This window comes from Gracilinanus agilis, chromosome 2 (genome assembly GCF_016433145.1).
Source record: "Gracilinanus agilis isolate LMUSP501 chromosome 2, AgileGrace, whole genome shotgun sequence".
Classification (NCBI taxonomy): domain Eukaryota; kingdom Metazoa; phylum Chordata; class Mammalia; order Didelphimorphia; family Didelphidae; genus Gracilinanus; species Gracilinanus agilis.
The window spans coordinates 646,796,074-646,868,162 of record NC_058131.1 but is presented as its reverse complement, the minus strand read 5'-3'; the positions used below and the strand labels follow the sequence as shown (position 1 = coordinate 646,868,162).

Sequence of the window (72,089 nt, the reverse complement as noted above, 5' to 3'; positions counted from 1 at the left end):
CAAATCTCTGGAGTGTTTCCCTTTTTACAGTTTAGTCTATTTATCTCTACCCTTTGTTAACAATCTAAGGCAGTTCCATATTCATGAAAAATTATTTCTTCCGGGTGCCATATGTTAACTTATTTTCCTACTCATTTTGGTATAGAAACTTCAACATTTTTTGAAAGTTTAAATATATCACGACCACTGATTTTTCCTAGTCTGTAGGCTTATTTACCATCTCAAAGAGTTTTAGCCATTACACCAAGCATTTTTTTCCCATTCCAGGAGAATACAGATTATAGAAATTGGCAGCCAAAGGAGATCTTGTTATCCAAACTCTTTTGAGGAAATTGAAGTCTATAGAGGTTAAATACTTAGCTCATACAAGTATTAAGGTCACAAGTATTAAGCAGCACACATGGAAGTCAATCCCAGGTTCTCTGACCTGTCCAAAACTCTTGCCACTGTCTGACACTGCAGGGATCTTTGGCTTACAGGTCATATTTGCTTCAACAATCAATATTTTTATAGTTATGTGATCTGATCAGAATAGTATCCCATTCAATGATAGAGTTTGCAACCCATTTGTCTAAGTTGTCTTTCTTCGTGCTCCCATCAAACTCACCAAACTCATTGAATTGGGGACCTTTCTCTAGTTCTCCTGGTTGTTTTCTTCAGGATACCAATGGGACATAAGGACTGTGTATCAAATAGCTTTATGTGATTGACCCATCTATTTTTCCAGGCATTGAGCTTTCTGATGCTATTTTTTTTTTATCACTTCTCTCCCTGTTCCTCAAGATGGATTGTATTGAACTGCTCAATTTCAACTTTTAGGAGACTGGTGTTCCATGACTCTTAGTCATAAGTTATAGTGTAATAGGATTACAGATTTAGAGCTAAAGGGGCCTCAGAAACCTAAAAATAATCGTTTAATAATAATAGCATTTACATAGTGCTTTCTATGTCAGTTGTTATGTTAAGAACTTTACAAATATTATCTTATTTTGATTCTCATAACAAACTTGCAAGATAGGTGCTATTATCTTCATTTTATAGTTGAAGGAACTGAGGAAAGCATGAGTTAAGTGACTTGTCCAAGCTCCCATAGTGAGTACATTTTTGAGGCCAAATATAAACTCAGTTCTTCTTGACTCCAAGACCACCACCTAGGTGCCTCTTATGACCCAGGGGAGTTAAGTCGACAATCAGTCAACAGGTATTTACTAAGCACTCACTGTGTGGTAGGTACTATCCTATTGAATGACTAGATGAAGGTGAATTAGGTAGTAAGTTGTCAGAGACCAGAGACTATTGATGTTAGAAAGATTTTGTTTCAGGGAGAAACTTGGGATCATTGAGAGAACTGACCAATTCCCTAAAGAAAATGCAGTCTGTAGTTTCCTATCTCATTCAGTTCAACCCAACTCATCATTTGCACTGTCATTCCAAGATATACATACTAATGGATGAGTTCTATGGATTTGATAATGCTACTTCTTATGATAATTTCCCAAAGTGAGACTGGTATATCATTGTTGTTTTTTTTTTTAAACCCTTAACTTCTGTGTATTGGCTCCTTGGTGGAAGAGTGGTAAGGGTGGACAATGGGGGTCAAGTGACTTGCCCAGAGTCACACAGCTGGGAAGTGTCCGAGGCTGGATTTGAACCTAGGACCTCCCGTCTCTAGGCAAGACTCAATCCACTGAGCCACCCAGCTGCCCTGGTACATAGTTTTTAAGGTTTCCTTTGAGCTTTATTTATAAATTAAATTAATTTTAGGCATACCCCATTGGGATTTGCTTACATCTAGCTTCCATGCTGTGCTAGATGTGGGAAGACATAGAGAGCAAAGTCAATTAACTTGGCAGAAATATAACAAGTTACCTTATTCCCCTAACAGAAGTTGATGAATGTTCCTGGCCAGACAGGAATGGGTGTGAACAGCGCTGTGTGAATACACTGGGCAGCTACAAATGTGCTTGTGATCCTGGCTTTGAATTGACAGCTGATAAGAAGACTTGTGAAGGTCAGTGGTTGGCAAAACTGAAATAGGAATGTGTTGAGGGAAATGAATGATTGACAAGGAGCAAAGTACAGATTGGAGGAGATAGTTGGAAGAAGTATTCACTCTTTGATGGAAAAAAAATTTTCAAGGGTGAGACATTTTTTATTGTCATGCAAAACACACTTCCATATTGGTCATTGTTGTGAGGGCAAACTCACATAAACCAAACCCCCAAATAAAAACATAAATACACTGATGTGAAAGATGACTCCAACAGTTTTTTCTGTAGAGGTGGATAGCATTTCCCATCATGTCTTTCATGGTTGTCCTAAATCATTGCACTGGTGAGAGTAGCCAAGTTTTCACAGAAAATCATCCTCCAATATATTTTTTTAAAATTTTTAAACCCTTAACTTCTGTGTATTGACTTATAGGTGGAAGATTGGTAAGGGTAGGCAATGGGGGTCAAGTGACTTGCCCAGGGTCACACAGCTGGGAAGTGTCTGAGGCCAGATTTGAACCTAGGACCTCCTGTCTCTAGGCCTGGCTCTCAATCCACTGAGCTACCCAGCTGCCCCTCATCCTCCAATATTGCTGTTATTGTGTACAATGTTCTCCCGGTTCTGCTCATTTTACTGTGAATCGATTTATATAGGTTTTCCCATGTTTTTCTGAAAATGTTCCCCTTATTGTTTCTAATAGCACAATACTATTCCATCATGACTATGTTTGCAACTTGTTTAGCCATTCCCAATTGATAGGCATGCCTCTAGTTTCCAGATACTGCTGCATCAAAGGCTATACACAGTTTTGTAGTCCTTTGGGCATAGTTCAAAATTGTTCTCCATAATGGCTGGACCAGTTCACTACTCCACCACAGTGCTTTAGTGTCCCCAATTTTCTCACATCCCTTGCAACATTTGTCATTTCCCTTTTCTATTCTATTAACCTGTCTGATAGGATTCACGTTCTAATAACCATCTTCTTCCTCTTCCCAACTCCATAAAACAGGTAAAAAATTTAAGCCAAAACACTTGATCCAGGAAGTGTATCTGGCAGAATAGGTAACACTCCTTATTCCTAAGATAACACCTTCTTACTGATAAAGAAGTAATATGTCCCAGAATTAGTCATCTGGAACCATTATTGATCAGTATTGAATTCTTATAATTTAATCCTTAACTGAATTTCCCCAGACTTAGCATGGCCCATTCTCTATGCCAAGAGCACCATGCCCATTTTTGGCATTACTCACAGGAACTCTGTATATCTAGTTCTCCTTTCTAATCCCAAATTTTAGTTCCACACTCATCCCTGATTGAATAATGAACTTGTTGGTGCTTCAACTATATTGTTTGGTTCAGTTGTTTTGATTATGCCTGACTTTTCACAACCCTGTTTGGGGTTTTCTTAGCAAAGATACTGGAGTAGTTCACATTTCCTTCTGGAGTTAGTTCATTTTACAGTTGATGAAACTGAGGCAAATAGTTAAGTGACTTGCCCAGGGTCACGCAGGTAGGAAATGTCTGAGGCCAAATTTGAACTCAGGAAAAGTAATTTTCCTGACTCCTGGGATTTCAAAAATAGTAAAATTCTTTTTAGTGTAAATATACAAGACTAGGGGAAAAATGAGAATCAGAGGAGGAGTTTAATAAACCAGGTTCAGGTGATGCAGCATTTCTTTCCCCTGAAGAACATACCAGGACACAGTAGTCACTTAGAATTTACTGTTCATTGACATATTTATTTGTCACCTCTTTAGTGGCCTGTGGTGGCTTTATGACCAAGCTTAATGGAACCATTACTAGCCCTGGATGGCCTAAGGAATACCCCACAAATAAAAACTGTGTATGGCAAGTGGTGGCTCCAGCCCAGTACAGAATCTCCCTCCAGTTTGAAGTGTTTGAGCTAGAAGGCAACGACGTAAGTTCCTTTACTTTGTGTTGATGAATTATCTAAAGAGGGTCCAGAGTCAAAGAAGTCTCCAGGTTGGCTGAAGGTAGGGTGGGATCCAGAAGAGTGATCTTGTTGAGCTTTTCTGATATTGTGTTCTAGATTTCATTCTCTATGTTTACTTTTTTTCCATCTACATCCTCCCCTTATGAACTCTTCTGACCTGTTTCTAATGACCCATTAATTACTAGTGGAGGAAAATTAGTCTACTACCCAAAGAAGAAGGCAAGTACACCAGGGCCCAGAATTGTACAAGGTGGGTGTTCTTTGAATGAAAGAGGGATCTCCAATGGTGTGGACTCTGGCATCCAGATGTGAGAAGAAATGAAGTGTTACGTGGTTTACCTTAGTGGGAATAATGTCTTGCACACAGTAAACTCTTATGATTATAGATTTTAATACAGAAGGAACCTCAGTTGCCATCTAATCCTACCCTTTCAAGATATGAGGAAGACTAGGACCCAGAGAGGTTAAGTGATTTGCCCATTCATAAAAATCTAGGATTCAAACTCAGGTCCTCTGACCCCCAATTCACCCCCGTTTGCTTTCTTTTTTCCCATAGTTCCATGTTGGAAAACCTATGGCATGCATGTCAGAGGGGGCTGCTCCCTTCCCCCTCTCCACATGTACCTGAGGACATTTTTCACATCCCCTGCCCCTCTGCCCAGCAGCCTATTGGGAGATCTTCCTCCCTCCCCTGTCTGGGGTAAAGTGGGGGGCTCATATTTGCAGTTTGGGCACTCAGTCTCTAAAAGGTTCACCATCACTGCCTTAGTTGAACTCATATCAAATAAGAAGGTTGCAAGGCTTCCCATTGGATTCAACCTCTTGGGACATAGACCAAAGTAAAAGACGGAGCTAGATATCTATCTTGTAGCCAGAGGGCTAAGCATGCTGACTAGGCATTGGCCAGACTTCATGTCCAAGGATAGCTTCAGGTCTCCATATAGTTAGAGGGGGATTGTAAAGTTAGACTTGTGTTCATGTTTCTGCTTTTCCACTTATTAAATGCTTCACCTTAGTCACATCACTTCCTTCTTTGAACATCTTCCTTCATTTGAAACCTGAGCAGAGAGCAGTGAGGTAGCACAGTGAATAGAATACAGCCAGAAGTATTGCCCTCCTCTCTTGCAGGTTTGTAAATATGATTACGTGGAGATCCGAAGTGGGTTGTCCTCTGATTCCAAGCTTCATGGAAAGTTTTGTGGCTCTGAGAAGCCCGAGGTGATTACCTCCCAAAGCAACAACATGAGGGTGGAGTTCAAATCGGATAACACTGTTTCTAAACATGGCTTCAAAGCCCACTTCTTCTCAGGTATGTGGATGTTTCAGGGATAGGGATTGAACTCCTAAGAATACAGGGAGTTTTAGATAAGAAGAAGGGTTTGGGGAAGGGAATTCCACATAGGGAAACCTCATGAGCAAAGACATGGCAGTGGATAGGAGATTCAAGAGTGGGAGGAAATACAGCCTATAGCTGCATATTAACATCAGATTAAGGAAGATATTGAAAAGCTTAAAAAATTCTTTGAATGAAGGAAAGGGGATGTGGAGGTCCATGCATGTGCATGTGGAAGCTTGCATACTTTGTATTGTCAGGTTTTCTTCTGTTTTTCAATTTTTATTCTTCAAAATATTCTTTTTTATATGAGATTATATTTTTGGAAAGAGAAAGATTTAATAATATAATAATGATGCAAAGGGAAATTTAGTGTATATTCAAAACAAAAGGTATCTATAAAAATCTCTTTTAAAAGAAATTCTTAAATCCTTTTGCACATAATTGCAAATGAACATAATGCAAATTCATGTTGAGTAGACCCTGAGAAAATGAAGGAGTTAATGTAATAGGAGTAAGTAAAGGTAGAGAAATAACTGGGGTAGACTTTTTGAGGGGTATCATTTCTGAATAGAGTTTTAAAAAGTTGAGGATGGTTCATAAATGGGCAGCTCAATCTCATTCTCCTCTCAGAAATGCATACTTTCCGTTCTAGACAAAGATGAATGCTCTAAGGACAATGGTGGGTGTCAACATGATTGCATCAACACATTTGGAAGCTATATTTGCCAATGTAAAAATGGATTTGTACTTCATGAGAATGGCCATGATTGCAAAGAAGGTAAGATTTCCATTTCTATTTTTCCATTTTTATTGATTTTTAAAAATTAATAAGCACTTTTTCCTCCTCTGACCTCCCTACTCTACTGAAAAAGAAAAAGAAAAGCTTTATAACAAATATGCATGGTTAGGTAAAACAAAATCTCCAGTTGGCCATATCTGAAAATGTATCTCATACTGTATCATGAGTTTATCATATCTTGGTGGTCTTGATAAATGCTTTATCACTGAACTTCTGGAATCATAATTGGTAATTTAATTGACCAGAGTTCTTAAGTTTCCAACTATTTTTAGAAAGTTATTCTATTAGGCAGGAAGGAATAATATTAGGACATCCTTTCTAGCTTTGTGCCATACTCACTGGGACAACCTACACTCTGAATTTCTCCCTTTGGAAATGTAGTGATTGTTAACAGTAGAAGAATTTGGGTGGACCTTCATTCAGTATCTTGTATGAAGTAGTTACTCAATAAATTTTTATTGATTTAATTTCCTCTTTTGTACAATTGCCTTAGAAACCTTCCTTCAAGTTTCTTTCTCAGAGATGTTCATGTTCATAGTTTAGAGTGATCTGAGAGTTCATATAATTCAGCTTTCTGAACAATACAAGAATCTCTTATTCAATATCAAATTCAAGGACAAATAACTATTCAGACACTCTAGGTGAGGTTGTTCACTTAAGGAAAGCCATTCCATTCTTGGACAGCTCCATTGATAGGAACTTCTAATACTGAATTTTAATATGCTTCTTTATAATATCTACTCATTTTCCTAGGTTCACCTTCTAAAATAACAGAACACGTTCACTATTGGCTTAAGCCAAGCTTTTTATCTAGGATAAAACTGGATAGTATCCATATTGCATTTGAGCCTGGGCCAAGTAACTCAGAGTAAAGAATTAAATGCCTTATGCCATGCACAAATTAGGATATGTAGTTAAGATCATCATCCACTCAAATTAACTGCTGTGTGGGGGTAAGAAAGGGCATCTAGAGCTACCACAGCTGCCACAATTATTGTCAATTCTTTTTTTTAATTAATTAATTAACAATTTTTCTCCATGGTTACATGATTCATGTTCTTTCTTTCCCCTTTTCCCTCCCCACCCTCCTGGTGCTGACAAGCAATTCAATTGAGTTATACCTATATCATTGTTCAAAACCTATTTCCATATTATTAATATTTGCGATAGAGTGATCATTTAAAATCACAATCCCCAATCATATTCTCATCAAACCATGTGATCAATCATATGTTTTTCTTCTGCATTTATACTCCCACAGTTCTTTCTCTAGATAGCATTCTTTCTCATATATTCCTTTGGATTGTCCTGGATCATTGCATTGCTACTAATAGAAAAGTCTGTTACATTTGATTGTGCCACAAAGTTTCAGTTTCTGTGTCCAGTGTTCTACTGGTTCTGCTCATTTTGCTCTGCATCAATTCCTGGAGGTCATTCTAGTTCACATGGAAATCTTCACAGTAGTATTCCAACACTATCAGATGCTACAATTTGTTCAGCCATTCCCCAATCAAGAGACATCCCCTCATTTTCCAATTTTTTTTGCCATTACAAAGAGCGCAGCTATAAACATTTTTGTACATGTATTTTTCCTTATTATCTCTTTGGGGTACAAACCCAGCAGTGGTATGGCTGGATCAAAGGGCAGGCAGTCTTTTAAAGCCCTTTGGGCATAATTCCAAATTGCCTTCCAGAATGGTAGAATCAGGCATCAGAATACAGACCAGATGGTCTTCCTATCACTGCATAAAGGTAAGGAAGTCTTGAAGTCTCCTCTTAAACCTTTGGTCATCTTCCTCTTGAAATATTCTTTTTTAATTTTTTTAATTTTTAATTTTAATTTTGAATATTTTCCCATAATTACATATTTCATGTTCTTTCCCTCTCCCCCAAACATCCCTAACCCCCACTTAGCCAATGCACACTTCCACTGGGTTTTACATGTATCATTGATCAAGACCTAATTCCATATTATTGATAGTTGGACTAGAGTTATTGTTTAGTGTCTTAATCCCCAATAACATCCCCATCAGCCCATGTGTTCAAGCAGTTCTTTTCCCTCTGTGTTTCTCCTCCCCCAGTTCTTCCTCTGAATGTTGCTAGTTTTCTTTCTCAAAAGTCCCTCAGCTTTGCTCTGGATCCTTGTATTGCTGCTAGTAGAGAAGTCCATTACATTTGATTGTACCACAGTGTATCAGTCTCTGTGTACAGTGTTCTCCTGGATCTGTTCCTTTCATTCTGCATCATCTCCTGGAGGTCATTCCAGTTCACATGGAATTCTTTCAGTTCATTATTCCTTAGAGCACAATAGTATTCCATCACCAACAGCTATCACAATTTGTTTAGCCATTCCCCCAATCGAAGGATATTCTCTCATTTTCCAATTTTTTGCCACCACAAAGAGCGTGGCTATAAATATTTTTGTACAAGTCTTTTTCAATATTATCTTTTTTGGGGTATAATCCAAGCAGTTATATGGCTAGATCAAAAGGCAGATAGTCTTTTAAAGCCCTTTGAGCATAGTTCCAAATTGCCATCTAGAATGGTTGGATCAGTTCACAACTCCACCAGCAATGCGTTCATGTCCCAATTTTGCCACATCCCCTCCAACATTCATTACTCTCCCCAGTTATCATTTTAGCCAATCTGCTAGGTGTGAGGTGATACTTCAGAGTTGTTTTGATTTGCATTTCTCTAATTATTAGAGATTTAGAACACTTTCTCATGTGCTTATTGATAGTTTTTATTTCTTTATCTGAAAATTGCCTATTCATGTCCCTTGCCCATTTTATTAATTGGGGGATGACTTGATTTTTGTACAATTGATTTAGATTCTTGTATATTTGAGTAATTAGACTTTTGTCTGAGTCTTTTGTTATAAAGATTTTTTCCAAATTTGTTGCTTCCCTTCTAATTTTGGTAGCATTGATTTTGTCTGTACAAAAACTTTTAGTTTAATGTAGTCAAAATTATTTATTTTACATTTTGTGATTTTTTTTCTGACTCTTGCTTGGTTTTAAAACCTTTCCTTTCCCATAGATCTGACAAGTATACTATTCTGTGCTTACCTAATTTACTTATAGTTTCTTCCTTTATGTTCAAGTCATTCACCCATTCTGAGTTTATCTTGATCTAGGGTGTGAGATATTGATCTAGGCCCAATCTCTCCCATACTGTTTTCCAATTTTCCCAGCAGTTTTTTGTCAAATAGTGGGTTTTGGTCCCAAAAACTAGGTTCTTTGGGTTTATTGAAGACCGTCTTGGTGAGGTCACTTACCCCTAGTCTATTCCACTGATCCTCCCTTCTGTCTCTTTGCCAGTACCCTATTGTTTTGATGTCTACTGCTTTATAGTACAGTTTAAGATCTGGTACTGCTAGGCCACCTTCCTTCATATTTTTTTCATTATTTCCCTTAATATTCTTGGTCTTTTGTTCTTCCAAAATGAACTTTGTTATAATTTTTTCTAATTCAGTAAAAGAGTTTTTTGGTAGTTTGATAGGTATAGCTTGAAATATTCTTTAAAAAGACAAAATATCCATTTAAACAGTAAGGAAGAGTAACAATAAGAGCAAGTCAAAGAAAAAATCTTCCACCATAAGAAATTTTGCATAATAAAAAATCCAAAGAACAGCATTATTGCAGAACTGTTGGGGAGACTGCCACATACATGTTGGAAGAAGTACCAAAATATTTTTAAAGATTAGATAATACATACATTAAAGGATTTAAGGGAAGATTCTAATTCTTTAAAAAAAACCACAAAGGAAGAAAAAAGGAGCAGTTTACAAAAGTGAAAAACAGCTTTAAAGAATTAAAAAGTTTCAATGGAAGAAGTAAAAGTCAGAGAAAATAAAATGAGTAAATATCAGTGAGTGATATGAGTTGGCATTCATATAATTCCTTAAAGTTAAAATACCTGTGAGGTAGGAACTGTAGGTATTATTATCCAATTTTGTATGCAGGTGAGGTAATTGAAGTAAAGAGAGATTAAATGATTTGTTCATTGTCACACAGCCAGTAAGTATCAAAGGCTATATTAGGACTCAAGTTTCTTCTGACTTAAGTTAAAATTCTCTTAACTAAGTCATCTTGCTTTTTCAAAATGGCAGTAAAATAAAAGAACAAGCCCACAATATCATGGTATTTAAAAAATCAATTGATCACTCTGTAGGATAAAATTATAGACTTAAAAGAGAAAGAGGAACTTAAATATCAGATTAATTGGGATCTCAGAGGATACAAGAAAAATACTCCAAATTAGAAGATATAATCAGGGGAAATTTTTTGAAGAATGCATAAGAAAATATATTAATCCATGAAGGGAAAAATTCATAGCAAGTCAGTATAGAAAAATCTAAAACCCAAGTCTCTGAGGTACATAATTATTAAATTTCAAAAGGATAAAAACAAAGAAGTAATTCTTTAAAACAGGGGTTGGCAACGCATGGCTCTTGAGCCATACTTGGCTCTTTTGAGGGCCAGATATGGCTCTTTCTGCAGGAGCCATAAAGTCAATTTTTTTTCAGGTGCTGTTACAGGAGCGCACGCTGTGAGCACTGTACGGCTCTCACTAAATTACATTTTAAAAAATGTGGCATTTATGGCTCTCACGGCCAAAAAGGTTGCTGACCCCCTGCTCTAAAAGTTCAAAAAAGAAAACAAGATCACAGATGACAAAGTACTAATTAGAATATCCTCATATTTTTTTAAACCCTTACCTTCTGTCTTAGAATCATTATTGGGTATTGGTTCTAAGGCAGAAGAGTGGTAAGGGCTAGGCAATGGGTGTTAAGTGGCTTGCCCAAGGTCACACAGCTAGGAAGTTTCTGAGGCCAGATTTGAACCCAGGACCTCCTGTCTCTGGGCCTGATTCTCAATCCACTGAGCCACCCTGATGCCCCCTCATGTTTTTTAAATATATATTTTTATTTATTTCATTAAATATTTCCCAATTACATTAAAATTTTAATGTTGATGTAAATGAAAAAATTTAGTCCTAAGTTCTTTTTCACACACACACACACACCTACCCCATTCCATGTCCCCATATCTTTAAGCAATAACACAAGAAAAGGATGTACTTAGTTTTTTAAAATACATACACAAAAAGATCAGATTGAATGGGACCAAAAATGACTTACCCCATTAATTTGAATATTTTATTTAAAATCAGAACATTTAAAAATTAGGAAGACCTCAAGGAGTTATTGAAAAATATTGAATGAAAAAAAACTCCTCTAGAAGTTGGGAGAAACTTCATATTATTAAATAAAAAAGATATCAAGGAAAATTGTAGGATAATAGTAACCTAACATGATCTCTAGTTAAGAATATTAAACTATGTAACTTTAGGTGAACTAAAGAGAGCCAAAGAATAATTTTATTTGAGATGTGTATTATAATTAATAAAAATTAAAATGTAAAATGCTCTTAGGGTTATAAACTAGAAGACATTTAAAATGAGGGAAAAGTAGAAGAAAAGAAAGACAAAAAGGAGAGGAATTGATGATTCCAAAAGTTCAACTCCTTTCTTAACTAAAAATCAGTTAAGTCTCAGAAAATCCTGCATAGTTAATAACTTAATAGAAAATTTAATTAATTAATTTGAAAGTTTTAATTATTTTAGATCATCAATTAAATAGTTTAAAAATAGAAATAGTTATAGGAACTTGAGATCAATTTATTGCCTAGATAATATTAAGAACAACATTGGAAAAAATATCAGTTCAAATCAATTTAGTAAACATCTATTAAGTGCCTATTATATGTTAAGGCATTATGCCATGTACATAAAAAAATAAGGATACTTTTTACCTCAAAGAGATTAAATTCTTACATTCTAAGTAAAATTTAATAACTAATTAAAATGTAAAGGGCCTGAATTCCCCCATTACAGGGAAAAGAATTAATTGCAACTTGGGTTAAAAACAATCTCTCAATATGTTGTCTATAAAAACACATTTAGGGGCAGCTGGGTAGCTCAGTGGATTGAGAGCCAGGCCTAGAGACGGGAGGTCCTAGGTTCAAATCCGGCCTCAGCCACTTCCCAGCTGTGTGACCCTGGGCAAGTCACTTGACCCCCATTGCCTACCCTTACCAATCTTCCACCTATAAAAAGTCAATACACAGAAGTTAAGGGTTTAAAATAAAAAAAAAAAAAAAAAAAAAAAAAAAAAAAAAAACACATTTAGTGCAAAAAGATTTAGTTTAAAATGAAAAGTTTTGTGGAAAAGAGGCTATGAAATTGCAAGTTTAAAAAAAAGAATAGAACTGATAGTAGAACTGGTACTATCCAAAAAAGTTGAATTTAAACAGAAAGCATCAAGAGAAAAGGTCAAATATATAATGCTAAAATGAACTTTAAATAAAGAATACACAATTATATTTAATTTACATATACCCAAGGTTTCGGCAGTTAATATGATAAGTAAATAAAAGAGGCAAAAGCAAAGAACAATGAGAAATCCCAGGAGGAGGAGAATAAAAATAATAAATCCTATAGGAAACCATTTTTATATCAGATCTCTTCTTTCCTTGGACTGATTATGTCTCTTTTTTCTAGCTGGCTGTGAACACAGGCTTAACAGTGCAGAAGGAACAATGGCAAGTCCAAACTGGCCTGATAAATATCCCAGTCGAAAAGAGTGTACCTGGAACATTTCTTCTACTCCTGGTCATCGGGTAAAAATTGTGAGTTGTTTCCATTGATTGGAAAACACCAACCAAAGAAATCTACTATTTTTTTAAGTGAAATATTTATGTCAAGCTCATAGTTTAAGTCCTGTGAGCAGAATTCTCTAAGCTGCACATAAGGGGAAAAGTATGATGACTGAAAGTATGAAAGTTAGGATTGAAGTTGGTTTTGAATCAAATGATGGCTTTGTTACATACTTTGCAATCAATTGCTCATCTCTGCATCTAATCCTGTTGCTAAATCATCTATTTTGTGCTTCTAAATATTAAAAAAATTATTACGATCCTCAGGATTAGCAGAAGGAAGAGTATGGATATCTCTGAGGGGTTTATTTGAGTAACATTGAACATTAATATAGCACTTGCTGTGTGCCAAGCACTGTGCTAAGCAACTATTTTACAAATATTCTCATTTGATCATTGCAATAACCCAGAAATATAGGTGCTGTTATTATCCCTATGTTACAGTTGAGAAGATTGAGGCTAACAGAGGTTACATGACTTGCTCAGGATCACATAAGCTAGTAAATGTCTGAGGCTGTATTTGAACTCAGATTTTCTTGACTCTAAGCCCAGTGCTTTATCCATTGTATTACCCAGCTACCTCGAAACAGAGAAGAAACAACAAAGGGAAAAGAATAACAGGAACAAGAAATGATATTGAATAGAGAAGAGTAATATTTACAACTATACTGCTTCAGTCAATGATTTATTATCCCTCTAAGATATGTAGAGAGGGATATGTAACTCCATAGACTGAAAGTTCCTTATTTAGAATAATAATAATATAATAATAATAATAATAATAAATAATGTCTTAAGTCTGCATAACATTTTGTAGTTTTAAAAATTCTTTCATATGTATTATTTTATTTGGTCCCCACAATAACCCCAGGAAATAACAGAACAGATATCATTATCTCCATTTTACAGATGAGGAAACTGAGTATCATAATGAATTTGAAACCACAACCTGTTGGGTTCTCTTTCTGACAGGTGTGGAAAATATTGCACAGAAAGAGTTTGGAATGTTGGAGAAAGAAAGGATAAACAATGAAGGCATTTGGAAGGGGGAGGGGAGAGACTGGAGAGAGTGACAGTTGGTCTGTCTGAGAGGGACTCTTGCCTGGGCCTCGGGACAAGAGGGAGTTCTCTGCCTCTCAGGATAGAAACTACCTCTATTCCCTGGGATTTTCCCAACTGTTTCTCTTCCTGGATTTCTGTGGATCATACCATCAACTAAAAGAATTTGAAGGGGACTGCTTGAACTGTAATGCTGGTCTTTAGGGCATTAACCTGAAGAGACAGGCTAAACCAGCTCTGAAGATCAGAATCTCTTTTCCTCTTATTGTCAAAACTGCTAAAGTCTTTGAACTTATAAAAGCTAGCATAGATATAGTACAGATTAGGAAAAAAGGAAACCTCCATAAGCCTGTGAACCCTGGGCTCAGCTCAAACTCTGTTTTTGTTTTTTGTTTTGTTTTGTTTTGTTTTGTTTTGTTTTTGTTTTGTTTTATTTATTTCTTTAAAATTTTTATTTTGAATATTTTCCCATAGTTACATATTTCATGTTCTTTCCCTCTCCCTCAAACCTCCCTAACCCCCTTAGTCAACGCACACTTCCACTAGGTTTTACATATATCATTGATCAAGACTTAATTGCATATTATTAATAGTTGGACTAGAGTTATCGTTTAGTGTTTATATCCCCAATAATATGCCCATCAGCCCATGTGTTCAAGCAATTGTTTTTCTTCTATGTTTCTCCTCCCACAGTTCTTCCTCTGAATGTTGCTAGTTTTCTTTCTCATAAGTCCCTCAGCCTTGCTCTGGGTTTTTGCATTGCTCTAGTAGAGAAGTCCGTTATGTTTGATTGTACCACAGTGTATCAATCTCTGTGTACAATGTTCTCCTGGATCTTCTCCTTTCACTCTGTATCAATTCCTGGAGGTCATTCCAGTTCACATGGAATTCCTCCAGTTCTTTATTCCTTTGAGCACAATAGTATTCCATCACCAACAGATATCACAATTTGTTTAGCCATTCCCCCAATCGAAGGACATTCTCTCATTTTCCAACTTTTTGCCACCACAAAGCTCAGCTCAAACTCTGACAGAGACTTGAAAACCAATCTGTGCTTAAGGTTGAGGGCAATCCCTAACTTCCCTCTATCCTAATCCCTTCCCTTAAAGATTTGTTAATAAACCAACTTTAGTTAAATAAACACAGTCAGATAATCATTTGTAAGGGTGAAGGGAGCCTAAAGGGAGAAGCCATTGTCTCCCATGAAAAGTCAATTAGGGTCGCTCTGAGGGTTAGCTAATTATCACTCTTGGCTAACCTCAGTAACACCATCCCAGGGTTTCCCTTTCTGATTTACCTTTTTAAGAGAGTTTTCTTACACAGGGCAGGCTACTCCTGACTCCAAGTCCAAGATTCTGTCACATTTTCAGGCAGATAGTCCTCCAAAAAGAAGACAGAGGACTCATATTGCTTTTCCCAGATTCTCCTTAGAAGGTTTTATAAACATGGATATGTGCTAGCTAGACTATAATCAGTTCTCACATACTGTTGGTCCATTTGGGGAGGAGCCCATGAAGAGGGCTAATTGCAGATGATGAACTAGGAGGGTCCATTTTTATCAGTAATGATTCTAGTGGTGAAGGGCCAGAAGGAAGTGGTGTATTGTATGAAGCCATAGGAGTGGCACAGCAGAAGCTGGAAGCATATCCGGGGTCTAGAATCACATATTGGCACTTTAGGATACCTGAGATCCAAGAGGCTAGAAAATGGCAAAAATATTATAAAGTTAGACAAGTCTCTAAGGAATTAGGTATTATATTGCTTATGATAAAGATAGTTGATATTTATAGAGCACTTTAAAGTTTGAAAAACACTTAACATATATACATACATATATATATATATATACATATATATATATATGTATATATATATATATATTCACCTCATTTGATTCTTGCAACAATCCTCTAAGGTAGGTGCTATTATTACCTTATTTTACAGATGAGAAAATGAAGTTCAGAGGTTATGACTTGTCCATCATCTTACAGCTAATAAGAATCAAAAGTGGAATTAAAACCCAAGACCCAAAGTCTTTGCACCCTATGGATTAGAAATTATAGATGGTTTTGAAATTGTAGAAACTGACATTTCTCAATTATACTAATGAGTATAATTAAGGTGGTAACTAGAGACCTTTGGATGCCTATTAATTGTACCTAACCCAGTGATGGTGAACCTTTTAGAAACCGAGTGCCTAAACTGCAATCTTCACCCACATGTGAGCTTCCCCCTTACCCCAGACAGGGGAGGGAGGAAGCACTCCCAATGGGCTGCTGGGCAGAGAGGTGGTGATGGGAGAAATGTCCTCGGGCAAGGTGGAGAGGGGTAAGGGAGCAGCCCCCTCTGGCACACATGCCAAAGGTTTGCCAGCACAGACCTAAACTCATTCTACGTTGATTTTCTTCAAAAGTTTCTCCTGTGGACAGTTCCCTGTTGATGTTAGGAAAACAGCTGAGTTGCTCCTCAGAGGCCTCAGCATGTAGTCACTAGTTTGTTAAAATCTACAGCAATTTGAGGTAAAAAATAACCTGCAAGAGGAAAGAATTTAATAATTTTTCTTGTTTAGTTTTTAAAGATATTTTCCTGTAAATGGGTCTCACTTTCAGATGGTGTTGACGTTTGATAATTAACAATTATGGTAGTCACTGAAGTATCTTCCAGTTTTGAAATACTGTGATTCTATGATTTAGGGATATTTTCCACTACTAAAATTCTTTAATGATGTCCCTACTGTTTTTTTTTTGTACTAGGTATATGTGAAAACTAGTTCTCTCTTTTTCCCCAGGTTAGAGAGCCTGGATAACTACTTTCCTATTTCCCTTTCCATTTCCTCCTCTTTCTCTTGTTTCTTTGTTGTACATTTGTTGAATGCCCATCCCAACCTGCTTCTTTCTCTGTTCTTTAGCCTTATTGTTTTTCCTAGCCATACTGATCAGTCTCTTACTGCTCCTTGATGTGGATGCTCATTTTATCATCTCTCTATTGCTTTGTCAATGTCAACTCCTTTTCTTTCCTCTCCTACTCTACTCTATCTCATTTCTACCTCTTTTCCCTAGTCTCTTCCCCCTCTCTCTGTAATCTAATCTTTTTTCTTTATTCTTCATTCCCTCCCATCCTTATCATGACACCATCTCTTGTGGGTCCCACAGATAGAGTTGGTCAGGATACCTTAACAACCTCTAGCAATTTGCCTGGTGTCTCTTAGGTAACCTGAATTTTTCACGTTTCTTGGGAAAGACAGTAGAGAAAAATAATGACTCATCCATTCTGTTCAGTTTGTCTAAGAGGGATTTTGTTTTTCTGCTTCTGGGAGATAATTCATCGCTCTGGGATATAGTCTTTGGGTGACCACCCATAGAAAGAGAACAGTAGGATTCTATTGTGATATAATCTCCTTAGGAGCATGGATTCCCTTTTATCTTTATATCTCCAGTGCCTGGCATAGTATTTAACATGCTGTAGCTTACTAATAAAAGCCTTTTGATTCCTTTCTTGCTTGTCTCTACAATTCTGTCTAAACTGAATGATCTATAGGGAAGAGCTACTTACACAAAACAAATTGGGCTTTTTCCCATGATGCAAAGTCAAGATTCCAGGGATGGGAGGCCATTGCTGCTCACGCTCACTCTCCAGCCACTGCAAAATTGAAGTAAACAAGTGCTGGTCAACATGTGAACCTCTGGGTTCAAGCTTCTGGAGGTGACCTGGCCTTTTTCTGGTTTCTTTTCTGTTTTGTAGACTTTTAATGAATTTGAAATTGAGCAGCACCAGGAATGTGCTTATGATCACCTGGAGATGTATGATGGACCCAACAGCAAGTCCCCAATCCTTGGCCGTTTCTGTGGGAGCAAGAAGCCGGATCCTGTGGTGGCTTCTACAAACAGGATGTTTCTCAGGTTCTATTCTGATGCATCAGTGCAGAGGAAAGGGTTCCAGGCAAGACATAGCACAGGTACACTGGCTTATCACCAATATGGGCAGACAACATTAAACTTTGGATGGACTGCCCTCAAACAACCTGATTATGATATTTTTTCTCAGCTTTCCTCTGTTCTGACCAACTTTTCAGCTCAGTTTCAGTCATATAGCACCATTTTACTCCTTAATGGACCATCCACAAATTCTAAAAAGTAGTCATTCAAATGCTTCTGTTCTTGACTTGGAATCAGGAAGCCTGAGATTTGAATCCAGCCTCATACATTTAATAACTACATGACACTTTGGCAAGTAACAGTCTCTCTGGGCCTCAGTTTTCTCATCTGTAAAGTAAGGTTTTTCCATAGTGGATACGTCAATGGAATTTGAAAGCTTCCTTAAAAATTTACTAACTTACTAGCTTCCTGACTTTGGACAACTCAGTTTACATCTCTGTGCCTCAGATTTCTCATCTGTTAAATGAAGGAGTTAAACTTGATGGCCACTAAGATTCCTTCCAATTTTAAGTCTATGAGCCTATGCCTATATTTTAGAATTTAAAAATATATTCTCTCTCCCTCCCAATTCCCCACCACAGTTGAAAAAAAAAGAAAACTAAAACCCTTTTAACAAATATTTATAGTCCAGCAAGACTAATTCCCACATTGGCCATGTCACAAAATGTATGTCTCAGTCTACATCTTGAGTTCATCACCTCTCTGTTGGGAGGTGGGTAGCATGCTTCAGTTGTCAGTGCTTGATGCTCATTGCATTAATCAGAGTCCTAAAGTCTTTCAAGGTTGTTTATCTTCACAGTGTTATCATAGGAATTGTTTTCCTGGTTTTGCTCACTTCAGTTTGTATCTATCCCTACATATCTACTCATGTTTCCTATCATCTTCCCCTTCCTCATTTCTTAACAGCATGACAATATTCCATTTCATTTACATGCCATAATTTGTTTAACAATTCCCCAAGTGGCAGACACCTCTTCCAGTTCTTTGCTCTCACAAATAGAGCCACTGTGAATATTTTTTATATATATGAGTCCTTCTTTTACTTTTATACAGATCATATTCCTTCTTTGACCTGCCTTATCTTTGACCATTACTCAAGAGAGGGGATAAGGCTGGAAAGGGACAAGAGTAAGAAGTGGCCCTTTTGCAATAGAACCATAACAGGCTGTATCTTTATTCCAGAATGTGGTGGTCGGCTGAAGGCAGAAGTCCAGACCAAAGACCTCTATTCCCATGCTCAGTTTGGTGACAACAATTATTCTGGACATTCTCGGTGTGACTGGGTGATTGCAGCAGAGGATGGATATGGTGTGGAATTGATATTCCAGACATTTGAAGTTGAAGAGGAGGCAGATTGTGGATATGACTACATGGAGGCCTTTGATGGCTATGACAGCACAGCCCCACGGCTGGGCAGGTTCTGCGGTTCCGGGGTAAGTCCCAGAGGTGAAAATTCTGACCCAGAGAATCCCATGATCAGTGGCCTGGATAGCAATAACCATATCAATAACAGAAGCAACAGAAATCTTATTATCCCTAGAGATGCAGAAGAAGCTTTCAATAAAAGACTCATTCCTTTTAAAACACTAGAAAGCATAGGAATAAATGGAACATTCCATAAAATAGTAGTATAGAAAACCATCAGCAAGCATTATGTAATGGAGATAAACCAGAAACCTTCCCAGTAATAGCAGGAGTGAAGCAAAGAGGCCCATCATCACAACTATTATTCAGTATTGTTCTAGAAATGCTAACTATAGCCATAAGAGAAGAAAAAGAGATGGACAGAATTAGAAAAGGCAAGGTAACAGCATCAGAGATTGGCAGTTTGAGAGGTGGATGGATTTGATGGACAAGTTGATGACAATGGGATTTATTCCCTAAAAATGGCATGACAATGGAAATTATCCATACAAATAGTATGGATTCACCATCAGAAGTAAAATTCACTTGGAACTGGAGCCCAAATTTGGAAACTAGTCCAATAATTTAAATAGGGTTCCATATCAAGACTGGATGTTGACCATAAGCATTGGGTTCAATAAATGTTCTTTATATTGTTCTCTATGTGGAGATCTACATGAAATATAGGCTGGATAATCACTTGTATGGATTCTTTTTGGGGATTTAGGTAAGACTAGATGACTGCTGAGATCCCTTCCAAGTCTGATACTCTATGATTCCATGTCGTTTGGGTGCAAGGCTGAGTCTTTTGTCCTAGATCCTTAACAAGAGGCTATTTAAGGTGGCCTTTAAGAGTTTGAGTTCTTGGCCACACAGTAGTAAAAATAGTGTTCCAGAGTTGGATTAATTACGTATGTAACGGAAACTCATGCACAGCCCCTTTTAGATCTTTGCCGAGGGCACATCCAAGCTCTGTTATGTTATGCCGTATGACTTTCACAAAGTAGAGAGATCTAGTACAATTGAAATATTAAATTTGGATTCTGAAGAAATGGGATCAAATCCAGCTTCCCCACTAACTCTGAATAAACTGGGCAAATCAGTTCGCCTTTCTTGGCTTCTGTGTCTTCACATGAAAAGATGATGTTAAAATTCCTCCCAGCTCTAGGTCTATGTTTCTCTGGTCCTGTAGGACCCCCACATTCCAGGGAATGGCTCTTTGCAGTTGATACCAGTTACCACTAGGTGGTGGTCTTGCTTTTATAGCATTAACCTCAGGTCCAAGTCTGGTGAATTTGTAGAACTCACATGAGGCATTATTGAACAAATTGACACTTTCTTGGCAAAATATAACTTACTTACATCACTAACCAAACAGGTTGTATTTCTACACAACTAAGAGCTAAGTAGAGTCATAACTAGTAATTATGATGCCTAGATCAAGCACAAAAGGTAGACACGAATCAACTTTTTAGGGAAAAAGTCTTTTGAGAAGATGGGGAGAGAGAAACCAAACCTCAGAGAGAGCCCTTGAGGGGTTTGAGACATATGGGCCAGGTGAAGTGGGGGGGGGGACTGGAGGAGAACATTCCTATGATGAGTGAGTCAGAGACCCTAGGACCCTGAGACATGGTTCAAGACCAGTTTGGAAAGGAGCTTATATGGGGTGCAGCCATTGAGGGGAGAGGGATGTAGTAAAGAAGCTGCCATCTTGTGGTTATTTTTAACTATTTTACAATTTTAAAAAATTATTCTGACTAATGAGGCTTGCTAGCTGAAAGGTTATGTAGAAGAGTATGTAGAGAGGTGGCCTGAGAGTCAAGAAGACCTATGTTCAAGCCTCACCTGTGCCACAAGCTAGCTATGTAACCCTGGGAAAATTTCTTAATCTCCTTAGCCCCGTGCAGATAATGCTCTAGATAAGATTTTATACCTTTTTTTTCCTGGACTGATTTGGCTGTCTGGTGAAGCCTATGGCTCTTTTCTCAAAATAGTTTTAAAATTAATAAAATAAAATATATAGAATTATAAAGGAAGCCAATTATATTGAAATATAGTTATCAAATAATTAAAACCTCCCAACCAGTTCAGAGATTGCAGGTTAAGAACTTCTTTGGCGACTCTTGAGAAATTGATGAGGACTAGCTCTGCAGGAGTGGAGAAAATGCCCTCAGAGAGAGTTCCAACATTAGGCGCATCCATCACCAGTCTGGTTCACAAAAAGAAACAAAACAAAACTACTAAGTGTGAAGTCCAGCTGTCCCCTCTCATCCCACCTTAGTTACGACTCCAGATGGAGGGTCAGAAGGCAGCAGTCTCAATGTATATGTTTTAAAATAGACTTTTATTGATGTCTTTTGTTTTTACATCACCTAGATTTCCTCTTATATCCCTCCTCTCCTCCTTCCAGAGAGCCATCCGTTATAATAAAGCAGTAAAAAAAGGAAGAGGGGAAAAAATCAACAAAGTTGATTAATATATTGAAAAAACATCTGACATTATATGCAATTTTCCACCCCTGCCAGACTTCACTGATGCTCCTTCCTCAGAGAAGGGAGGTATTTTCTTGTAACTCTTTCAATTTTTAAAAAAACTCAGCTTAGAGGCATCTTCATAATTATAACCTCATTTTGCCCCTCTTCTCTCAGAGTTGGAACCTCCTCTTTGGTATTCCTTCCAAGGCTTGGCTTCTCCCATCTTTCACTGAAACATTTTGGTGAACAAAAGCAGCTTTGGCAAATGCCCTTCTACACATATGCACACACACAGAGACATTTATATACATATATATATACATATATGCATATGTATATATACATCATATATACATATTACATGTGTATATATTCTCCACATATAAAATATACAATATAATATGTAATATGTAATATAATAATATGTAATATAATAAAAATATTGAATATTTAAAAATTCTATATATATATAGAAGCCTCTGCTTCTAACTTTCCCACTAGGCACTCTATCTTTAATGAAAGGATTGCCAAATACTTTTCAAGGGACTGACTCAGCTACTTCTGATAAGACACTGGGGCCCTAAATGTCAGTTATCTCATACTTCCCTCAGTCACAGGATTTTGAATCAGAAAGGGCCATATAGGCCACCTAGCCCAACTCCTTTCTTTTAAAGATAGGGAACTAAGATTAGAGAGGTTAAGTACTGTCCTGTCAAAGACAAAATTTGAATTCAGATCCTTGACTCCTAGTTTAGCACTCCATATTTCAACCCTGCTCTTAATCCTTTGAACTTTTCTTTCTCTGGAATTGGTCTTACCTGGACTAGGGCAATAACTTCCTGACAGGTCTTCTTAGTTGGGTTTTTCTCCATTTGCTCCATTTCCCAGGACTCTGACAAATTGCCTTACCTGGCACATAAACCTGCTTCCATCATTCCATCCCCTTTGATCTTAAACTCTCTACAATGACAAGTCCCATCTATCCTACCTCCACAGTCTCATCATATCTCTCTCCCTCCTTACTTTCCCTACCACCTCAATTCTAATTTTTGCAAACCTAAAAGTGTCAGATACTAAAGAGAAAAAGACTAGGTTAGGAAAAAACCCACAAAAAAGTCATTGGATTTGGTGATTAGCAACCCCTGAGACAAAAGTTTTACTAGAATGGTGGGAATGGAAGCCTTGTTGAAAGCTTTGTCCAAACTGCCTCTTGCTTGTCTCTACCTGGACTCTGTCTCTGAAGTCTCTAAGCTCTGATGGATGAGCTTTTGCTAAATATTTCTGGGTTCCAGGACTCAAGGCTATTTCCCAGTTTCTTCCTCCTCCGTTTTTATGTGCTGTATTTTCTCCATTAGAATGTAAGCTATATCTATCCATCTGTGTATCCATCGATGTTTCTATCCATCCATCCATCCATCCATCCATCCATCCATCCATCCATCTATCCATCTATCCATCCATCTATCCATCCATCTATCCATCCATCCACCCATCCATCTATCTATCTATCTATCTATCTATCTATCTATCTATCTATCTATCTATCTATCTATCTATCTATCTATCCCCATCTATGTGTTCCTTAATGCAGCTATCCATTCACGTATGTATGTATCTCTCCCTGTATCTATCCTTTTATACATCCCTTAATGTATCTATCCATATATGTATGTTTGTATGTATCTATCATGTATGTATGCATTCATCTGTATGTATACCTCTTTCTCTATCATGGTGGAATAGAAAAAGCTCTAGAAATAGAATTAGGCAGAAACTGGATTCAAATCCTGCCTTTGACACTTACTAGATGCATAACCATAGTAAAGTCGCTTAATCTCTCTGAGTCTCAGTTTTCTAATCTGTAAAATGGAGCTAAAAATGGAAGCAGTCCCTCCCATGATCATATGTTATAAATGTGTATGAAGTGCTTTGAAATCCTTGAACCACTTTATAAATACCTGCTGTTATTCTCCAACTTAAATACTTAGTTATCATTTCTTCTTTTCTCAGCCTTTAGAAGAAATCTACTCTGCAGGAGACTCACTGATGATACGCTTTCACACAGATGACACCATCAACAAGAAAGGCTTTCATGCCCGATATACAAGCACCAAATTTCAAGATGCTCTACACATGAGGAAGTAGTTTCGATGCTCATTAAATACATCACCATCCTTGATACCAACACCTGAGTTTTATTTTCCTCAACAATAATATTCTGTCAATCTGATCCCAAAAAGTGTACAGTATTTTGCTCCTACCCGAACTCAAAATCCAGCTTTTCTTTGAACAGAATGAACAAGACACTCTCTTTTGCTGACATTTCAAGGACCAAGTGTTTTCCTTTACATGTTGCTGAATTATTTTCAATTGTTGATCCCAAGGGATGTTTGATTATTTTGCAGCAAGATCAAGATTTCAGTTGGAAGGAGAAGCTAGACATCCAAGTGACCCCAGTGGATACACTCTGCCTCCCTCACTCTTTGGATGGATATATGATGGATGGATGGATGGATGATGGGAGGGGGTGGATGGGTATAGAGATGGCCTGGCACCTGAGACTGTCCTTCCCTTTCAGAAGGAAATTTATTGAATGGGAGCCAATGTGAACATGTTGGCCTTTCCCCCCTGTCATTTAAATCTAGACCATGTGATACATGACAAGCTTGATAATTGTTGATTTAGATATACTGTACATTAATTTAATTCCCAAAAGCACATCACTATTCTGATTGTAGGGTGTCTAAAAGAACTACTTTTTTGCTTGTTGCTAGGGCATATTGGGAACACAGGAATATAGGACCTTAAAACTGAGAGACAGCTAGATTGCTCAGTGGATTTAGAACCAGGCCTAGAGATGGGAGGTCCTAGGTTTATATCTGGTCTCAGACACTTTCTAGCTGTGTGACCCTAGGCAAGTCACTTAACCCCCATTGCCTAGCCCTTACCACTCTTCTTCCTTGAAGCCAATATACAGTATTGATTCTAAAATGGAAGATAAGAGTGTGTTTTTTTAAAGCTTGAAGAGATTCTCAAGATCATCTAGTCCCACGTTATCATTTTACAGATAAGGAAACTAAGGTACAGAGAGGTAAAGTGACTTGCCCAAGGTCATGTGGCTAATTAGGAGCAAAACTGGGACTACAACTCAGGTCTCCTAACTCTACCCTTTCCACTAAACCATACTGCCTCCCAGAAACCTGTGGTATGCCATAGGTTAGAACGCTGGTTGGATGCCAAAACCAGGAAGGCTTTTGAATTTCTGAAGGTGTGTAGGGAGATCATGGGTCCAAGGGAAGTGGAATGAAGCTATTATATGGTTCTCTGTCTATTAGGGTGGTAGGAGGGAATCATAAATCCCTCTTTGCTTCTTCCTGATTGTCCTTCTATGTATGAATAGAAGACCGAGCCAGCATGGTGCCCTCTTTGTAGCTGCCATGGTGAGAATGTCTGTCATTCTCTTTTGTAGCTTTGTAGCCCTCTTTGGACTGCCATGGTGAGAATGTCTGTCATGTTGAAAAAGAGATTATTTTCTAGCCTCAGAGGGACCACCCTGTCTCTAAAGTAACCTTGAAGGACAAATGCTCTTCAAGAGACCAGATTTTTCCATCCATGTGATCTAGAGCTCAAAAAAATTGTAAACCAAGTGAGGATGATCATGTGGTGGTCCATGCTAATTGTCTGCAAGTTCCATAGGCAGATCTCGTTAAGAAAAATGGCCTCAACTAAGTTCTCAAGACCAGACTACCAATTTGTGATCTGAATGAACAAGGCTAGGCATTTCTTTAAGAGAAATGCAAAAGCTGAATCTTTAACATTTGTACAGCATCATGATATAGTTTTAGAGGAAGGTTAGTTCTGAATGGCATTTTCTTAAGGCAAATGTGGGCATTATGAGCTAAAAGCTGTGGTATGTTAGCTTTAATGAAGTATTTATGATTAAATAATTTAAAATGATGTTTACATAACCTTAAAGTACCATTAGGTAAGAAGTTGGCTACACATATGTTTCAGACATAGGTTGTTCTCAATAATATTAAAGACAACTCCCATGCCTTTGGGGATTAAACAAAAGTCATTTAAACTATAGTATGTGAAAAAAAGTTAAAGTAATATTTTTAAAATTGGAAAATCCCATCATAAGAAATTAGTCAAACAAAATGATGGCTGGGAGTTTTTTAAAAGTTATACAAAGGTAAAGGGAAATGCATGAAAATATTTTCTTGCTTTAAACAGGAAAAAGCAAAGTAATAATAATATATATATATGTATGTATGTAAGTAAAGGATCAGTAGTCAAAGCCTTAATAAATGTAATGTGAAAATGTTATGCTTGTTGATCACAGTTTTACTGCAGGTCATGCAAAAGCTCTAATAGAACGTTCTGTTGGTTGTTCCTTGTGTTTGCTTTCAAGAAGTTCTATTTGGGTTGTACACCTTGGAACGTTATGCACTTTTACATCACAATACACAGGATGTTCCCAAAGTCTCCATGCAGTGAATTCTTAATAACTGAAAATTGCATGAAGACTTTGGGGACACACTGTAGAGGAGAATCTATCCACCTTGGACTTTTGGACTAGGAGACTAAGCCAACATGTCTGAATTCAATTTTCATCATACATTTCAGTGGTTTCTACTCCAATGTTGTGCTTCCAAGGGTGTTACCCCCATGCCAGCCTCCCATCACAATGGGCAAAGTTGGAACCAAAGACAGCACACAGAGGAGTGATTCAGGTGAATCTCTGCCCAGGAACTTAAGACACTATAGTTTCCAAATAGTAAATGAGGGACAGGATTCAAATCCAGGTCTTCTGAATTAAAAATTATCACTTTTTCAACCATAACAAATTAGAGTAAGATCTCTCTTATTAAGTGTGAAACTCAAGGTTATTTTACATGAGTTTTGAAAACAATGATGAGCTCAGCATATCTTGCTCTCAAAGCAGTCCTTATTCAATATGATTTACATCTGGGATCTCCTTGGCCACCCTCGAAAAAGGGTCATTATCTTCTCTACCACCCATGACCCCTCCCTTGACATTTTGATATGAATTGGAAATTCTCATGTAGACTCACAGAATCACAGAATTTAAGTGTTGGAGAGGTCTTAAAGGCCATTTGATTCAACCCTTTCTCAAAAGGCACCCCAACATGCCTGTTCATTCAGCCTCTGCCTCTCCTTGAAGACCTCTACTAAGGAGAAACCTTTCACTTCCAAGATAACCCATCCCACCTAATTCTTAAAGCCAGACATGTATCCCCCTTATGGTCACATAACATTGACTTCCAAGCTATCCTCTGGACCAGATAGGAACAGCCCTGAGACTAGACTAAATGAATCTTTTCAGCCTGGACTTTCATAAAATCAGATTTCTGGATCAGCCAGAAAAGCAGACCTGATCTTGGTGTGGTCTTGGTTTTGCCTTGACTCTCCTCATGTTCTGCTGGCTCTTCATCAACTGGCTTTGGTGTTGTGTCAGTGAACCCTTGTACATTTACTTTGTTTATACTAAGCCAGTCCTAAGACCCGGCATGCCTTTTGATCTTATTGACTTTTGGAGGAACCAAAGTAGACATGGTGTTATGATCTATCCTAGCAGAAGCAAATAGCCTATGACCAAGTGCAAGGCTAGGCAAAGAAAACAACTTAATGAGTGGAATTCTACAATCAGAGAGGAAGTGGGGATATGGCCATGATTTACCAATTGCAAGACTTCTCTGTGCTGAGATTATTAAGCTTCTTATTTCTTCTGGTGTATCACCTATTCATGGACACAAGTGGTATATTCTTATTCATTGCAAAAGTTTTTAGTGAGGTTTATTGAGAAGATGACTATATTTGAAATAATTTTAAAATTTTACATTATAGATAAATTTGGTGTTATATGAATACTAAAATTCTATAAATTCTATGATAATCCCAATGCCTAAATATTTTCTTTTCTTAAAAAAAGTTTAAAAGCATCTATTTAACCCCAGAAAATGTGAGTTTTTTTGTTTTATATGAATGTTTAATATGATGAGTCAGTTTTGAAAACACAAGATAGGAAGGTGCAGAGGAATTAAAAATATCTATTGAAGAATAATTGACTCATCAAAGAATGCGACTGTATCATATGTCAGGAATTCAGTTTTAAAAAGCTTTTATTAAGTGCAAGGCATTGTACCTTGGACAAAAAGTTCTTGCCCCCAGTGAAGAAAAGATACACAAACAAAATCTTAAAAATACAAAGTAAATACAAAATAATTTTTTGGTATGAAGAACATAACTCAGAGCGGGTGGCATGGTCAGGAGAGGCCTTAGGTAGGATGTATCACCCGAGTCAAACCTTCAGAGGAGCAAGAGGTTAACTACATGAAGGTGAGATGAGAAGGGAGAATATTCATGGAATGAGGTTTTGGGGAAAACAGCCAGAGAAGAGAAGAAGGGAAAAAACAAGGATGACACATTAGTTCCCTTCAGTTTGTCATCTCTTTGGTCATAGCACACTCCAACCCTCATGAGAACTAGGAGTAGTGGAGATTATTAAGAGGGGAGAATCTCTCTATCTCTTTCCTTTGATAGAGGGTCATTTTTCTAGAGAATTAAATTGTTTCGTATTTGCATAGAAATAGAAGTTCAGAAAGACCAGAGACAGCTTTCAAAATTGTCATTCCTTTTGACCTGGTAAGGCTGCAAGATCTCAGAATGCAGTTTTGGAAAAAGTAATTACTGTTAATGCCGCTGCCATATTTCCAGACATTTGTGAGGTCATTGTGGATATCCAGACATTGTCAGCTTTCAAGTTATCTGGATAAATTCTGAAGAAGTCTTCCATGAGCACTATGGTTTTATGGGCTGCCCATTCAACCTATTTTTGTGAGTATTAAGACATAAGAATGATCGTGTTTTCACATTGATTTCAAGATTGAGCCCTTTAACACATGAAGACAAATTTGTGTTATTTGTATTCACAACCTCCTAGTTAGCTGGTTTCCTGCCATTTTCAAGCTGCTATTGTAAATTCCCTAAGCCTCTCACAAGTCTGGTCCACCCTTTCTTCTGTGCCCACAGGATACCTTTCTATAGCGATCCATCAGTGTTTAGTCTCCACTCTCCAGGGTTCTGAGAAAATGTGTTTTATGCTTGGATGTAAAGTTTCATTTTAGTTATCACTCTTTCATCATCCCGAATCTTAGATTATGATTTGTTATAAATCTAAAAGGTTGCAGTTTTATAGTGGCCCCAGTCTAGGACACCTAAAATGGTCTTACCTAGTACAGATTTTTATGGCTGGTGGATATAAATGATGTTGAACTTTGATTTCCTTTCATAGGCTTCTTTTTTAAATAACATTTATTTAATAACTATTATATGCCGGGCACTTTGTGAAGCACTTTATAAATATCTCATTTGAATCCTCACAATAACCCTGAGAGGTAAGTACTTATATCATCCTCATTTCACAATTAAAGAAACTGAGACAAACAGAGGTTAAAGTGAATTGCCCAGGGTCACAGAAGTGTCTGCAACTGGATTTGAACTTAGGTCTTTCTGAATCTAGGCCTAGAACTCTATCTTTCATTGTGGTTTTATGTGACTCTTGATATTTGATATTAAAAAGAATATGATGATATACATTGTGTTCATTCCACATATGAAAGGGTGGGATGACACATGCTGAGTACTGAGTGCCCTGAATATAGAATTGCCCAAGATGGGGCAAGATTGATTAGTTGGCCAATCAGTCAATGACTGGGCACTTACTGTGCCAGTATGTACTAAATGCAGGGATATAAAGAAGGGAAAGGCAAAAATAAGGTCCCTCAAGGAAATCACATCCTAATAGGGGAGATAAAAAAGTTTAAGTCAACAAGTCAAGTCAATGAGAATTTTTTTGAGTACCTTGTATGTGCCAGGGACTATGCTAAGATGGAATATATATATACACATATGAATACAACCTTAGAAAATGTTGGGTATTGGGGGAGGAAGTGGGATAGAAGAGGGAAAGTCCTCCTATAGGAGAGAAGATTTGAGCTGTGTCTTGAAGGAAGTCAAGAGCCAGAATTTAGGAGAAAGAGCATTCCAGGCAGAAGGGACATCCAATGTAAAAGGATTACGGAAAAACTTATCAGGTAAGTTTTTAAAGATTCCCTTTTAAACATTTTGGAGGTCCTCCAATCATCTTCACAAAAACAAGTGAGGAAATGGATGGCCTTCATTATTATTAACAGGTCTATTTGGTGTCTTGGGCCACATTGTCATTTGTTGTTCAATTATTTCAGTTGCGTGCAACTCTTTGTGACCCCATTTGAGGTTTTCTTGGCAAAGAAAGTAGTGTGGATTGCTCCTTCCTTCTCCTGCTCTTTTGACAGATGAGGAATCTGAGATAAAAAGGGTTAAGTGATTTCCCCAGGATCACCCAGCTACAAAGTTGTCTGAGGCCAGATTTGAACTCAGGAAGATGAATCTTACTGACTTGAAATCTGGTGACACCTAGCTGCCCAGAGTGTCATTGCAATATGCCTACAGGTGGCAGCCCAGCCAGAGATAGCAGGGAGGTGGGGAATATTAAGGACTTCTTTATAGCCTTTCACCACATAGCTCCAAGCCTATATTTTCAGGCTAGTTGCATGTTACTTCCCCTCACACTCTCCATTCCCCATCAAGGTGACCACCTACTTGCTATTCCTTGGTCATGATAACCCATTTCCCATCTCTGTGTCTTTGCACAGTATGTTCTCTATGTTTGGATGCTTTCTTTTCTTCTGCCTCTTGGTACCCCTGGCTCCCTTTAAGACTCAACTCAAGTGTTAACTCCTACAAGAAGTTTTTCCCCCAAGTTCCCCCAATTATTGGTTCTCTTCATTTGCTTTCCATTTATTTTGTACATAACCTTTGGACATATATTCCCCTAGTTAAATATAAGCTCCTTGAGGATAGACCATTCTGTCTCTGGCTTTCCAGTGCCTAGAAAGATGCCTGCTTAAAGTGTAGTGCCTTAATAAATGTTCATTGAATTGAATTTTATCCTGTACTCACTGATCCTACCAAAAAAAATTAATGTTCCAAGAATATCATTAATATCAGACATGACCAATTAAGTTAAATCCATTAGCAAAGGTTCCTATTTGCAAAAGAATGGAAAAAATCTGTAGAAAAGCTAATGCTTAAAGACACAAGAAACTTGGATGCTGGCATTTGACTATAATTCTGGCTCCTCTTCTACTTCAATAGACTAGAAATATCGATAAACATTCTTAAGATCTTCTTGTGTTAATATGTCATTTGTCTTAAGATTGAACCAAAGATTTGCATGCTGATGACCAAAGGATTCAATGAAAGATTTCTTGCCCTCAAGAAGCTTACATTCTACTGGAGGGATGTAATATGCATATAAATAAATAGAGATGCTATAGAGTAATGGATAGAGAACCAACCTCAGAATCAGTGTAACTTCAGTTTTAATATTACCTCTGACCACATACTGTAATAATTGGATTAAGTCTACACTGCCCATCTTTAGATTTAATCACCAAAGGTGAGAGCACCTTCCAATTCTGGGAGGTCCTAACCCACGTGTGCTAGAGTGAGTAACGAATCAGAATCAACAGACTGCCCCCTATGCTTTCTATGAGAAAGCGTCTATTGTGATTGGTCACGCAGGCTAAGGGAAGGCACTGGAAGTTATATATATATATATATATATGACCCCTTCCAAAGAGGAAGAGGAGAGAGGCTGTGACTGGTGTGGTGAAGGAAACTTGAGGGAACTTACTTTGCTGGTTCATGACCGAGACTGTTCCACGTGGTGAGTTTAAAGACTGAATCTTCCTGAACTTCTATTGGGAAACTTCCTTTTATAGACTCTGTGAGTGGAGTTTGCTCTATTCACCTCTGGTCCTCAGGCCCTTTAATCCTTGGATGAGGGTTAAGATCTAGCTAGACTAATCAGTGAGATAGATTCATATTTTCTTCCTCTCTCTCTTCTCATGTAAATAAATTTCCATAAAAGTCAATTTTGATTTGAGATTATTCTTAATTGAGGATTGATAATCCTCTGGTGACCACCTTTTAATATATTGAACCCATAAAACCCCCTTTTCAGCCCTTACAATACTGTCTATGTGACCCTGGATAAGTCACTTAAATCCTTTAGTGTTTCAAATAGCTCTTTCTAGGATTATAAAATTGCAGAGCAGCTGCAATTCTGCATTGATATTAAGAGATCTCTACAATGTTGCAATCACAGATCTGGATCAAACCCAGAAAAAATAATAACATGAATATAGTAGCTATCTGATATAGAAGAAAACGTTTACTAGGGGAAATTAGGGAAGGTTTCAAGAAAGTAGTGACTGAAGTGAGCCTTGAAGGAAGTGAAATAGAAATAGAGAGGAAGTAGAAGAAGTACATTTCAAGTCCAGGGGATAGCTTGGGCTAATGTGCAGAGGTAAACGATGGAAAGTTGAATTAGGGGAACAGATAGTAGTTTAATTTTGCTGGGATATAGAACATGTAAAGGAAAATAAAAGGACATAAGGCTGGAAAGGGAGGTTGCAGTCAGATTTGGGAGGAATTGATATCTTATCCTAGACATAGTAGAGAACCCCTGAAATTTTTTGAACAAGAGAATGATATTATCAGAACTCTGTTTTGGGAAGATTATTTTGGCAGTACACACACACACACACATACACACACACACACACACACACACACACATATATATATAATTCCTTCAAATGATATGCATATCATTTGAAAGAATGAAATGATCACATAAATGTTTTGTTTTCAAGGAGGCAAGATACCTGACAGGACTTTGGTAGCTAGGTGGCAAAGTAGATAGTATGCCAAGTCTGGAGTAAGGAAGACCTGAGTTCAAATCCAGCTTCAGACACTAGCTGTATGAGGATGAACAAACTTGTTTGCCTCCATTTCCTTATCTGTAGAATGAACTGGAGAAGGGCATGGCAAACTATTCCAGTGTCTTTGCTGTGAAAACCCCAAAAGGGGTCATGAAGAGTTTGGTATGACTGAAAATGTCTAAACAACAATAATCAGAGGATATCTTGGCATAAACATAGGCAATGGGGAGGAGTCAAGAGATAGAGGCAAAAGGTGAGAGGAAGAGAATTATATATGGGACAAGCCCCACAGGGATATGAGAAGAGATGTGATTGAGAAAATAAATAAAGGGTTCTTGGCAAGAAGAGCCTCAGAGACTAATGTAATGTAATGTTCCTCAGAGACTAATGTAAAGAAGGAAAGGATATTGAAGCTCTAAATAGGATGAAGTGTAGAATATAGAAGATGAGGGAACTCAGGATGGAGTCTCATTTTTCTTAGTAAAGTAGGACTTACCAAATTGTGAGGTTTTCCAAAAAGAATTTTTTTTTGAGGAGAGGCTTGAGCTATAGGATTTGGATCTGGGATTCTATCAGTGACTGGAATTCACAGTGAGGGAACTTCCCCACCAGTGCAGATCAACAACTCAATTTAGATTTAAGAGTCTTAGACAGTTTCCTGGGCAATAAAGAGTTTAAATCACTTGCCAGTGGTCATAGAGCTGGAAGGCATTGAAGTGAAAAAGAATCTGAATTGCCCTGACTCCAAGTATATGCCCACTTCACTTTCCACTAGTGGGAGGAAAACTTTAGAGAGACTAGAGAGACTAAAAGACCATCTGTGTAATTATAGCTGAGAACTCATTTAAGTTTAATAACCAATTGTGGGAGGTAAGAACTATTGTTATCTCCAATTTGCAGATAAGAAAAGTTGAGGTCTACAGTGGCTAAATTTCACTCAGGGACATGTAGCTAATAAGTATTTGAAGCAAGATTTTAATTCTCGTCTTCCTGACTCTAGACCCTGGACTCTAGCCACCATATCAAATTGCCATTCACTTTATGACATGTCCAGAATGTGTGGTGGCCCTAAATCTGCTACTTGAAGGAAATACGGAAGTAGAATGGGCACACCCTAAGAGACTGACCCCAATACATCTACTCACTGTATTGATGTTGGCAATGGATCCATCTTCTCACTGCCAGGAATTTTTGAAATTTGGAAGCCTGTCAACTGGACCTGATGCCACCATGCTTGCCATTCTGTGACCTGCTGCTTCCTAAGGAGGCTGTTGCAGCTGGCTACAGATTCCTCCAAGTTCAGATTGACTTGACTTTGGCTGCAGAGGTGAAGAAGAGAAAGGGAGAGTGAAAATTAAAGGAAAGAAGCATGACTGCCAGAGGAGCAGGCAAGCGCCCAATGTGATGCAAATAAAGGGTAACAAAGAACAGTTTTCCTTTTCTCTGGCCATGTGGTCTCAGATTCTTTACTAGACTCTGGGCAGGCAGCAGCAGCTGAGACAATTGCCTTCTGACCATGCACGTCTGGTGCTCTGGAATCAGAGGTTGAGCTCAGCTTTCTTTTGCTCCCTCCCTTCACAGATGGCTCAGAAGGTAGAACTGCCCTGCAGATAATAGGAACCTTGATTGATTTGGATTGATTTGGTGAATTCTGGTGCCGAGAGGAAGCCTACACAGAGAGCACTCTGAGACATACTAACTGCTTGACCATTGGCAAGTGATTTAAACTCGTTATTGCCCAGGAAACTATCCAAGACCCTAAGTCCTAAATGAGTTGTTGATCTGCACTGGTGGAGAAAAGTTCCACATTGGGAGTTCTACACACTTATGAAATCCCAGATCTAAACAGCAGAAATGGTGAGTGAAAACGGGAATTTTCTTTTTACCCCACCAACAGCTATGTTTTTCTTGAAGAAAGAAAATTGGAAAGGTTTTTAATGAGAATGTCTTCCAATTTGTTGAAAATGGGGACAAATTTTTTTATCTGAAAGAAGTTCTTCACGACTTTGTAAAGAAAGATGTCGAAAGATGAAAGCTTTTAGTACTAATCAAGCATGAATAATGTTCCACAGAGTGTTTAAAATTCATTTGAATTTATTAACTTGTATTGGCAAATCTTATTTTTATATCACCTTAATTTCCCAATAGATCCCTTCCCCCGAACCATTGGTTATAATTAATAAAAACAGTTCAGCAAAAATAATTAACACATCAGTTAAATGTGATTGTGTTCCACATTCCCTTCCAAGAAAGAAGGTACATTGTCATGTCTCTTCTTCAAGGTTAAACTTGATCATTCTTATTACTTTAAAAAATACAATTGAATTTTGAATATTTTCCCAGTACCATTTAACTGAGACTGCTTAGCTGGTGTCATGCCAAGGCATATGGGTATCAAGAAAGGAGCTTGACACTATGCCAAGATTATCTGAGTTGGAGCTTTCCTGTATACTTCTTGCCAAGAGCAAGACAGTTGATTTTAGAATCTATGTTGACTTGGACCCAGAGGAAGAAGATAATGGAATACAGAATTGGAATGGGGGGTGGGGAGGAGATGGAGAACAGGGCTTTTCCTGATAGTCCCTTTCCCTTTAGTAAGGACTGTCAATAGTAGGAAGAATATTGAGTTTAGAACCAGAGTTCTAGGGATTGAATTAATTCTGTTTCTGCTGCCTCCTATAACCTTCTACAATTTATTTTTTCTTCTTTGGGCCTCAGTTTCTTTATCTATATATCAAAGGGGTTGGACCAGATGACTAACTGTTTTTCCAAGTCAAAGTCCTATAACTCCTTCCTTCCAACAAACAATATCTATCTTCCAGATAGCTGGAGAATTTGGTTCTAGACTTGGATATAGCTTATTCATTTCTCTCCTGAGAGGACATATCTACTGACAAGAGTAGTTCATATGAGCCTGTATTCATCCAAGCTTGTCTGCATCTCCTTTTTAGGTTATAGCTCCTTTGAGAGAGCTTAATGTAGATCAGAGTCCTTTAGCTCAAAAGAGCTAAACAACTACTTATGGAAATATAAAACAAGCCTCCAGGTGTTCAATACAAGGGCTGATACGGCTGCTCTCCAGAAATGTCTCATCAGTGAGCTCTGGGGTGATGCCAGTGTGATAGAGACAAAGCTTCATTCTGAGTACCATCTGGGAGAAGGGGAGTGATCTGGAACAAGACATTGCATGTGCTGTTTGTTAACCATGAGAATGACAGAGTTTGGGGCCAGTAGAAGATAGATATTGATGCCTTGAAGAAACATAGCACAATGCACTCTTCAAGAGAAAAACAACATCTAATCTAGGCTCACTCATTATTTAGACAATGGGCTTTAGCTCTATTCTTACTAAAGCTGGAAGAGTGATACACTTGTTTTGAGTATTCTAAATAAAGAGGCATTTAGTAGATTTCAGATTTTATTAGAACCACCATGGTTTTAATACATGATATAATTTGTCCATATAATGATTGATGTTAAGAATCACAAAAGGTTAGATTTCGAAGAGGCCTGAGTAGGCATCTAAACCAGCCCATATCCTCCACAATTGGCATTATAAGTAATCAACTAACTTTTACTTGAAGGGAAATCCAGTCGCTCAATGAGGAAGCCCTTTTGGACAGCTCTGGTTACCTCTAAGGAAGCATTTCCTGAAATCAGATCTAAATTTATCTTATGTCAACTTACCATGCCAACCATTTCTCCTGCTTCATCTCTTTGGGGTCATAGAGAATGAGTCTAATTCTTTTACCATATGATAGCCCAAATGAGAGAGAGAGAGAGAGAGAGAGAGAGAGAGAGAGAGAGAGAGAGAGATATGAGATGAGCCAGATGCTATGCTTAGCACTGGGGATATAATTAAAAGCTTCTAAGCAGCTCTTCTTCTTAAAGAAATAGCAAACTACTCTATTATATTTGCCGAGAAAACCCAAATTAGGGTCACAAAGAGTTGGACACAACTGAAAATGTCTGAACAACTTGTTAACCAGAAAAAATGAATTCTCTTAATGGTAGGTGATATTTATGGAAGCCAATCAGGTACCCAAACTAAGAAAAACTCTACTATGGAAATGGTGGAGAAAAAAGATAAGAACAGTGAAAGCGAATGAGAGAAAGGAAACAGAGACAGAGAGAGAGAATAAATAATATCTTTCCCATGCCAAAATCTGAGGAAATGGAATACTGGTTAAGTGACTTGCCCAAGGTCATACACCTAGTAAATATCTGGTGGCAGATACTCTAGGCCCATCACTCTATCCATTGCAAAATTGGTCATTCAGGTCCAAGCAGGTAAGCAATTCACATCAGTGACCCAAATCTGGGGAAATTAGGTTCAGAGAACAGATGCTTGAAGACTAGGGTACAAGACTGGGAAATTGGACTCAAGGACAGGATCCCTTATACAAGATGGATGGAGGTAGTATGGTCATCATGATAGAACCTGAATCAAACTACTTATAGGAATCCCTAGGGCTAGTGTTAGGATGTAGTTGAGCCTGTAGGTAGGGATTAAATAGGGAATATCTACCTGAGTTAGAAAAGGATGAGGAAGAGAAACTAGACACACTGTGGCAAAGCATTTTAATATTTCTTTTTTGTCTTCCAGAGTTCAATCCAAAATTTCACATTGCCACCTAACACAGTAAGTATTCATAACCCTTGTACTAGACAAGTCAGCAAGTGTTAGTGTAGTTATTGCATTAAGCTTCAGTGGAATAGCACAGAAACTCTGAACTGAATAGATGAGGAAGTCCCAAATTTTTAAAATGCATTTAGTTTTCAAGTTAAAACTTAGGTTCCTGTGATCTGGGATAATCCTGAAAGACATAATGGGGAATGCTATCTACCTCAGGAGAAAGAACTGTTGGAGTCGCCTTTCACATCAATTATTTATGGTTTTATTTGGGGGGCTTTGTTTAAGTATGAGTGTGCTCTTGCCACAGTGGCCATTGTGAAGGCGTGTTTTGCATAAAAATAAAAAATTTTAAAGCCTTTGTTCCTGGTTTCCAGTGGCAAGTTGTTTAAAGACTTTGCTTATTCTCCATCTTGACTTGTTCTGCCTTTTGTGTTGTGCTCAGGTTATTTGTAACAAGATTAAGTATGATAATTGGTTCAGTTCTAATTGCATATTCTTTCTGTGGGTCTCACTGCTTCTCTTTCTGTCTCTTTTTCTGTCTCTCTGTTTCCCTCTCTTGCAATTATACTAATGATTCAGAAGATGAATTAAATCAATATCACAAGGCAAAATTAAGATGTGTTGAAGCCCTAACCTCTGCTGTGGATAAGAGAACCTCTACTGTACCACTAAAAAAAGGAATCACACTTAACACAGTATCACAAAGCAGTTAAATTTAAGGCAAATTTAAAAGGAGAAAAAAGGAAGAAATAGAGCAGGGAGGAGAGAATGAAATGGCAAGAATGGAAATGTAAGAGAAAAAGGAAATTGTAAGAAAAGAGGTGAAGAAAATGATTTTCATAGTATAGCAATATGTCTTAGGACACACTCTGACTAGGTAGATAGATATCCATATAGTGCATCCTCCTTTAAAAAAAAGAGGATGAGAGTCTTGTGTTAATGTTAAGAGGCAATATCTAGGAGGCATCAAAAGTAATGGCAAAAAGAGAAAGAAAAAAATCAGTCCCATCCTGAACTCTAGACATCCCCCCTGGGCCATGAATCATTGTATTGTCTGGGTATTCACCTATTAAAATTTTTAACTCTGAGCCCCCATCCTATGATTTTGGGACAAACCAAACCAGATGACTCATGAAATCAAAACAAAAAGTGCTTGATAAAATAATAAGCAGAGTAAATATCATGAGATTAGATCAGGTATTAAATATTCTTAGCACTCATTATACTATGTTTGGGAAATCTTTAACTGAAGATTTTGCTCCCAACATCAGGGTTTAAGACAGGATGCTGGGAAGAGAATGTCTTATGTCTTATGTCTCTCTGCCATTCCCTTTGACTGTACCTACACCTTCTACTTTTTACTATTCCACCTCTCACTACTTCCCAGAAGACTTGTATTTTTTTTTAAAACTATATGTGCTAAAAGAATGCCTGCTGGATCAGAGTACATGACAGGCAACATGATCATATTGTGGAATTTGGTCAAAACCTTTTAGGATATGTAGCTCACCCACCACTGATGTCTCTTCTCTTAACCCCTAAATATTGTGAAAATGTAGAACTATTCCCTCAGTTTTCCCTTTCTCTTCTAATCCTTCCTCCCTAGTATACTTGTTGCCTTATACTTTTATCCTGGCTCAGAAAAAGAAGAAATTTGATTCTATGGGTAAACTTTCCTAATCATTTTTAAAATTTGCAACATGGAGTTGCTCTAAACCTTATGGTTTCTATTTAAATTAATTTTCTTTCTATAAGTTGGTATATAAGAGCTCAATGTGCCCCAGGTGACAGAATCAAATATTTGCTGAGGATGATTCAAATATTTGAAGTGTAATTCCCAGTATGGGAATTCCCTTTTCCAATGCAGATTACAGTCCACTTAATAGATAAGTCTTAAGAAATTGCTTGAAATACATCGTATCCATGGCAGCTGAGTGGTCCAGAGGATTGAAAGCCAGGTGGGAGATCTTGGGTTTAACACTTCTTAGTTGTGTGACCCTGGGCAAGTCACTTATTGCCTAACCCTTTCCAATCTTCTTCTTTGGAAACAATATATAGTTTTGATTCCAACATGGAAGATAAGGGTTATTTTTTTTTTAAATACATAGTATCTTAAGACATTTGTCCAAGGTGTGGCACAGCTAGTGCCAGAGGCAATAATTTAACCCAGGTCTTCCTGACACCAAACACATTATTCTATGTACTAACCTATCCTATTTCTACAGATAAAATGAAACAGAGGAAGGAAACAGGTATTTATTAAACATTTACTATGTGCCAAGAATTGTGCTAAGCGCTTATAAATATTTTCACATTTAATCTTCATAACAACCCTTCATAACAAACAATGAGGTAGGGTTTTTATTATTATTTACTATTTTGTTTATTTATTATTTTACTATTATTTATTATATGATGTATTTATTATTATCATTTACAAATGAGAAAACTGAGGTATAAAGGTTCAATGACTTGCCCAAGGTCACATGTCTAGTAAGTGTGTGAGACTAGGTTTGAAATCGGGTCCTCTTGGCTTCACAGCGCCATCTTGTTGCATTTATATGTTGTGAATAATTCACAAAGTGGATAATTAAGGATTGATTTCTGAAATACTGGTCCATAGAATCAAATTTCTTTTTTTCCTGGGTATGAATCAACTCTCAATTTAAAAGAATGGCTATAAAGAGGAGTTAATTTTTCAGAGTCAAAAACTAAAAATCATTTTTTTTGACAAGCTGTTTTGCAAACATAATATCCATTATTATATATTTTATTTTCTTAAGATGCCTGGCTTTTTCTCCTTTGCAGACTTCCTTCCCTGATGCTACTGATGGAATCATAGAAGTAAGTACATTTAATTTAAAATTTTAGGAAATATGAATAATATTAAAAATTTAGAAAAACAAAACTAAATTGCAAAAAACTTTCTCTTCCTTTTACATAAAATACTGTCATAACTCTGCTCACAAATTGAATATAATGCAAGATCAATCTATTTATAAGTATTTGAATGAAGGAATGAATTAATAAATAAGTGCAATAACATTTATTAAGAGCTTACATAGAGGCAGTTAGATAGCACAGTGCATAGAGTGCCAGGTCTGGAGTTGAGAGGAACTGAGTTCAAATTTGGCCTCAGATACATCCAAGCTGTGTGACTCTGGACAAGTCACTGAACCCCCACTGCATAACCCTTATCACTCTTTTGACTTAGAATTAATTGATTCTAAGATGGAAGTTTAGAGTTTTAAAAAAGAGAGAGCTTAATAGTGCTGGACACTATGTTAAGTGCTGAAGATACAAATACAAAATCAAGACAATTCCTGTCCTCAAAAAACTTATATTCTAATAGGGGGAGATGACAACCTTAGGAAAGTGCTTTAGTCTACGAAGTAACAGAGATGGTGAACAGAATAATAGTCAAAAATATAAAACATATTTTCTACTATGTACTATAATATATGTGCAATATAAACTTTCCAAAAGCAACAATGGTATTAATTTGATAACAGTTTCTAGAGCAAAGGATTGAAGATGGCATGGTGCCCAGGCTCAGGCAGGTTAGAAAATGGCCTGAGTGAGAGTCTGGTCTGGTCTGGACTCATTTGGAGCTAGCTAGATACAGTAAAGGCTCACCAACTGGGAAAGCCTGACTCCAGAGTGGAAGTTTCAAGCTCATCTGGGTATAGTTCCTAAACATCTGGTTGGGACAGTACTGTGATAGATTTATTCTTTAAAAAAAAAACTTCTTACTTTATATTTTAGACTCAATGCTAAGCATCAGTTCTAAGACAGACGAGCAGTAAGGATTAAGCAATTGGGGTTAAGTGATATTGCCCTCCGTCACATAGCTAGGACGTATCTGAGGCTATATTTGAACCCAGGTCTTCCTGACTCCAGTCCTGGTACTCTAACCACTGTGTTTCCCGATGTGTTGAAGGCATAATGAAAATGTGCATTCGATGAATTAAAATTTAAGTTTCTTCTTAGTAAAAGTCTAAGAGCTATTTGCAGGATTCCACTTCTTTTAAATAATTTGGGAATTGTTTTCTTAAGTCAACAAGTCAAATCAACCCACATTTATTAAGTGCATCCTAACTGCTTAGACCTTTATCAGCACACTCCTGGACAAATCAGATACATAAGGTCAGAATTATTGTGATTGTAGCACATAGTGGAAAAGAAAAGAATATAACCTTTTTATTTCAAGAAAATGATTGACACTTCCTTTCCTCACCAATCTCCACACCTAACCATCTGGATTGAAGGGCTTTTCCTATGGCCATTGTGATTGAGCCCACTGAGTACTGGTACAAGCAGAAAGATAGCCTTTGACCTCAAGGAACTTACATTCTAAAGGGAGAAGACAACACACAAATGGAAGTATAAAGTGGGAGAAGATCCCCCCTGGAGGAGGCATGGTAGAGAAGGTCCAGAGAGTTAGAGCTGGAGCCCCAAGAAAAATGAAGAAATAGTTGACCTTGTGATTTTCCTCCCTTTTAATAGAGATTCTGAGAGCCAATTAGAGGAAGGGATAGTATGAACCCAGCATATTTTTAGCATAAGAAGGTCAGCAGAAGAGTGAAATTCTAAGATGATCGAGCTATGATCACATTGTAGAGAAAATCCAGATGATTAAATGTGGAGATTGGCGAGGAAAGGAATTGTTCATCATTTTCTTGAAATTAAAAGGTTACATTCTCAGTCATTCTGACCTTATGTTTCTGATTTGTTCAGGGGTGTGTTGGTAAATGTTTAACTTCCAATTTTCCAAGAAAAGAAAAAGTACTCTTGATTAAACACTTTTAGGTTTAATTTATCCCATTAACATTTTCTCCATCACTTTTTTAAGTCTAGACACAATAAAACAACAACAACAATAACAAAAGAAACCAATCCTTGATTTTTAGCATTTGCTCATTTCCAAGTTTTGCAGTTACTATCTTACTATATACTTACATGGAAAATTTAACAATCTGCTTTCAAAAACTGGTGGGAACTGGCTCCAGCACATCATTAGATTTGTCCTCCAAAGCTGCCTCTTTGATTCAATCCAATAAGCACTTATTAAACACCTGATATATTTATGTATATATATATGTGTGTGTGTGTGTATAAAATATATATATATGCATATATATGACACTTTATAAGTTGCTGGGAATTTAAAGACAAAAATAAATTAGGTCAATAGTGCTTTTTGAATGCTCCCCAGCCTGTCAAAAATGTGACTAGCAAACCAAAACCAATTATAAAATGTCTCTCCAAGGCCTTTTCCTCACATGTCATCTTAATTCTACTGGAAGCAGACTGCCTAGCTTCTTTCACACTGAGAATTACATCTGCTGAACTCTGTACATGTTTATAAGGACCTTGGATCAGTAGTTATAGTCTCCTGTTATACTCTACATCCTGAAATAGCATAGTCTATAGCAGTGATGGTGAACCTTTTATAGACTCTTCCTCCAGAGACTGAGTGCTACACCCCTTCCCATTCCTGTCTCCTTACTCCAGACAGGGGAAGAAGAAAGAGAAAGGAGTGGCCCTGGGCACTTCTCTCAGGGGAAGGAGTAAGCACTTCCATTGGGCTGCTGGGCAGAGGGCCATGGAGGTGTGGTGGAGAGGGAGAAGGGAGTAGCTTTGCCCAAGTACCTCTGCCATTCTAGTAACTAACTGGCAGGGAAGGGTGCATGCTCACAGAGAGGTCTCTGTATGCCATCTTTAGCATGCATGCCATAGATTTGCCATCATGGATCTATAGTGTACCTGGAGACAATAATGCTTTAAGAGTTCATCGGTTCAAGAGAGTTGGAGGTATTATTGAAGAAGCATAGAAATACAGTACAGAGAGATTTGGATGCAGAAAGGAAATCACTCAAAGGGGAAAGCAGCTTTGAGGATCTGAGTCCTTGGCTACAGAGAAGAGAAATGGTTATGGATACTAGAAGAGAGCTAGCCCTGGAAACTGAGTGTTGGGTTTTGTAAAGGAGTGAACCCTGAAAATCCAACTGAGCAACCTACTCAGCAGCAATGTTGCATCCAAATGAAGCTACATGAGGAATCTTCAAAGAGGAAAAGGATTTATAAGCCTTCTATTATCAAGAGTTGCATCCTAGTCTATGCATGTAGGCAAGGCAAAATAAAACATCTTATGACAGACATAATCTCACTACTATTTGTTGTTTGTAATCATCTTTCCCATAAAATTGTGCGTATTTGTAAAAGAACGTATCCCAAGTTCACCAGTGGAATGTTTTGCACTTACTGTCTTACTATGTCATCTTAGTAAATGCCTTTGAACACAAAGGTTAGGCCCTCTAATAACAGATTCAGCACTCATTATAGCATACTCCATTTTGACTAAGAAATTATTCTGAGCCCAACTTTATGTGACCATGGATGAGTTCTTTAAAATCTTCATCCCTCATTTTATTTATTATCAGCTGACTTAATTTACTATCAGCGTATGGCTTGGACTTTATACCCAACCTGCTCCCAGCTCGGTGGCCTCCCTCTCTTTTTAGCTTTCTCTTGTATGTTGTCTTCCCCCTAGATTTTAAGCTCCTCCTGAGCAGGGACCGTCTCTTTTTCTTGTGTCTATTCCCAGTGCTTAGCATAGTGCCTGGCATATAGTAAGTGCTTGATACATTTTTATTAACTATGTATTGGCTTATTTTTCTGTAAAATAAGTGGGAGACACTCAATGTTGTCTTCTTCCTAGAGCTATGAAGATTACAAAGATAAGTTGATAGAATGTTTCAAACAGAGGTGTTCTCTATCTTGTTGTTCAGTATGTCTAACTCTTTGTGACTCTGTATGGAGTTTTCTAGGCAAAGATACTATGGTGGTTTGCCATTTCCTTCTCCAGCAGATTAAGGCAAACAAAGGTTAAGTGATTTACTCAAGGACATTCAGCTAGTGAATATCTGAGGCCAACAGGTCCAGTGCTCTATCCACTAAATCGCCCAAAGGCCTTTTCTACATACTGGGAAGAATGAAATAATGATAATAGTTAACATTTATGTTACCTTTATACTCTACAATGTGCTTTCCCCGCATTTCTCAATTTTTTTTTTCAGTGTTAAGAAAAGAAATTATTCTTAAGAATTTGTGCTCTAAAAGACTTATTCTATTTCTACAAAGATATTGCAGCTCTTTTTACGGTAGCAAAGAACTGGAAATTGAGTGACTGAATAAGATGTAGTATATTATTATTAAACTATAAGAAATGATGAGCAGGACAATTTTTGAAAAATCTGGAAAGCCTTACATGAACTGATGCAAAATGAAATGAACAGAACAAGAAGAACATTATATAGAGTGACAGCAATATTTTTTGATGAACAACTGTGAATGACCTTGAGATCAGGAAAATTTGTGTTAAAACTAGTATAAAGTAGTTTAAACCTGTAAACAGGTTCAAAAGAGCCCAAACCAGTCAAAACCAATTAAAACCAGTATGTCAATACAAACCAGTCAAAACCAGTTCAAACCAGTCAAAACTATCATAAACCAATTCAAAAGAGTAAAAAACAGTTAAAATAATTATAAATAGGGGCATCTGGGTAGCTCAGTGGATTGAGAGTCAGGCCTAGAGACAGGGAGGTCTTGGGTTCAAATCCGGCCTCAGACACTTCCCAGCTGTGTGACCCTGGGCAAGTCACTTGACCCCCATTGCCCACCCTTTCCTCTCTTCCACCTAGGAGTCAATACACAGAAGTTAAGGGTTTAAAAAAAAGAAAAATAATAATTATAAATAAGTTCAAACATACAAGTCTAGTTTCTAGAGTGAAAACTCTAATATAGCCCAGAGAGGTAGAAAATTTTTATGAATTCTTTCAATCTAACTGACCACTTGTATTTTTTTTTCTTTTTGAAAGATGCTCACTAGTGGCATGATTCTAGCTGTTCTCAGCCTCAGAATTAGGAGTCCAATAGGGATCTGATGGGGATTCTGTCATCTGTAAAATAGGAATGATAATATCCGTAGTGCTTATCCCACTTCGTTGTTGTAAAGATCAAATGACATAATGTATGGAAAATGCTTTGTAAGCCTTAAAAGTGCCATATAACTATTATTATTAATCACCACTGCCTAAATTATAGTAGGTGGTCACATTTAGTGAAATCAAGTCAGCAACTACTATGTGCCAGGCATGATTTCTTTGCTATTTGCAAAGCAAAACAATACAAAAACAAAAGGAAAAATATTATCTCTTCCCTCAAGGAACTTTTTGTCTAAGTTGAGCTTTGATTTGAATAGTGTGGCTTGGGCATATCTCTTGGTGCATACTTCATCTTTCCTGACCATATAGGAACAAAGGGTGAGTAGTCACTGTAGAATTGGTACATTTGATCTTCTGCTTCTTATCTCTCTACATTAGGATTGTATCACAATTCTGGCAGCAGGACTGGCAGCAGGCATCCCAACCTTGGTGGCAATGGTCCTGCTCATAGCTTTAATTGTGGTCTGTGCTCAGAAAAGAAGAAAAGATGGGCATACTCAGGTGATTGTCCCTTTCCTTTGGTTTGAACAAGGACTCTTAATGACAGTGATCAGTGAGCATTTATTAAGCATTTAATACATGCCAGGCATTGTGTTAGGTAATGGGTATACAAAGACAGTGTACATTTTTTTAAGTGACAATATTCTCCAATTGCAGAGAAAATTTCTGATTATAATCTGGAACATCTATTGAGCAGTGAATATAGTTCCCATTTCATAGAGGTATGGAGTAACTTTGGAAACAAAATAAAACCATGCAGGGAAAGTGAGTGAATGATGAATCTGGGCAGAGAGGTGGCAACAAGGCATGAAGGTGTTTATAATCTGTTATGTGCAGGAGTATTGTCACTAGGCTTTTTTTTTCTTTCAGAATAAAGAAGGTAGAGACCCTCTTTGTCATAAATATCAGGTGATGTGGGGGCCAGCATCTCTGGTTCAAAGGTCCTTAAACAGAGTTATTCAGAAAAAATTATCCTGTTATTAATTTCTAAAATGTCACATGGACACTAAATCCATTCCATCTTCCATTCTTTAATGTGCCTGTATTCATTTACCATGTATTTAAACAATTGTCCAAGCTTCAATCTTTTCACTCTAGATTTTTTTTTTACCAATTTAGGAGAAGAGAAGACCAAATGATTTTCCAGACATGTATGACAGTTCTGAGGTATCATTGGAGGTAATGATTCTTAGTTTTAATTCTTAATATCTCACAATAAGTAAGCTATGGATTATAAACCCTGTTGTCAGAAGGAAAGGGTATAAAAGTAGATTGGGTTTAACAGGAGAGGGACATAAAATGAAACCCAGAGGAGAAAGGGAGACATAGAGAGAGATGAAGAATACTAGAAGTAGTAATTCTCATTACTAGGGGTTATCCAAGATAGAAGACATGAGAAATATCTTCAGTTTTGGGAGGGCCATAATAGAGAAATGAAATTAAACTTATTTGCCTAGACCCAAAGGGTAGATTAGATATAATGGGTGAATGCCCTGATGCAGATTTTGGATCAATATAAGGAAAAAAATCTCAATACTCACAACCAACCCAAAAAAGAATGGGCTTCCTTATATGATAATGAATTACCCATAATTGGTGGTCTTCAGAGGTTAGATAATCATAGTCATGAACATTGTCAGGAATTCATATTCAGGTATAGGTTGCCCTAGATGATTTTTGTAATCTCATCCCTTGTTGATCTTCTGTGATTCTCGAAAGATATTCAATTAGTCTTTACCAGCATCTGTCCTCTAACATTCTTTCTTTGATGCTCTATCTTTAAGGCCTTTCCATTAAGATGGAAATACTTAAATATTCAAATGCAACCAATGGTCTTCAAACTTTTTTGAATATGTGCCAATAAAAATTTTCAAGCATGTATCTTTAATATATATGTTTACTTATTCATGAATTATATACACATACTACTATAGCAATCATTATGAACATTATAAAAATTACACCAAAATAGAAATGGAAAGGATGAGATGAAGATGAAATAATATTTGATCCTCACATTAGTAGGGAGGCACCAGAGTTTACTGAATAGGGGACTGATAAGATCAGACTTAGGCTTTAGGAAAATCATTTTGGCTGCTCTGTGTAGGAAGAGATTTAAAGAAGAGGGACTGGTTAGGAGGCTGGTGAAAGGTGATAAGGACCCAAACTAGAGTGGTAACTGTGAGTAGGGAAAAGGGAACATAGATGCTGACTGGGAAATGCCAATCTGAGTTAGGTGATGCATATGAAAAAGTCAACTGCAAGTTGTTTGGGGAATCTGATTATTTTTTAATATTGTGATGACAAGGGATATAAAAAGACACATGCTTTTAAATGACTTTCATGACAGAAATTATGAGGCTGCTCAAGTTTATTAGTCCTTTTATTTGTTTTTCCAAGAACCTCAGCAGCCCTGAAATGGATGTGAAGGAAACAATAGAGATGGAAGAGACTCATGTGTATGTGAAGACCATTACGGGGACAGAAGAGCTAGCATATGATGCTTATTTTCCTAGAACTAAAATGGAAAAAAAACAGAGTTTGCCAAGGTGGCTCTTGCCTAAACGGGACAAGAAATGAAGTATCTTTAATCACTCACTGTAAACTTACTCCCAAAAAAAAACTACACCTGGGTTTTTACTAGAAGCCAATTAGAATGCCTGGATGGTACCTAGCCAACACAAATTTTCTTCATTGATTTGAAAAGATATTTCACTGGCATTTGAGCTGATTTATTATATTAGTACTTTGGTTCTCCCTGAGTAGTGCAGTACATGGTAATAAGGTATCACTCATCCAAGTCCATTGCTTAGAAGAATGATGGCTCCAGGACCTTAAACACTTGGATTCCTTCTCTATCACTCATGTTGGTTTTTCTGGGTGACTGAGCAATGCTTTATTTCCCCATGTCTAGCTTTCCACAATTTGCATTCCTTTAATAATGGATCAGATCTCTTATTCAGAAAGAAGCCATAAGACCAGACTTAGACTTCTGTTTAAAGAAATGACAATATTTATGAGGAGCTATGTGAGACTAGAGAAGTAATGGATGAAGCAAAGTCATTGCTAATTCTGGATAACCAAGACTAAGTATTTAGTAGAGAGGAAATGGTTAGATTGACCTCAGGGCAGCCCATAGGATAGCTACTGAATATTATCTCAACCTACTTTCCCCCTATCTGGTAGAGGCAAAAGCCTACAAAAAATTGTAGAAACAATGAGGCTACCTACCAATATGAGTCTGAGAGTTATATGTGCAATATCCATTATCCACAGCCTAGAGTTCTACAAGTTTATTCCAAAATGTGTTTCAAGGTACCAGTAATGCTTCATTGAACTTTAAATGAATCTTAATTGCCCCTTTCCCCTTCTAGGCCAACTATTTCTCTTAATATCCACCTCCCAGATCTTTATCTTTGTACAGACTGTCTCTCATCTTTGGACTATTCCCCCCTCCATCCCTCTGCCTCTTGGAAACCCCAGTTTGCTTTAAAGCTCAAGTCAAATGCCACATTGTACATGAGGCTTCCCTGGTTCTCCTGGATGCTAAAACCCTCTCCCCACAGATTATCTTGTATTTGCTTTATCTATATTTTATTTTTATTTATCTGTGTATATATTGTTTCCCACAGCTAGATTGTAGCTGAAACTGCTGAAGCAATACCTTGGACTGGGCAAAGAATCAGAAACCACCTTTTTAAGGCAGAGCTTGGTTCACCTTTTTGCTTTTGGACTTCTAGCCCCTAGTACAACGCCCCACTAAACTGGATAAATGAATGGAAGGATGCTTTAGCAAATGTCTAACCCAAGATTAAGAGATTTGTGATTGTTTTAACAAAAAGTCCCTGTTAATTTATAGACGTCCCCAACCTCTACCCCCACTTTGATGACCTGCAGAGCAGAGTGTAGGATTCATTTTTTTTAAACCAGATTTCTCTAACAGGGGATATCTTGTGGGAAACTTGATAAAGTAGTTTAAATAGGACTTTTTATATTACTAATGGCTTTGATCATTTTGTAAATACTCAAAACTATTCTTAACTATGTATTGTGTGTATATATAGGCAGTGTGGTATAGTGGATAGAGTACTGGTCTTAACAGAAAGACCTGGTTTAAGACCTCACCTCTCACCTATAGGCTGTAACTCCTCCCTGCTCTGGGTTACTCTCTAAGTCTCTGAATTTCAGAGAAGGTAAAGACTTGCATGAGAGAAGAAGTGGCCTCATGTAGGAGTTCCTGTCCATATCTCTGAGAGTCCATATCCCCATACAGTCCCTATTTCTTCCCCAAGGCAATTGTTACTACAGACTTGCTTCCAGAGATGCCATTAAAATAAATCATATGCACTTTCCCAGAGGTCTGTGGGTTTGGGGTGGGAGTTGGCGTTGGAGTCTAACCAATGCTTTTCTTCATCATCTCAGTGTTTGAAGTGACTTGAGACAAATGAGCTACTCAGCAGAAAAGGCAAGAAAAGTCTAAATTAGAAGATTGTCTTTTATAGAAAAGGAGAACATAGACAGACAACATAGGTGAAAGCATGTGCTAAGGGTAAGACATGGGAATGAGACAAGCATTGCAGGTTTATCTGCCTGCAATGATGAAACCTGGGTAGCTAGGTGGGAAAGTGGAGAACCAGGCCTCTTCCTTAGTTGGAATCTTACCTCAGACACTTACTAGCTGTGTGACCCTGGGCAAGTCACTGAACTCTGTTTGCCTTAGTTTCCCCAACTGTAAAATGAGCTGGAGAAGAAAATGGTAAACCACTCTAGTACCTTTGTCAAGAAAACCCCCAAATCTCCAACACCCTTCCACCACCGACTGCACTGAGAGCCCCCATAAGAAAGATCCCAAGGCTAAGGCTGCAATCACAACAGAATACCTTGATAACAGGGTGGGAAGCACAGCTCCCTTTAGCCTCCACACCTTCAGCTTCTGCTGCCAACTGGGGAAGATCTGACCTCAGGGCTCATTAATACTCCATCAGCCTAATTTAGTCAATCAACAGAGCAGAAAAGAAGCCCCTTCAGGACAGAATAGCCCAAATAGCAAATAATCAGAGGAGCAAGATTACAGTCAATGACAGGGGGCAAAGAAGGAAAAAATATGAGTAAACAACAGAAAAAGGAAAAAGAAATTACAATTGATAGCTTCTATACAGGTAATGAACAAAGAGTAAATGGAACAAAGAAGGACCAAAGAACACCAAGAAAAAACACAGAAATGCCAGCAAATTGGACTCAGGCTTTGGAAGAACTCAAAACACAATTCAAAAAAACAAGAGAGATTGAAGACAATTGGGAAAAGAACTTAAAAAGCAAATGTCATCTGGAAACAGAGGCACACGAAGTAGAACAAGAAAATGGTGTCTTGAAAAGCCAGTGTTGACCAGCTTGAAAATGAGACAAAGAGAGTGAAAGATGGCCTATAAATAAAAACGGACTGGAAAGAGTATGATGAACAAAAAGCCAGGTGTCGAGATCTCTTTATCATCTCTGACAATCTGATAAGGACAGTTTAGTTGATAAGGAAATAAGGACCAGACAAGGAGTTGTCTTTTACCTCGTGCTTCCAGCTCTGACTCCAGGAGCATGGAGTTTATTATATGTTTCAAGACTCATTTCACACAAAAGAACCCCCCTGAAACTTTGCAGATGCACAGAAGTTACAAATTATGTCACATCAAAACATAAAACATTGGCTTTAGAATAGACCAAGGCCAAGGCTGAATTTTGACTAAGTTCTTATCAGAAAGCCAAGTCAGGCAATATTTTTCTCAGGGTTGAATTGCCCCTGCTAAAGTTTTGGCCTTGACTGTAGCTGCATTCCTGAGCAAAGGGGAACAGTGTTAACCCTTTAAATTCAGGTTTGCTAGAAACTTAAAGCTTTTCAATAAGGCCACAATACGTTTCAACAAGAAATCACAAGGATCACAAAAGGGGTCAAAAGAGGAGTCTCAGATTTTTATCTATTCTCTTATTGGCTTCCCACAGCCAGGGATGAAATTCAGTCTTTAAAAATTAGAATCCAACAACTAGAAGCAAATTACTTCACAAGGCAGCAAGAGTCTATAAAACAAAATCAAAAGAATGAAAAAATTGAGGAAAATATGAAACACCTCACTGATAAAATAGATCCAGGAGAGACAATTTAAGAATTATTGGACTACCAGACAATCATGATAAAAGGAAAAGCCTAAACATCATTCTACAGGAAATTATCCATGAAAACTGCTCCAATATTTTTGAACAAGAGGGAAAAGTGGAGATCGAAAGAATCCACAGATCACCTCCTTCATTTAATCCCCAATTGACAATGCCAGAATGTTATAGCCAAATTCAAGAATTACTAGACTAAGGAAAAGATACTATAAAGTGCTAAGAAGAAACCATTCAGATATCATGCAACCACAGTTAGAATAGCATAGGACCTGGCTGCATCCACACTGAAGGACTGGAAGTCATAGAATATGATATTCTGGAAAGCAAGGGAACTAGGTCTACAACTGAGAATCAACTCCCCAGCAAAATTGACTATATTCTTATAGGGGAAAGTATGGTTATTTAATAAAATAGAAGACTTCCAAGCATTCCTAAAGAAAAGACCTGACTTAAACTGAAATTTTGATGCCCAAACACAGAACTCAAGAGAATCACCAAAAGGTAATTAAAAAAGGGAAAAAATTTTAAGGGATACAATAAATTCAAATGATTTGTATTCTGATAAGAAAAGATGATCTTAAAAGATGATCTTAAAAATTGTTATTATCATCAGGGTAGCTAGAAGAAGTACACTTAGAGGGAACAGTGGCAAACTGTATAGGATGAAATGTCAAAAAAATATTTAAAAACTAGAGGTAAAAAGAGAATAATAATAAGAGATATGGGAAAAGAAATAAAATGAGGTAATTTTATAATTCATAAAGAAGTGCATGGGGGAAAGGGGGAAGAAGACCAATATAATGGAAGGGCGAATGAGGTTAGAGACAGTCTCCAAGAAAAGGGTCAGAAAGGTTCAAATGTAAGGAAAATCTCTAATTCCAAATTCAACATCATCATCATCATCATCATCCTCATCAACAACATCATCAACATCATCCACAGCAACATCATCAACATCATTCGCAACAATATCAACATCATCAACAACATCAACATCTAACTCTCCATTTTTTCCTGGCCCAGGAAAGATTTTTGCTGGGTGACCTAACCTAATAGCATACTATGCAGAGTACTGAATGACAGCCAAAAGACCTAAACTCTAGTCTTAAGTGCCACTATGTGTCCTTTGGGGGTAAAAAGAAAGCCTTCTTTTTCCTGGACTCAGTTTCCTCATTTATGTATGAGTGAAGCTTACATGGGCTCTGCATTAAGTTAATCAATTAAATCAAAGAATAAACTAGGTATAAGCAAGAAAAAAGAACATAAGTTTTTTGATGGAACAAAAAAAAACCCAAATGGGGTCATGAAGTCTCAGATATGACTGAAATGACTGAACAACAGCAACAACTGAACAACCAGGTGGGCTAACTGGTCCTAAAAATGAGGGCAATTAATGAGGCAGCTGGAGGAGAGGAAAATGGGCAGAAGAGCTACAATTGCATTATTAAATAACTGGGACTATCCAAGGAAGAGAATTCAACAATCCTAATGAGGCTTAAAGAAGGCAGCCTTTGCAATGGGATGTAGGATTCATTTGAAGAACAGAGGGAGACAGTAGCTGTTTCTGCATTTCTAATATGGTTAGTGCAAGTGGATAGGAAAGATCAAAATGCCAGAAGCATCTTTTATTCAATGTAGTAAAAAACATTTATATGATGTTTTATAAGTTTGAAGACCACATGGCAAATATTACCCCCACCTCAAAATATGAATATATTTTATTTCCCTCCATTTTCTTTTCCAGAGAGCCATCCCTTGATATAAAGAATGAGAGAGAGAGAAAGAGAGAGAGAGAGAGAGAGAGAGAGAGAGAGAGAGAGAGAGAGAGAGAGAGAAATAACGTTCACCAAAGCTAGCCAAGACACAACTAAGTCTGACATCTGCAAAAGGGCAAGAGGGTTTTTCTTGAATCTCTTTCTCTTACTCTAATTTCCACAGGAGAAAACAGAGGCACAAAAAGGAACACACTAATATTCACAAATTTTGGAAGATTGTAACTTTCATTTTGACTCCCAAGTTTAGTACTCTTTGTACCATATCAGTACCTCATAATGTCTTTCCAGTGCCAATCAGAATGCTTTGCAAAGTGTCTGTTGAATGAATGAAAATGAAAACCATTTATGAAATACTTGCTGTGTGTCAAGCATTATAAGAAGCCTGAGGATATGAATACCAAAGTGAGAAAGTCTATCCTCAAAGAGTTTGCATTATCATTGTTGTGGTTATTGTTCAGTCATTTCAGGCATGTCTCATTCTTTGTGACCTCATTTGGGTTTTCTTGGTAAAGAACTACAGTGGTTTGTCATTTCCTTCTCCAGCTCATTTTACAGTTGAGGAAACTAAGGCAAACAGGGGAAGTGACTTTCCAGGATCACATAGCTAGTAAGTGACTAAGGCTATAACTGAATTTCATGAAGATGAGTCTTCCTGACTCCAAGTCCATAACCCCTGTGCTGCCAAGCTTTTTATATACTATCTAATTGATTTAAAAAAAATTCTTGGAATAGTAAGAGCTCCACTGTGCCACCTCATTGATCCCTTACTTTATAATATGAGAAAATAACACATATAGGAAAAAGATTACTAAGGAAGGGTGTTTTGGTCTGGTAATATCAAAGGGATGGTGAGCAAAGCCATAGGGAAGTCAATTGACAAGTTCTTATCAGAAACCTATTGTTTTGGTTGCAGTTCCCAGACCAAGGTAGTGTGGGTAACAATAACAAAACAGTAGAATGCAACAACAAATGGATGGAAGAGGCAAAGAGGGAAGGAATTTTAAGATATCTCCAAATAGATAAATATGAGAAAATACACAGATTTATATAGTATCAATCTCTTGAGTCTGAAAATCAAAAGTCCCAGAGGATGGTTATACCTGCAATTCATGTCAGACTGGAAAATTGTGGCTGAACCCATCTAGGTTGCTTATAGCCAACCTCACAAAAAGTCATTCTTCAATAGCAGAAGAAGTAGAAAGGATAAAGACAAATTGGTAGTCCCCAACCATAAGGTAGCCTTAACTCCATGGCATGAGGAATCAGTAGCTTTGGCCTCATATCTCAGATCTACCAATGATACCCTGTATGACTTTGAACCAGTTTCTCAATTGATCTGTGCTTCTATTTTCATTTGGGGTAGCAATACTAACCTATTTCACAGGCTGTGAGAAATAACTATTAAAATGGATGGGAAGCAAAAAACATTGACTCATGTATACTAGAGCTTAGTACTATGGTGTTGGTACCATCTAATATTTTAGTAATAATTTTATTTCTTATAATAAAAGTATACATGATTATGTCATTATTTTATTGTGATAAAATAAAAATTTTTTATCTTTCTTAATCTGAGAAGCAAGCAAGTTTTCCTTACATGAAATATTATAGTTTTTGTCATTTGTGGTTCTTATCCTTTTATATCAATATATTGATTATATGGAAATATATATACACACATATTTACATATTTTAAAAATTTGTGTCACATACCCTGCCAATGCCATATAATATACTACAACAGACAAATCCTCATTTCTGGTGACTGTATTAAGCAAACATAAGTAACACATCTTTACAGAGGAGCAAGATGCCTTTTATAACTTGGTGTCTGTATCTAGGGGCAGATACATGGTCCGATGGAGGGAACATTGGGCCTAAAATCACAGAGATCTAAATTCAAATCTGGCCTCAGACACTTAATAACTGTATGACCCTGGGTAAATCACTTAGCCCTTATTTGCCTTAGTTCCTCATCTAGAAAATGGGGACACACTGGAGAAAGAAATGGCAAGCCACTCCAGTACTTTGTCATGTAGTGTTTAACACTACTGAATGACTGAAAAACAACAATAGTCTATACTTAGAACCAACAATGCTAAACTTTGAGGCATTATTATAGATTTTATATATATATATATATATATATATATATATATATATATATATATAGAGAGAGAGAGAGAGAGAGAGAGAGAGATTATAATTCCACTTAAACACCATTTTAAGTTTGTTTTCAAATAGACTGGTGACATTTACCAATTTAATCTTCTCTCTTCTAATTGGATGTACTTATGTCGATTGTTTCTGAACAGAAGGAACAATTGTATGGACTTCTTTTTGGGGGTAAAATAAAGGTTAGTTATTCCAAAGTCTCTCTAGTTGGCCATTATTAAAGGAGAGTGATACTGGGATAAAGATGTCAGTGATAGTGTGGTAAAAACTAGGGAAGCACTAGTCCCCATGGGTTTTGATCTTATATTTAGGATTTCAGACTTTCAGAGAGTACAGTTGCTGTTTCTCTAGCTCTTTGCTCCATTACTCTTCTCCCAACTTCCTTGTCTCTCATCTTTCTCTCTAGTCATTGACATTTGTGAGTGTGTGTGTGTGTGTGTGTGTGTGTGTGTGTGTGTGTTGGGGAGGTAGTATTAAAGGTGGAATGTGGTTTTACTACTGAACCAATACCTTGAACTAGGCAAAGAATTTGACAAGGAAATACCTTTTCTTATTCCAAGAATCAGTAATTTAAGACACTCTAATTGGTGGCATACCAGAACTATGAGGATGAAATTTTGGAAACTGTCGATTAATGTGATTTCTGAGCTAATGCTCTCCTAAGTGAAAATCTTCTTTACTCATTCATTGGACAAATATTTATTGAATATTTGCTATCTGCAGGATTCTTTGCTAGGCTCTGTAACTTCATTGTAGGCATAAAGAAGACTTTAAAGAAAACCAGACTTTCTGGTAAATATACTCATAAGAATGAGGAAGTCTTTTATTCAAACAAACAAAAAAAATTGGAGAAAGTTTTTAGACTTATCCTTTCTTTTAAAAGATATAAACAATGGATCTGATTCTTACTTGTGTGCTTTCTCTGGCCTGTGGCATACTCTCACTAGTGGATACTCTTACTAGGCAAGGTTTCCAAGGGACCAACAGTTAAGCTCAACAATGGAAAATAAACATTTATTATTTATCTATGATGAGCCAACATTCTGCTAAACACTAATCATATAGATATGTGGCTATGAGGATGAATCTGTCAGACAAATCCTCTCCTACATGTTTTCTAGGTTGTAACTCCCAGGAAGTACAGGGTCTGACCGAACCACACAAAATATCTGGGGAAATGGACTTGCTTCCTGAGCTTCTCATCATCTGACCCATAGTAAGACAGTCATAGGCATGCATTCCAAGGAGGGACAGAGGACCTTAAAATACCACAAATAAACTTCTGCAAATTTCTCATGGTCTGGCCCTTGCTCTCTCATGGAACTGTAGTTCCAAAAAAGAAGAGAATTGCTGGATCATGCCATAGATACCCCCAAAGTAGTACAGAACTGGCTTAACTACTTATCCCTTCCCTATTAGGTATAGGTTTGGAACTCCTTGTTCTCATCCAGGATACAAGGTCCTGACTCAAAGTTTCTGCTTCACATATTCCACACCTGTTGCTAGCAAGATGAAAAAAAGAATTCTATCCTTTTTTCATCTTCGCTGAGTTATCTGGGCTCTTTTGGGTGGACTGTAGTCAGTGTTGGATCCATTTCTCTTCATCCTTTGCTTTTCAAACTAAATGATTGTCCACTTTTGTTGCACTTCCGTTTTTGTTCCTTAATTTTTCATCTTAAGTTTTCAGGATATGTCATTTTGTATGGCATCTTGGAAGCTTTTGCTTTTCAGAATGTATTGTTACAGTTATTTTATAAATTATCATTTAGATGTATAATATTTTATAACATATCCTTTGCAGTTTCTAGGGATTTCAGAATAGTCTTGAGTTATTTGAATTTGCTGTCTTTTATATTTGGCTGCTTGTAAAACCTGTGATTTGTCGTTGGAGTTGTTAAATTCAACTACCATATATCTTAGAATTTTAAGTATAGGATATTTTTCTTCTAGTAGTGATGTGTGAATCTTTTTGGTTGCTTTATTTTTTCTGCTTTCAAAAGTTCTGGACAATTTGCTTGTATTATGTATTATGCTAAGGTTTTAAATTCATCATGTTTTTCTGGAATTCCTACAATGCTTAAATTGTCTGTACATCCTATTTTCAAGATCAAAATGTTTTTGACTTGTATCACTCTCACATGATCTTTTAATGTAAATATCTTTTTGCTTCTCTTCTTCCATATTTTCTTCAATCTAGCTGAGTATCTTTGTATTCTGAATCTATTATTCTCTCCTTTCAATTTTTTGTTGGAGAAACATGGCCCCATAATCTGATACTTATTTTTCCTGAGAAAGCTAGAAATTTTAATTATTATTCCATTCCATTTTTATGAAGTATATTTCATTTCTATTTTGAACCATTCTAGAATTTGTTAATGCCATTCCATGCTCTTTTAGGTTTTCATAGAATTCTAGGTTTCATGGGGCATCATTTTACTCTCCTTTGCTATTGAGATCACTTTATACTTTCTTTGAGGATGTATTACTCATCCATTTTCCTAATTTTCAGAATATTCTCTGTTGATTTATTTGCTTGAATTTTAGGGTTTTTTGTTGAATTTTATTTCTCCTAAACTCTTTAGTATTTCAGCATTTTTTCTTTATATTCTGTTATTCCTTCCCCTTTGGTGTTGAGTTCATTCCTAGGATTGGCTATAAAGCTTCCTCATCCTTTCACATTGAGGAATTTGTATATTACTGTCCTCAGTCCCTTTCTTAAGTACCTTGGGGAAGGGGCACAATTAGTCCTAATTGGGTTTCGATACCTTTTGCATGAAGGCCAATGCAGCTGCTCACAGAACTCCCCCCATACTCCCATTTCCTTCCCTGGCTCTCATATTTCCTTTTCTGGCTTGACCAAATTGGCATCTATTGTTGTTTATTTCTTTTTGGAATTAGGGAAGGGTGGGAAGGGTGTTTCAAAGAGGATCCCTATAGCTCTAAGCCCCCAAATTTAATGGCTTTACCAGAGAGGAGGCACACTGTGCATAGGATGGGGAACAGACAGGATATAGCCAGTAGTCCCTGCCCTTAATAGGTGAATCTCTTTATAAGTTCCAGTCAAAAGCCTAAAGGTAAGTTTGTATACCTAGCAAAAGTATGGAATTGGGGAGTGGAGAAATGGGAATGGCAGAGGAGCCCTATAAGTTAATTAATAAAGCTTTTACTTTGGTGGGGGTGGGAGGCATGGAGGCTATCCTTTTATCTTAGCCTGTGGATTGGCTATAACTTTCTACATCCTTGACATAGTTTTCAAGAATCAATAGGAACTACAAAAAATGTCTAGCCCACCATATTGATGATGACATCAAATGATTGTCTGTTGAAAGAATGCACAGCTTCCCCCATCCTCTTCCTCCACCTTTCATGTGATTGGAAAAAAAGTAGAGATTACTGTTTAGGGCGAATTTAGTAATCCTAACTATCTATTTAATGGAGTTTCTTCAATACTTAAAAGATAAAAAATAGATTTAGAAGATGGAAAAAGCTTAGAGTATCTTTATCCAAATACCTTATTTTACAGATAAGGAAACTTGGATGTAGAAAAGTTGTGATTAACCAGTTACACAGGTAGCAATCAGCTGAGCTAGAATTTGTAGCAAGGTCCTCTAACTCTAAATCTCTGAACATATTCAAATGTAGCAAAAAACAATCACAACAAAATTCAACCTTATTCTGAATCGTTGATGGCAAAATTATATACATAAAAATTTTATATGTGTGTGTGTGTGTGTGTGTGTGTGTGTGTGTGTGTGTGTATATATAAAACCCTGACCTTCTGTCTTAGGATCAATACTGAGTATTGGTTCCAAGGTAGAAGAGTGGAAAGAACTAGACAACTGGGATTAAATTAATTACTTAGCTAGGAAGTAGTTGAGGTCAAATTTGAACCCAGGATCTCCCATCTCCAGGCTTGGCTCTCTATTCACTGGGCTGCCCGCCTGTCCCTTTAACTGTATTTCAGTGTAATTAGTCTGCCAAATTCCTTCTGGAATCAGCCAAATCTGAGTTCATACAACTCAGTTCATGTTGTAACCTTTAACCCTAGCACAGGAACGTGATTAAAAACACTGAGTTTAAAACAGTTTTGTATATGTTGTTTGTTTGAATACATCTGCATGGAGTAAAGAATAGAGCAGTGATGGTCAACCTTTTGAGCTCAGTGTGTCAAAATTTGCCCCAAAACCGAGAATAACTCATGTGGTGTGTCACTTCAAGAAAAAAAACATAATTTCATGATACTTATAGTTTAAATAACAAAAATGTATAATTGTAATATATAACTATTTAATAAACCAAAATAGGTAAATTAATATAGGTAGAATTGCCATCTATAATGCACAGAGTGTCTACACTACACTACAGCAAATGTTTCATCCTCAACATTTGGCCCCATACTTCTCTGTATGTGGATGCATGTGGCTGCATGTCAGTGCTGACATGGGTGTCATATGTTTGCCATCACTGGAATAGAGTGTTGGACTTGGAATCAGGAAAATGTGAATTGAAATCTTACCTCCAATAATCCTTAGAAATTAACCATGGGTAAATTATTGAGTTGCCCTGAAATTCCATTTTCCCATCTGTCAAATGGGCATAATAATGTTTATAGTGCCTACATCAGAGAATAATTATATGGTTTAAATGATATAATGTATGAAAAGCATTTTGGAAATTTCAGAATAATACATAATGATCAGTTATTATCACTATAAAAGAAAATGATTACATTATAATTTTTATCATGATTTTATTGAGCATGTTTGATTTCACCTGCTTTGAAGTTAAGTGGGCGTTTGTATGTTGGCTTGCAAATCAATTCAGCATGCATTATTTCTGTGAGAGAATGTATTCTGAAAGCTGAGTGGCTGATTCATACAGGCACTGTTGAATTTCAATCTATTCAAAAGCTCGGCACTCACGAGATTTATATAGAGGAAAAAACCCTTTTCAGGAATGATAGATATTTCAGCTACATTTAGTGAATTCGATGCTTTCCTACTACTTTCCATCTACTCCCATAGGACAGAGAAAGAAAAATGATTGAACTATATTCTATGATGAAGCCATTGAGAGATGTTCATGCAATTTTGTCCTAAGCATTTCTTTCCCATGGATGAATGTACTCCAATCCCAGGTGCGCAAAAATTTCTTCTTCACTTTTGGCTTTGAGAAAAATTTTCTGAAAACCATAAAAGAACAATAAGTGAAACTCCAACATATGGAAATATGGCCCATTCTCACTCAGCAATTTTACACTGTAAAAGAATCATGGATTGTTGGAGTTTTCAAAATCCAGAATTTCTATAAAAACAAATTGCCGGCCCTGCGTGGTGAAATTATGAAAATAAGAAGGACTACACTTCTCTTTTAGACATCATCTAATTCAATGCCAATCTATGGGGGGGGAATGCCAGGGGTATTTTCAGGTTTATAATTAGGTTGTTTTATAAAAACAGAATCCTCCCACCTCCCCCACCCACCCCTGCACACACCATAAGTAAATGGTACTGGCAGGCTGTATTTGAGATCAATGACTGAGCAACACTACACTACACTACACTACATTACACTACACTACACTACACTATACACACACACACACACACAACATATACATCCTTACTTTCTGTCTTAGAATCTATACTAAATATCATTTCCAATGGTCTGGGCAAGGAGGGTTGTGACTTGCCCAGGGTCATACAGCTAAGAAGTGTCTGAGGCCACATTTGAACTCAGGACTTCCCATCTCCAAGCCTAGCTCTCTATCCACTGAGCCACTTAATTGCCTCAATACATATATTTTATATGTAACCACATAGATATAATATATAACCTCGGAGATTATGAACAAAGTTACTCATTTCAAGGAAAAACACTACCTTAGTCTTATCATACAGAGCATGGTTATCCAGCATCATCTTCTTCTCATGTGTGGCATACCTCCGTAAGTCTCTTTCAAATTGCTGTGAATTACATGTTAGACAAAAATTCATATCAAATTCAGAATGCCTTCATTATTTAATTATTACTATTTTGTCACACCCAACAAAGAATAAAAATAGTTTCTACAATCAATCTGATAAAGAGGACAAAACATAAATTTCAACCATATACTCACTTTTTTTTTTACCTGGACAGGTGCTGTGGCCAAGAAGAAGTCTAATACACCTTCCAAAGGACTTGTGCTTTAGTATTTCATTGTATTTATTATCTCCCTCTTGTGATCATTCCCTCCAGTGGTCCCCACTGCAACCTATCCTAAGCAATTCAAGACTGTGATCTCCTTTTCTCCCAGATACACATGTCCAATTCAACCATATATTAGGCTTATCTTCTCTCTCTCCCCTTCCTGGTTCATCATTTTCCTTCCTAAAAAGTAGCATCCAGAGCTTAACAGAGTACAGAATACAGGGAGAACAATCACTCTCCTCATTCTGCAAACTCTGCCTCTCTTAATGAAACCCATGATGACATGATCATCTCTCTACTGACTCATACTAAGCTTTTATGCAGTCCACTAAAATTTGTAGGAATTTCCAATATGAATTGCATTCTAGTAAGGCCCCCTATTCCTATACTTTGGAGGCATTATAGATTCATGGATAGAGTACTACATTTAGAATCAGGAAGGCCTAGGTTCAAGACCTTTCTCAGACTCACTGCATGTCCCTGAACAAGTCATTTAAACTATCAAGAGTTAGACCAAACCAGAAACGTAACAGGAAAATATTTAATGAAATAAATACAAATACAATACTTTGTAGATAAAGCTAATAATCAGATTTTCTATGTCAATATGTACACTCAGAGATCTTTATCTACCATTTAGTAGCCCCCATTTTTATTTGAATTTGACATCATGTAGATGATACTAATTTAGATGTAAGATTTAAATTTTTTATTTTTCTTTGATTTGGTTCATTTCCCTGACCTATTTAAGATCTCTCTAGATCCTGGCTCTGTCACCCAAAGTGTTAGCTAACCCTCTCTTCTTTGTGTCCTCTATAAATTTGTTAAGCATGCCATTTATGCCTTAATCCAAGTCATTGATTAAAAATGTTAAATGAAAAATCTTAACATTAAAAAATGGGAGAAGGCACATAGTTTATGAATTGTGGAGTCAATATGAGTCAACAGTGTGACATAGCCACTAAAAATAAAAACACACAAAAGTAATGTGATCTTATGCTGTGTTAATAATAGCTTAATTTCTAAAACCAGGGAGGTAATAATTCCTTTGGATTCATGAGATCATCTGAATTCTCTGTCTTGATGATATCAATGTTTCAAGGATGTATTTTGAAATAGAATGTCATTGCTGAAAGAGAATTGTAGGAAACTCAGATTCTAGACTTAGCTCAGCTACACCTGAGACCCTGAGCAAACAGCTTTGTCCCTAGGCCTCAGTTTTGCCATCCATAAAATGACAGAGTTTATTAGGTCACCTTTGAGATCCCTTCTAAGTCTAATACCATGGAAAGTCCATGAAAATTAGGACTTGGGGGACAGCCTGTTGTATAGACTTTCAAGGTTTGCAAAGCATTTTTTATACATTAGCTCATTTGATTCTCACAATAATCTTGTAAGATGGAATGTTATGGGAATTAGTATACCCATTTAACAAATGAGAAAACTGAAGACCAGAGAGATTAAGTAATTTGCCCCGAGTCACATAACTGGCAAGTGTCTTGGGAAGTCTTCATTGCTTGGTTCTAGTCATATCCTATGCAGAGCTTGAGGAAAGGTTGATGCCTTAAAAATTGGCTCTCTTACAGGAGCTTGCTTGACTAAAGGTATGAGATTAAAGGTATGAGAGTGGTAAGATAGAGCCCCCCAAATGAAATCTCTGACAATCATAGAAATGAAAATGATGTCCTAATGGGAATAACTGTAGCCAAAAAAGTTGGAGATGGGGCAGGTGGAGAAAGGCCATGAAGCAGAGAGTGGGGCAAGGAAGAGGGATTTGAGGCAAACTTTGTTCAAAGCTGGAAAAGCTCATAGAACTCCATACTTCTGCCCATCTGGAATGAGGGAGGAACCAAATGAAATGATATCATCCTCTGGTTGTGAGAGAGCAGATTTCATGAAGAGAAAGGAAATGTATCTCAGAAGAAGCATCCTCCCTGAAATATGTCTTAGTGTAGTGATGTGTTAGACACAGTACTCTTTTTAAAAATTACTTTTGAATGCATCCTAATGGAAAGGAACTCTACAGCTAGAATTTCCTTTTACTGAGGAAAAAGGGAAATGATTCAAAATAAAAGCTGTAGATTCCCAGGAGTCAATGTGGTATTGTGAAAAAAACATTGGAATTGGAGTGAGAGGAGGTGGCTTTGAATCTTATCTCTGCCATTCATTACTTGTGTGACCTTGTACAAGTCCCTTAACTTCCCTGGATCTTAGTTTTCCTGCATATAAAATGAGAGATTATATCTAGTGTCTTTTTCTATTTCCATGATACTATGTTTAATAATAATAGAGAGCATTACATAGTGTCTTAAGGTTTGCAAATCATTTTACATACAATATTTCATTTGATCCTCACAAAAACCCTGGGAAGTAGGTGCTATTATTATTATTATCCCAATATTACAGATGGGGAAACTGAGGCAGACTGTGGTTAAGTGACTTGCTTTGGGTCACACAGCCAATAAGTGCCTAAAGCAGGATTTGAACTTGGGTCTTCTTCTCTTCAAGTCCAGCACTCTATCCACTATGCCTCCTAGCTGCCACCTATGTTTACTTTGGACAATAGAAGACTTAGGAGGAACATGAAAACCTTCTTCAGATATCTGAATCACTTGGAAAAGGCATTAGATTTGTTCAGGGAGCAGAAGGCAGAACCAGGAGCAATGCACATAAATTGCAGGGATACAATTAAAATTGACATAAGGACAAAAAATCTTCCTCAAGAGGTGAGTCATCTCAAAGTGGAATGGATGGCCTGAGAAGGAAGTAGAGTTTGGGCTGCCTAGAGGTCTTCAAGTGAAGGCTGGATGTCCAAGACTGTAGAAAGGAGTTTTGTTCAGGTATATGCTGGACCAGATGGCCATTGACATCCCTCTGTTTAGCTCTCTCATAACTACTTTTCCCTGTTTGATTTGGGGCTGGCGCATAGTAATTTCTTTTAACATGAGCTCCTTGAGAACAGACTTTTTTTTAACTTTCCTTGTATCCCTAGTACTTGGCATGGTGCCTGGCACATAGTAGGCTCATGACTTCTTGTTGAATTATTGACTTAAATAAATGCTAATTGACAGAATGGCTCATTGACTAGCATCTAGTTTCTCATCCACATAGGGAACAAAGATATGACTTGTAGACAGACAAAGCCTAAAAGAGATTGGTGGCAGATTGGGATATCTTGACCACCAGGCCATCTAGAGATTGGTAAACCCTAAAGGTTGTCCTGGGATTACAGTCGGGGTCATGGACTCTCATAAGCCGGAGACAAAACAAGGATAAAACAAGTGAATTACCTGTTTTAGATGCAAGCAGAACTCAGGGTTAAAAAAATATCTAATGTACGTAAAAATAACAACTAGAAAGTATGGAGCAGGTACTAGTTTCTATTCTTCCTTTACAGGCCAAGTAATAAATCTGATTGTAAGTCATAGAGCTCTTGATCTCTAATTTAGATGTTTAAAACTTAGATTGCATTTCTCCATAGAAACAATAATGCTGATCCCTTCTCCTCATCCCAGCCCTCACATTTTTGTCCTTCTGGTACTTTGAACTCAGAGACATTCTTATTGCTTCTGTTGAGAGCAAGGGAAGTCTCTGCCCCTTTTGCAGTATGTCGGAGTTGGGTTCAAGCAGTTCCTTATCTGTCTCTGGGGCAGGAAATTTGTTTCTTGTAGAATGTTATAAATGGCGGCTAGGTCTGTGGTACTATTAGTTGGGTTCGTTCAATGACATTACAGGTTAAATTGGTTTTTATGAGCTGCCTTGTGATTCTGTCTTCCATTTATAACTCTGTCCGCAGGACAATGGGCTCCAAATTCACACAATTGATTTACAATCAAGAAGACTTCTTAAGATGGTTTCCAATTTAGGAATCAGTAAGAGAAATCTGATTTCTTTTTGGTAAATTTGGAGAATTGATTCAGTTTTAGTAGAAATTGGACCTACTATTGATTACATGAAACTGAGATGCTTTTACAAGAATAAAATTAAGATCAGAAAGGTAGTGAATGGTGGGGAAAATATCTTTATATTAAATATCTGATAAGGTCTTATATTGAAAATATATAAACAACTAGTGGAAATATATAAAACCCAAAGGAATTCTTTAATAGGATGTTGCTTGAAAGATGTGAATAGTTGTCAAAGGAAGAACCACAAATGATTACCAGCCATGTGAAATGGTCCAAATCAGTAATAATGAGGGAAATGCAAATCAAAACTACCCTGAGATTTCATCTTCCACCCAATAAACTGGCAAAGATGATAAAAAGATGTGAGTAGTCAGTGTTTAAGCGGTTATAGAAAGATTTGCTGTTGTTCAACTGTGTCGAGCCCTTTATAACCCCATGGACCATAGCACACCAATATTGTTCATGGAATTTTCTTAGTAAAGATTCTAGAGTGATTTGCCATTTCCTCCTCTAGTACATTAAGGTAAAGAGAGGTTATGTGACTTGGCCAGGGTCATATAGCTAGTAAGTGTCTGACGCCAGATTTGCACTCTGATCCTCCTTACTCCAAGCCTAATTCTCTATCCATTAAGCCACGTAGCTGCCTCCTTGTAGAAAGATAGGCAAAATTAGTAATGCACTATTTCTGGAGCTGTGACTTAGTCCAGCCATTCTGGAAAGAAACTCAGAATTATGTGAAGAAAGTATCTAAAATATCCATGCCATTTGACTGGGAGATTCCATTGCTAGGTCTATACCTCCAGGAGGACAAAGACAAAAAGAAAGGTCTCATACACAACAAAATAAGTTTAGCAGAACTTTTTACGGTAGCAAAAAATAGGAATAGTAAGGAAGGAAGCAGGTGCCTACCATGTACCAATTGCTATGTTAAGAATTTTGCAAGTACTATCTCATTTGATCTTTACAACAATCCTGTGGGGCAGGTGCTGTTACTGTCCCCATTTTATGGATGAGGAACTGAGGATACAGAGGATAAGTGACTTACCCAGGGTTAAACAACTAGTAAGTATCTATGAAGGGTTTGAATTTATGACTTCCTGACTTAAAGTGCTGTGCCTTATATACTAAGCCACAGTAACAGTTTCCAAGTGTCCACCAAGGACCACTAAAAGAACATTTAGAATTATTAAAAGTGGCAGAATATAATGGAAAGAGACCTAGACTAGGGTTTATAGTGACACCTAGAGTTCTGGTCTCTGTTCTGTCACTAAGTATTCAATAATTCTGTAGAGTCACTATATTTACATTTTTAGGTCTCAGTTTCCTTGTTTGCAAAATAAGGCACTGATTTATGATCTTTAATTTCCCTTCAAGCCCTAACATTCTGAAACTTAGGAGAAGGAAGAAGACAAAAAAGGCAAATAATTTACTCAGGGTTTCATCATCATAAGAGGCATAGCCTGCTAGACCCAGGTTTCTTGACCCCATTGTTTTTTCTATGACTAAAAGCAGTAATCCTTAAGTTTGCAGAGTATTCTTCAGTTTTCAAAAGTGGATCCTCACAGGGTATCTCTATGAAATATGAAGGCTAGATATTCCCAATCCCATTTTAAAGAAGAGTAAACTGAGACTCAGAGAGGTTCAATAACTTGCCCATTATCACACATCTAGTAAAGGATAGAACTAAACCTAGAAACTAGGTCTTCCAGTTTCCATTCCAAAAGACTCTCCATTTCCTTTACTGTCTGTCTTGAATAAGTCTATGTGAAAACAATCCTATTCAATAAGGTTTCTCCCAAAATTGTCATTTCCCTGTGCCTAACTGCTGAAATCTTGCAAAGATTAAAATGAGTTGGGGGGGGGGCAGCTGGGTGGCTCAGTGGATTGAGAGCCAGGCCCAGAGATGGGAGGTCTGGGTTCAAATCTGGCCTCAGACACTTCCCAGCTGTGTGACCCTGGGCAAGTCACTTAATCACCATTGCCTAGCCCTTACCACTCTACTGCCTTAGAACCAATACCCAATATTGATTCTAGGACAGAAGGTAAGGGTTTTAAAAAAATGAGTTAGGGGTTCAAAAATAGCATCTCTGTAGGTTCCTGAAAGACTTACCCTTGAGCCCGACCAACCTAGCAGAGCAAATGCATACCGATCATATGGACAAACCACCAAATCCACACGGATGGCCTTCCAGCTTTTGGCTTCACTCTCATTAGACCCTGTAGACATTTCCCATTTGCTCTTGTCTTCCTTGTAACGGTATAATTTTAGAATCAAAAAACACTTCTGAAAATGGTCTAAGGCATCAATCTTCCGGCTTGGCAATTTGAGGTCTTCAAATGTTGACTCTATGAGGTCACAGTACAAAAGTAACCCCTAGAAGTAGAAAGCAAAAATATTTCATTATTCTTTCCCAGATTAATAGGAAAGCCATACGTTTCACATTGAGAATACTTGGAAGAAACTTTGTTTTTAAAAATGTTATTCATTTAAGTACTATGTATCCTGCCCTTCTTGCTCCTGGGAAAGAGGAAGGAAAAGTCACTGTTTTTTTCCACTTTGCAGAAGAGGAAACAAGAAAATAAGAGACTTAACCAAAGCCAGTGAAACTGTATGTAAATGTAAGACTAGCAAGACTGAATTGTCTGAGTCAGCAGACAATTAAGTTTTTTCTTTTTCTTAAAAAAAGATTGAGAATCATAGAATCCCAGACTTGAAGGGGATGATGGTTACCTCATCCAATCTGCTACCTGATTCAGAAAAAATATTTTAACTTTTTTGAGGCTTTATAGCTTTTAAAGTGCTTTAGCAATCAATAAATCAGTGAGTATCTATTAAGAGGCTACTATGTGCTAGTTAGTGTGGTGGTGCAGGAGAAGTAAAGACAAAAAGGAAACAATCCTTCTCAAGGGATTATTCTATGGGGGAAACAAATTAGAATAATAGTGCATTATTATAGTATTATTATTATACATGTGTCATACATATGTGTGTCATATAATAAATAATGCAAAATCAATTAAAAAGAGTTAAATACAAGGTAATTAGGGAAGGAAGGAACTAGCAATTGGGAGGAAGCATGCATGAGAAAAACCTGAGTATAGAAGTTAGTCTTTGAGCTGCATCTTGAAGGAAATGAGGGATTCTATGAGGTAGAGGTAAGGAAAAAATGCATCCTAGGCTTTGGGAAGGTCCAAGGATAAAAACAAGGAGATGGGAGATAGAGTATGAGCAATTTTAAATTCTAGTCCAAATATTCCCTACTATTCAGAATTTTGGATTCTTAAATGTTTTCACTTTGATCTGTGTGAGGAACATGGAGAAAGTCAGTTTGCATGGACTGTACAATATAGGAAAAGAGAAAATGGATAAAGGAAGTTGGAAAGATAGATTGGAAGGAGCCAAGAAGGTGGAGTAAAATGAATCAGTACATCTTCTTTCCCCTAAATACTCTTTCACACCTAAGGAGCAAAGGAGGGACTTACTTCTAGCCTCTAGCCTAGAATGATGCCTATTAGAGCAAGAACAAGGGCAGGAATCCCAAACCAAAGAAGATCCTATAGTTCTGTCATTCTGATAAGCAGAACTTTCCAGTTAGTTGATAGTGGCTAAGTCAAATAACAGCTGGCTGCTGCTCAGACCCAGACCAGGTCAGGTTTTTGAACTCGCAAAGTTCAAATGAGGAGAATAACAATAAGATCTTGCCCTGAATCAGAACACTTTGGGAACACAAAGTCTGAGCTATCCCTAAGATACTGAAATAATACAACACTTAATACCCCCCCCCAAAACAGCAACAGAACCAGCCCAGACTTTCTCTCCACAAGTGCTTAGATCTTGGCCCTAACATTAAGTCTGGAGTTAGAAAATAGTTTGGAAGAATGAACAAACCAAAAAAAAAATCCCACCATAAAAGCTATTGTAATAATGAGTAAGCTTAAGACACAAACTCAGAGGAAAAGAATAACTCCCAAACAACTACAAGCGAAGCCTCAAAGTAAAACACAACTCAGGTATAAAATCAATCAGGATTCCTGGAAGATATGAAGCAAGAGTTTTTTGTAAATGAACTAAGTAGTACTGGAAGAAAAAAATAAATAAACAATAGCTATATTAAGAAAACTATAAAGGGAATTAAGCTTAGTACAACAAGCACAAAATCTTGCTCATGGAACAAACTTTCTGAAAATTAAAATGGACCAAATAGAAGCCAAAGGCTCCATGAGACAAGAAATATATTTTTAAATTAAAATACTAAAAAAAAATAGAAGACATAAGCTATTTCATAACAAAAATAACTGACCTGGAAAACAGATCAAAGTGAAAACATTTAAGAATCCAAAATTCTGAATAATAGGGAATATTTGGACTAGAATTTAAAATTGTTCACAAAAAACCACAACATGGATTAGTCATCTGTGAATAATTGAGAACTGACTATATAAGTAAGTCAATTGAAATTTCTTTTCCCAGATTACTAAGGGAAATAGCACCTATCTATTTTCGCTCTTCTGTATAAGCACAGAAGATTATTTAGAAAATAGGACACATAAAAACCCTTCTTTTATCAAATGAATCCTAAGTGTAGTCCATGCTGCTGGGGCTGGGGGAAGGTTAGTGGATTCCTTGAGTTCAGGAGTTCTAAGCTACAGGAAAACTAAAACTAATTGGGTGTCTACACTAATTCCTGCTCCATGACGGTGAGCCCCTCAAGAGGCAATCAAGCTGCCTAAGGAGGGATTAACCAATCTAGGTCATAAAAATGGAATAGGTAAAGCTTCTATGCCAATCAGTGTTAGTTTGGGGTTTGGGAGTGGCTGCTGCATGTCTAACCTGGCTGGGACAGTTAGGGAAACAAATTAGAAAAAGATCTTGCTGAGGCTGAAGATGGTTGCTTCAGAGAGGTGGTTCTCATATTTCCTCATAAAATAGTAGAAGAAGTTGAGAGCAAAGCTTCAAAAAATTTTTGATCTGAACATTCCCAAGGTGTTTTCTTTATTTTTGTTTAATTTTTTGTGAATACTAAGAATATAAATAATATATTTATGGTCAGAAAACACCTTTAAGAGTCATGTTGGTGAATCTATGGCATGTATGCAGGCACATGCCAGAGAGGGCTGCTCCCTTCCCCCTCTCCATGCATGCCTGAAGGTATTTCTTACCTTCTCTCTGCCTAGAAGCCCAATCAGAGCACTTCCTCCTTCCCGTGTCTAGGGTAAGGTATGGGTCTCATATGTGGTATGAAAGTTTCAGTTTGGGCATTCAGTCTCTAAAAGGTTCTCCATTACTGTTATAGAGCATCTTTAATCACATCTTTGAAAGTAAAGCATTTGGGATGATCCTAGCCCTTATATTTTGCCATTAATATGATTAGCAAAGAATGACCAAGACAAACATAAAGAAGAGATAAAGCAGATATTTCTCAGGCTAAATCCAGTGGTGCTTATATAATATTCAAATAACTAAGCATTCCTTACAGATATTATTTTTAAAGAATGTTTTAATTTAATTTAATTTTCTCAATTACATGCAAAAACAACTTTTGACATTAATCATTTTGAGCTCCAAATTCCTTTTTTCCTACTCCCTATTCCTCTAGAAGTTAAGTACTTTGATATGCATGAAACATATGTAGTCTTGCCAAATACATTTCAATATTTAGATTAATTTTTTACCTGTTTTTTCCATAAGTCAGTAACTTTCTGTAAAAGCTGGTCTTCTTGCTCTTTTTCAGCTCCTGGGCTAGTAATCAAAAAATCTACATCATGCCCCATCTCCTTTCCCCTAAGAAATCAATGAAAAAACACAGTAAGAAGCCTTAATTCTCATAAGACACCAGCTCTAATCCAAAGAAACCTTTGTTTCCATGTCCCCAGTCTAACTTGGGGCTCAAAGTATTAAGTGATGGTAATATTTGTAAGCTTCTTTAAGTAAATGAATGAACGAACAAATAAATAAATAAATAAATAAATAAATAAACAAACAAACAAATAAATAAATAGGTAAATAAATGCATAAAATGTTTTCATTATTGTTTAGTTGTATCTACGTGGATTGATAAAATTCATTGGTCCATGTGCTAGAAAAGGAGCATCATTTTTTGCAGAAAAGTCAGAATATATAATGCTCTCTGTATAGGCAGAAAGTCAACAATTAACACCAAAGCTGGTCTATACTAAAGTAAATGAAAATTGTCTTTCTAACATTGCCTGTGCTCCTTTTTCTACTAATCTCCAGCCTGAATTACTGGAAGAGATCTCACAGGGATGTTGAAGGAGAGCTAGTGAGCAGGTAATAATTCTTTTCCTGTATTGTTGACTGGGGTAGTCAGAATGCAAGCAGGATCATTCAATGGAAAGACTTTTGGTATGGGGTCAGATTCCTGGATCCAAATTCTGGCTCTTAATCTGGTGGAAAATAGGGTGATATGGTGGGTTTGGAATGAGAGGAGTTAGATTCAACTCCTGATTCAGTTACTTACTGCCTGTGTGACTTTGGCAAGTCACTTCTGGGCCAGATGGCCTCAAAGTCCCTTCCAACTATAAATCTATGATTCTTTACTTGTACAAAAATATTTGTAGCTGTTCTTTTTGTGGAGGAAAAGAACTGGAAACTGAAGACATGTCACTCAATTGGGGAATGGCTGAATAAATTGTGGCATATGATAGTGATAGACTACTGTTGTGCTGTAAGGAATGATGAACAGCAT

At 37.1% G+C, this 72,089-nt stretch overlaps 3 protein-coding genes across 3 annotated transcripts in view; 2 read left to right on the top strand and 1 right to left on the bottom strand.

The window, feature by feature from the left end:
• The window catches only part of TLL2 (tolloid like 2), a 174,917-nt gene extending 151,097 nt beyond the window's left edge, over positions 1–23,820 (top strand). The window contains exons 14-21 of the mRNA XM_044662652.1: positions 1,886–2,011; positions 3,753–3,913; positions 5,078–5,258; positions 5,938–6,063; positions 12,649–12,776; positions 17,604–17,817; positions 18,980–19,230; positions 23,686–23,820. Of these exons, the coding sequence (XP_044518587.1) occupies positions 1,886–2,011; positions 3,753–3,913; positions 5,078–5,258; positions 5,938–6,063; positions 12,649–12,776; positions 17,604–17,817; positions 18,980–19,230; positions 23,686–23,820 (1,322 nt within the window). The remainder of the gene's footprint in view (positions 1–1,885; positions 2,012–3,752; positions 3,914–5,077; positions 5,259–5,937; positions 6,064–12,648; positions 12,777–17,603; positions 17,818–18,979; positions 19,231–23,685) is intronic.
• Positions 23,821–33,753: 9,933 nt separating this feature from the next.
• Positions 33,754–47,753, top strand: OPALIN (oligodendrocytic myelin paranodal and inner loop protein). Its single transcript, XM_044660206.1, has 6 exons — positions 33,754–33,858; positions 37,138–37,173; positions 39,976–40,011; positions 45,552–45,674; positions 46,293–46,352; positions 47,574–47,753. Exons 1-6 carry the CDS (start codon positions 33,754–33,756, stop codon positions 47,751–47,753), a joined length of 540 nt encoding a protein of 179 aa, XP_044516141.1.
• A 12,624-nt stretch (positions 47,754–60,377) lies between these two features.
• The window catches only part of DNTT (DNA nucleotidylexotransferase), a 32,951-nt gene continuing 21,239 nt past the window's right edge, over positions 60,378–72,089 (bottom strand). The window contains exons 8-11 of the mRNA XM_044662651.1: positions 71,056–71,164; positions 67,493–67,756; positions 61,165–61,248; positions 60,378–60,464 (exon numbers count right to left, since the gene is read on the bottom strand). Coding sequence (XP_044518586.1) covers positions 60,378–60,464; positions 61,165–61,248; positions 67,493–67,756; positions 71,056–71,164 — 544 coding nt within the window. The remainder of the gene's footprint in view (positions 60,465–61,164; positions 61,249–67,492; positions 67,757–71,055; positions 71,165–72,089) is intronic.

Coding starts and splice junctions, on each gene's coding strand:
- OPALIN (XM_044660206.1), top strand. CDS start 33,754: ATGCCACCATGCTTGCCATTCTGTGACCTGCTGCTTCCTAAGGAGGCT. Junction 45,675..46,292: donor GAAAAGATGGGCATACTCAG/GTGATTGTCCCT, acceptor TTACCAATTTAG/GAGAAGAGAAGACCAAATGA. Junction 46,353..47,573: donor GTTCTGAGGTATCATTGGAG/GTAATGATTCTT, acceptor TGTTTTTCCAAG/AACCTCAGCAGCCCTGAAAT.